Source organism: Bubalus bubalis, chromosome 6, assembly GCF_019923935.1.
Source record: "Bubalus bubalis isolate 160015118507 breed Murrah chromosome 6, NDDB_SH_1, whole genome shotgun sequence".
Lineage (NCBI taxonomy): Eukaryota > Metazoa > Chordata > Mammalia > Artiodactyla > Bovidae > Bubalus > Bubalus bubalis.
This window is the reverse complement of record NC_059162.1, coordinates 76,899,835-76,971,923: the sequence shown is the minus strand read 5'-3', so window position 1 is coordinate 76,971,923 and position 72,089 is coordinate 76,899,835. Positions and strand designations below refer to the sequence as shown.

The following is a 72,089-nucleotide window of genomic DNA, read 5'->3' as shown; positions in this document are numbered from 1 at the left end:
AAAGGAAGAGAAAGGAACTGGTGAGGTTGAAGGGAAGAACTCCAACATTCCTACCCTCCGCCCACTGCCTGATCTTATCTCTCCAGCTTTCAACTCTTCTCCAAAGCTTCCCATGCACTAACAATAAACCCAGAGCCTAATCAGGCCCCATCGACCTCTCCTGACCTCACTTTCTACTACTCTTCTTGCTTCCTAGTACATGGTGGTCCCTCTTGCTTTTGCTTGAATTCTTAAAGCATGTTCCCTTACCAGGGATCAGGTGCTTGCTCTTTCTTCTCCTGGGAATGCCCTGCCCCCAGTCATTACTGAGATTTACTCTCTTGATTCTTGTCTTTCCTCAAATGTCATCTCATCAGAGGCCTGACCTGACTATACTAAATAGATATATCACATCTCCTAACACTGTCTGTCCCCTTGCTCTGCTTTCTTTCTTTAATACTTCACTCTCACCGTCAGGTATCTTAGCATGTATTTCCCTGTTTATCTGTTCTTTTTCAGTGTCTTCTGCTAAAGATAAATTTTCATGAACTATACATGTTAGATCAGGGCTGGCTTCATGAGCATGTGACATGTGCTGTTAAACAGGGCTCCATGCCTAGAAGGACCCTGTGCCTGGTTTAGGTCCCTGCTGCTGCTGTCTTAAATTTCTTCACAATTTTACCCTTAAACTTGTGTGCAGCATATATAGTCTAACTTTACAATGGGGTAGGCACAGAGGAGAGAATGAGCAGAGGAGATATTCTGGACAACAATGTGCACACCAGTTGTGGTCCAGCAGCAATGCCCACATACACAGCTGGCCTGGCCATATGATGTACATGCACACACCAGTGGACTGCCCAGGGTGATCTGGGGTCTTGGGTCTAGGGCCAGGATGAGGCTCAGATGACCAATAGTCAAAGTGACAATAGTGACGGAAGCAGCAATAGGCACAGATGCAAGAGGAAGCACCCTCAGAACCCCTGGTGGGAGGCTGGCTTGCCCCTCCATCCCATCCCTGAGGCCTGTTCTTAAGGCTTTGCACAAATATTAACTTTTTATTCTAAGCACTGGACAGAGATTGCTTGTGCTCAGACAGTAAACTTTGTCAGCAGATAATTACAAAGAGCACACACACTGAAACCACAATAAAGCATATCAGGGAGTCATTACAATTCTTCAGAGTTTAGAATCCCTGACTTGTGAAAGCTGCTGCAGTGTTACAAACTAAGTATTCACAAGCTTAGTGATAGCGATTAAATGTACAGACATTGCATTTAATAGAAAAGGATCCCAAATTCTTACGAAGCTTCAGATAATTATTAACAAGGAAAATAATTTTTATTTATTTATTTATTTTTTCAGTGTTACAGCTCCATTTTATTTAGAAGATAGCAGGAGAATCCAAGACTCCAAGAGAAGGGAGTGGAGGAGTGTGTGGGGAGGGAGAAAGAGAGAGAGGGAGAAAGAGAGAGAGAGAGAGAGAGAGAGAGAGAGCGCGCGCGCGCGCGCGCACGCACACGGGAGAGAGAGTCCGAGAGAAAGCACTTTGGCTCCTCCTTTTATATGTTTTTTCCTCCACCTGGGCCTGCCCTATGCAAATTGGGCTTAGCCAGGAGTGCTGTTTGTTCTGCCTGAAGTTTTCACTCTGGTCCTCGGACCTTCCTTTGACCTTCCTTGTCTTTTAGCCACCGCCATTTTGGACTCCTTTTCCCTATTCTACCTACCTAACATTCCCCCCTCAAGAGATGGGAGGCCCAATTCTTTGGGAATAGGGGTGTCGAGGTCTTTCTGGCTACTTCCTGCTGAACTGGGGCAGCGAGGGGTATTGGGCCTCCCCCTCTTGCTAGTCTCAATCTTCAGAGTCCTTATAGCGGTGTCCAAGGGTGTGTGATATTTTCCGTGGTCAGCTGTAGTTTTATATCTTTGTTGAACTGGCACTGCATGTTGTAGCTGGTTGACCTGGGCAGAGACAAAACAGGTTAGACAATTGACAATGAATGTTTCCTTCTAATTGAAGATACAGTGATATAATGCAGAAACAGACATTAAAAATTATATACAAATCATGAAGTCCCTTTCAGCTTCTTAAATAATATCCACAAACTAAAGAAAGTCAAAGGAACCATTAAAATACCATTGTGCAAATTCATATTTAAAATTAAGTATAGACTTACCTGAAACTCATTTGTATGAAGAGTTAAATCTTTTTAGAAAAATTATCCCACAATTATAAGCTCTAAATGTAATACAATTTATATTTTAAAATAATTTGCCAGATATTTATCACAATTTGTCACAGCCTATGAAATACTTATCACAGCTTATTAATTAATAGGTTACATAAGCAGGAAGATCCTTCTCAAAATTAAACTTTTTCAAACATTATTTGCAGTCTTACATTTGCCAGGAGTGATTGATGCTTCTTTAATTTTATTCATTGAAATGAAGTTGCTAAAATTATATATTTTGATGACCTAACAAATTGATTTGCAGAAAAGTGATCCAGAATAAATCTTATGATCAAACTATTAAGGTTCAGTTCAGTTCAGTACCTCTCAGTCGTGTCTGACTCTTTGCGACCCTGAATCGCGGCATGCCAGGCCTCCCTGTCCATCACCGACTCCCGGAGTTCACTCAGACTCACGTCCATCAAGTCTGTGATGCCATCCAGCCATCTCATCCTCTGTCGTCCCCTTCTCCTCCTGCCCCCAATCCCTCCCAGCATCAGAGTCTTTTCCAATGAGTCAACTCTTTGCATGAGGTGGCCAAAGTATTGGAGTTTCAGCTTTAGCATCATTCCTTCCAAAGAAATCCCAGGGCTGATCTCCTTCAGAATGGACTGGTTGGATCTCCTTGCAGTCCAAGGGACTCTTAAGAGTCTTCTCCAACACCACAGTTATTTATTATATTATATAAATTTATGACACCAGAAATACTTTTTTCAATATATATATATTATTACTCATATAGCAACTTGACTCGAGTTACATTTTACAAACAATAAAATCTTTTTAAAGGAGAAAGTTGTATAATTTAGTACTTTTAACAGCCTTTCTTTTTCTGCTTTCTGAATAAGCAGTCCACCATTTTTCATTTTGCACTGGGCCTCACAAGTTGTGTATCCAGTTTTGAGTAAAACCTGTTAAATGAACAGAAGAATGGACAACTTCACATCTGCTATAATAGTGCTAAACAGTGGTAGCTTCCTTCAGACAATTATTCTTTTCTTTCTCATAAATGCTTTTCCCAAGAATATGCCTCATCCTGCTGGTAAGATTTGAAGGAGGACCCTCTGCAAACTCAGCTGTTAGGAGCCCAGCAGGTGAATAGCTACCTCCAAAGGAAAAAGCCCAGTGGGCTTGGCTTTCTCTGTATGGACTCCTATGGCCTAGGCAGTGTCCTTGCAGTGAACTTCACCCTGATACCTCATCCATGGATGAATGAGCCAGATCAATGTGTGACCATGTACAGGAAAGCCTCTGTGGGTTCTGACAGGGTGTCTGCCCAGCAGGAGCATGCCATCCTGAGAGCTGTCCGTCAAAGTCTCCTTTAGGGGAAATACACCTGCTGAGTGTGCAAAGTGGAGGTGAATCTTTTCTTACTCTTTCAGGCTCTATACTAAGGGCTAGAAATTGGGCATGAAAAGTGCACTAGCACTTGTGAGACCTCCTGTGTGCCAGACATTTTGTCATGAGAAGCTACAAATGCCATGCTGCACCCACAATGGAACAAGTGTGAAGACAAAAAGCAAACAGGCTATGTCTGACTGACTAAAAAGATGAGAACAATTGTGATGATGTTGTCACTGAGCTACTGAATGCATACTAGCAGTCACCCACTCAACACATTGTTATATTTTTTAAAAAACCTATATTTGTTTCAACTAATGTTGAAAACATTTATTCTATTCCTGCTGCTGCTGCTGCTAAGTCGCTTCAGTCGTGTCCAACTCTGTGTGATCACATAGATGGCAGCCCACCAGGCTCCCCGTCCCTGGGATTCTCCAGGCTAGAACACTGGAGTGGGTTGTCATTTCCTTCTCCAATGCATGAAAGTTAAAAGTGAAAGGGAAGTTGCTCAGTCGTGTCCGACTCTACGGACCCCATGGACTGCAGCCTACCAGGCTAGGGACATTCTATTCCTAGTGATTCCTAACGGGTATGCTAGTCACTGTCTCGTGATGGGACCCTTTCCTTTCCTCTTCTTTCTCTCCTGCTTTTATCTGCCATTGGCATTCATGGGCACTACCTCATTTCATTGGGAGCTCTCTTGGCTGATGAATCTGTGGGACTCGTATGAAATTCCATCTTCTCCTATAGTATTGTGGGGTTGGAAGACACATGTATTCAATGTTCAAGGCTAAATTAAAGTTTTATTACTCTATCTTGCTGCATTGAAATCATCTTTGTGTTATAATTCTTGGATCAGTAACACAGTTTTAGCTGTGTGTGTGTGTGTGTGTGTGTGTGTGTGTGTGTGTGTGTATTAATTCTTGGAACAGAAGGCATTTAGCCTACTGTTTTACCTCTGGATTTATAAGGCACAAAGCAGTAAGAAATGTGCAGCCTAAATCTTGACAGCAGGGTAAGTCAAGATGGGAATATAAAGCACACAAGCAATCAATACGACACTTTTAAATGAGCTTTGTGACTGTGTGGTTGTTTTAAATTATCCTTGGAAGCAGGAGATAAAGTGAGAGTGTAGAAAGTGAAGGCTGAGGAATGAGGAAGCTTTCTCCTAATGAAAGAAGCTGGATGGCCATGCTTTGTCTCCACTGGGCAAAGAAGGTTAGCTACTATGTTGAACCATATGAAAATGCTGATATTTAAGTCTTTTAACCTATTTTATCTAACATAGTTACAGATTCAATTATCAACAACCTAACTTACAAAAGAAGAAGAGGGATAATTTCTTACAACTACTTAGATACTATTACATAAGAAACATACTTTTCTGAAGAAAAAAGAAAATGCACCTGTACTGGATGTTGCCACACATGCTGTTTTTGATTCTTACAATTTTCATCTCTGTTCACACTGAACATCTATTCTTATATGCTATCTACTTTATCCATTAGACACCTTACCATGTAAATCACAGTTGTTTTAAATGCCCAGTCTGATAACTCCTACATGCCTGCCATATCCAAAGCTGATTCCAATGTTTGCTTGTCTCTTCAAATTCAGCTTTCTGACTCTTAGTATGCCTTGTAATTTTTTTTTCTTGATAGCTGGACTTGATATACTGGGTAAAACAAACTGCTGTAATAGGCCTTTAGTAATGTGATGGCCAAGTGTGGTTGGAGGGGAAATGCTATATAGTCCTATGCTGAGGTCTCAGTCTTCTAGTGAGACTGTCTCTAGACTCTGAGCTTAGCATTTGCTTCTCAGCCCTCCCTGCCCCATACTGTAGGTGAGACAGGATGGCTAGAGCTAACCAGAGTCAGGTATTTTCTTTTCTTCAGGTCAGTTTGGCTTTGAAAAAAACTGAATAGGCTCTGATAAAACAGTTTCTCTCGAGGGCAAGCCTTATTAAGAACAGAATTCTCTGGTGTTTTCCCAAATGATTTCTTTTCCTCTGCCCCTGCTGGAAACTCAAGGGGATTTTTCTTTGATCTTCAATGTGAGAACATGGTTGGGATCCTGCAGGTAAAACTCACAAAAGGTTGGGGACCTGCTATGACTGGGTTTCCCTGGGGGTTCTCACTCTCAGATTTGTCTACACCAAACCTCCAGCGATTCATCAATTATAGTCTTGGTTTTCCTACCCCAGTACTGGTTTCCACAGAGGACTTTTCCACAAAGTTTCTGCTCCAGTAAATTATGAGTCTCTGTATCTGCCTGTTTCCCCAGTTTAGGGGGCAGCAGTTTGCCCTGTGACCTCACATCACTGGTGGATCCAAGAAGAGTGGATTTTTCAATCTCTTTAGCCTTTTACTCATTGGGTTGAAGTGGCAATTTCTAAGCTCCTTTTATGCTGAACTGGAAACTGGAAATCTACATGCTCTTTCATAACCTGATTTGTTTCTTTATGATGTATTAATATATTTGGTATCAGTAAATATGTTTTCAACAGTTTGATACATATTTCATTATATGGATAGATTGAAATTTACTTGAAAACTGGTACAGCTTAATGGTTAAAAGAATAGTTTCTAGAGTTATTCTGCCTGTATTGATACTTACTTCTTCTACTATAAGTGGGTGACTGTGAGCTCTTTAGTTTACCTCCCTAGGTCTCACTTTCTTCATCTGCAAAGTAGAGATAATACTAGTACCGATGCTATAGGGTTCTTGGGAGGAATAGAGGAGCTACTGTGTACATAGGGCTCCTACCACAGTGCTTGGCATATAGTATCTCCATGAATGTGTTAGACATTAACTGCTCTCCTGTTGTTGGATATTTTAGTGATTTTCAGTTTTTCACTATGATAATTCTGAAATATTTCTATTTAGATCAAAATTTTCTTGTACATCCTTAATCATATTCTCAGCATATTATCAATTAAGACTGTTTTGGCTGCAAATGACAAAACATCCAACCTGAACTAATTCAAGCAACATAGATAATAAATGGACAGTTAGATAATACAATAAATAAAACTATCAGCTCATATGGCTTTCTAGGTGACACAGTGGTAAAGAATTCGCCTGCCAATGGTGGAGATGAAGGTTCAATATCTGGGTAGAGAAGATCTCCTAAAGTAGGAAATGGCAACCCACTCTAGTATTCTTGCCTGGAGAATTCCATGGACAGAAGAGCCTGACGGGCTACAGTCCAGGGGGTTGCAAAGAGTCGAACACGAATGTGCAAAGCAACTGTTTCTCCAGTATTTTGTGTAACTTCAAAGCCCAGAGCTAGAGCTGGTGCTGCTTAATCCAGGCACTGAATCCTTTTCAGAAGAACACAGAGCCTTTCACTTCTCTACCTTGCCCCTTTTCATCCTAGACTTACTCTCGGGTTTTGCACAGTGACAAAATGCCCCCAGGCCAATTCCTCTTGTATTCAAGTCCAGCAAAAAGGGGGAACGTTCCTTTCTCAGACTTGGATAAAAATCCTGGGCTTACTGAGTGACTAAGCACACACACACCTGATTCATAAGGACTGTATCAAGTCATGAGTCCATCCCTAAATCTGTGACTGTGACTGGATGTGTAGAAAGCATTGAATGACTTAGCCCTGGAGCTAGAGAGATATCAGCTCAATCTAAATTATGAAATGATCATGGAAACAGAGTGACTTCAAAGGAATTTAACATACTAAACACAACAACAAACAAAAGAAAGGGGAAAGGATGCGTGGTGGCAAAAAAAATAAAAAGATGCCTTTTACTGTTTGATTTCTTAGATGACTATTTCCCTGTGAAAGAGAACGCATATTTTAAAGACTTTTGATACATTTGCAAATTTTATTTCTTCAAAAAGTTTGTACCAATCTGTTTTCTCACTAACAGTGTAAAAGGTGACCCATTTTCTGGCACTAGAGCCAACACAGGTGCTACCACAAGAAAATTATATTTCTCAATCTGATAGGCCAAAATTAGGTGCATAATTTCAATTTCCACTTCCCTGCAAATTGAATTACATATTGTCAGTGTATTAGATTTCTATGCTTATTGACAATGTACATTTATTCTGCTGTAAAGAATGGCATCTTACTAACCCTGAGACACCACTGATTATAAAACATACTTTATGGACCACCTGGAAAATTTTCAAATATACCCTCTGCTGCTAAACCACACTGCAAATATTTTTTGTTATTTAAAATAGCTCTTCTGATTTTAGAGGTGTTAAAACTATGGAAAATGTGCATCCTAGGAATAATGACATATGGTATGTATTTACGTTCACATCTTTTTCTATTATATAGTCATCTTCTACTTATTGAATTTGATGGTGATTTATTATAAAATAGATATTTTTCCTGTTTATCATTCTAATTTTAATTATGGTGTTTTAAAAAATATTTAAGCTACTATTATTATGAATAAAATCTATCAATCTGGGCCTGGCTCAGGCCTCGGGGAAGGGCCTGCAAGAGACATCATTTTTTGGATCTACATTTTCTCATCCGTAAAGTGACGATTTTGAACCAAATCATTCTAAATTTTTTTTACTGTGTCAACATTCTGGGGGACTACTGATGAATAATAAAATTAACTGATAGAGTTTATCTCCTTTTTGGTCTTGCCTATCCTAAGTCTGTAGAAAGAAACATTAAAAGGCAGGGACCAAGAGAAAGAGTCAGAGAAACAAGTTTCTCATAGTCTTTAAACTCAGTATTTAATCCTTGAGGACAGGAACATTGTGAAATACTGGACATAACAACAGAGGTAGCAACCGTTCTCAGGCAACACGAACAATCTAATTTAATGCCAGACTCTCATTAGCAGCTGTTTTTACCCCAGATAATGTTCTATTCAATTGGATCCTGACTAAGCACCTAAATCTATTATCTTGTAAGAAAAGAACCTGAAAGAAGAAACAGGGAACATCATAGCAACACAATAACTGCTGTTTATTCACCAAATGAATATTTATCAATCACATATTTATTCAGCTTGCAGCATTCCAGACACTAGACTGGACCTGTATATGATCTAGGCATAGTCTTGTCTCTCCAGGTGAGTAATCTAGAAGCAAAAACTCATGCAATGGATTATTTCGGTAGTGATCGAAATCTTAATTAGCTATTGTGGGGATACGGGAGAACACATTTAATTTTGCAAGGATACCCAAGAGAGGCATAGAATCACTGAGCCTGGCTCCATATTGAAAAGCAGAAAATGGAAGAATATGCCCACATAGGGAACAGCAAGAGCAGAGGTACAGGGGTTTAATGCAACCTGGAGGGGCTGCAGGTCTAAAATGCTGGTGTGAAGGGGGCAAGATTTAGGTCACAGAGGTGGTAGGCACACGAAAATATTAAAAGCACTTTAAACCATGTTAAAAAATAAATTGGAATTTACCCTGTTGTGAGTGCTGTGGGAGGGTTTAAAGCAGTGGGGGTGGTGTGGGCAGATTTACATTTTGGAGAGTTCATTCTATCATCTGTGTGAAACCTGGATGATTTGAGAGGCTTTGAGAGAGAAGGCAAGGAGACTAGTCAGGAGTCAGTTGCAGTGGTCCAGGACAGAACTAAGTCAAAGCAACCACAGGAAAGTGGAGAAATTGGTGCATCTGTGAGATGGCAGATTTGTTTTCTATTGCTGTGGAACCAAATAGCATGCCCTTAACTGAAAAAAAAAAAAAAAAAAGAGCACCTTCTTTTTTTTAATTGAAGGATAACTGCTTTACAGAATTTTGTGGTTTTCTGTCAAACATCAGCATTAATCAGCCACAGAGCACCCATGTTCCCTCCCTCCTGAGCCTCCCTCCCATCTCCCTCCCCATCCCACCCTTCTAGATTGTCACAGAGCCCCTGTTTGAGTTCCCTGAGTCATACAGCAAATTCCCGTTGGCTATCTATTCTACATATAGTATTGTAAGTTTCCATGTTATTCTCTCCATACATCTCACCCTCTCCCTCCTCCCCTTCCCCCATGTCCATAGGGTCTGATCTCTATGTCTGTTTCTCCATTGCTCTCCTGAAAATATATTCAGTAGTACCATCTTTCTAGATTCCATACATATGTTATTATACAATATTTATATTTCTTTTTCTGACTTACTTCACTCTGTATAATAGGCTCTAGGTTCATCCACCTCATTAGAACTGACTCAAATGTGTTCCTTTCTATGGCTGAGTAGTATTCCATTGTCGGAGAAGGCAATGGCACCCCACTCCAGTACTCTTGCCTGGAAAATCCATGGACAGAGGAACCTGGTAAGCTGCAGTCCATGGGGTCGCGAAGAGTTGGACACGACTGAGCAACTTCACTTTCACTTTTCACTTCCATGCATTGGAGAAGAAAATGGTAACCCACTCCAGTGTTCTTGCCTGGAGAATCCCAGGGGCAGGGAAGCCTGGTGGGCTGCCGTTTATGGGGTTGCACAGAGTCGGACACGACTGAAGTGACTTAGCAGCAGCAGCAGTATTCCATTGTATATATGTACCACAACTTCTTTATCCATTCATCTGTCGATGGACATCTAGGTTGCTTTCATGTTGTAGCTATGGTAAATAGAGCTACAATGAACATTGGGGTACCTGTGTCATTTTCAACTTTGGTTTTCTCAGGGTACATGCCTAGGACTGGGATTGCTGGGTCATATGGTTGTATTATTCCTAGTTTTTTAAGGAATCTCCATACCATCTTCCATAGTGGCTGTATCAATTTACATTCTCACCAGCAATGCAAGAGGGTTCCCTTCTCTCCATACACTCTCCAGCAATTACTGTTTGTAGATTTTTTGATGATGGCAGTTCTGATTGGTGTGAGATCATATCTCATTGTAGTTTTGATTTGCCTTTCTCTAATAACGAGCGATGTTGAGCATCTTTTCATGTGTTTGTTAGCCATTTGTAGGTCTTCTTTGGAAAAATGTCTGTTTAAGTCTTTTTCCCACTAAAAAAGTACCTTATTAGCTCACAATTCTGCGGGTCAAAAGTCTGGGTCTGATATGGGTGCATTCACTGGACATGGTCATATGGGGCTGAAATCAAGTGCCAGCCAGGGCCGCAGTTCTCATCTGGGGCCCAAGGTCCTCCTTCGGGTTGTTGGCAGAATTTATTTCCTTACATTTATACAACTGAGGTTCTAGTTTTACTGTTTGCTGTGAGACAGTAGCTGCTGTTAGCTCCCCAAAGACATCATTCTCCAGATGCAGCTCACAACACAGATGTTTATTTTCTTCATGTCATCTGGATTGCATCTCTGACTTCCTGTTCTATAACCATCCTGAATAAATTCTGTTTTCAAAGGACTTATGTGTTTGGGTTGGGTCCACTCAGAAAACTTCATTTTCTTAGTCAACGGTGTCATATTACTAAAAACTGCCATTCCTAATGGCAAGAGCAAAATTCATCATATTTTGCACAGAAATTAGGCACAACGTGTGCATGGCAGGAAATCTTGGAGCCATCTTAAATTCTGCCTACCACATATTATATAAAACATGAAAAACTAGATACAAATCAGTTCCTAATTGTATGGGGGAACTTTGAAAAGGAAAAGAAAAGGTGGTTTGTGTGATTGGGTGGTGTAATTCACAAAGATGGGGGTACCAAAGGACAAAGAAGCCTAGGGTTTCACTTTGGACTTGTTGAGATTGATATGACTATAGGCTATATAGGTGGTAAGGGAGAGTGTGCAATATAAGTTGAAGGAGAGTAGCTGGAAGGAAATACAAAATTTTTAGTAGAAGATGCCAAGAAAGACATGAGACTGGATGAACTTGGTTTTATTTTTAATCTTATCAGCTTCTATGCAATCCTAGATTGTAAGTTCCTTGAGGATCAAGTTCATGTCTTTTCATTTCTGTATATTGGGTACATTTCATATAGTGTGTACTAAAAAATGTGGTGGATGGAAGGATAGAGACTATGAAGGAAAACATGCCAAGCACTACTGAGTTTATCACATCTTCGAAACAATCCCATAGCATAAGTACTTTTCCTACATAATATAGAAGAAGAAATTGGAGCCCAGAGAGATAGCTTAAAATCCTAGATCACACAAATGGTTAACAAGAGAGATGCACTATAAATCTTGGACATCCGACCTCAGGGTCTAAGGTCTTAAACACTAAAGGATACAGCTTCCTCCCCAATCCCTCAATCTTGTGAAGAGAAAGATCTCCTAGCCAGGAGAAACAGAAAACTCTGGGGAAAAAATGTGATTTGATCCTTGACATGTGAGCTGAACTTTGGCAGCAGAAATGAGTGAGCCTGGGTAGAGTTGCCAGATTTATCAAATGAGTATACATTTTTTTAGTTTTCACTGTATAGAATGTTATAATTAGGCCAGGATTTTCACTCTCCCATGTCACTTTTTACCTACATACTTCATAGCTCTTCATGAAGCTATTCATACCTATGGGACACTTAATGGAAAAATCCACCCTTCAAGGTGTATCCATATTAACCACATGTCCAGCATTTTCACATCTACCAAAATGCATTTACATAGAGGACCTCATTTGACTTATGAGTTAACCTTGCAAGTTACCAGGGTATGTATATTAACCCCTTTGTGCAGGTGAGAAAAGTGAGGCTTAGATCCAAGTTACATACATCAACTGAGACTTCAGGGTCTTGTGACAGAGATTTTTATTCTTTTTTCACTAATGCCTACCAAGCCCAATCTCAGGCCTTCCATTTTGACTCTCCCTCTTCTTGGCCTCAATTTGGATCCTGATTTACTGTTTACTCTTATTGTTCAAAATGTATAAGCCTTATTTTCCTAACAACACTTAAATTCTCTTAAGACAGGAATATGCTTTGTATAAATTTTGCCCCTTCCCCTCTTCATACATTTCCCAGTCACACTGATGAACTTTCCATAAATCCCTTGGAATGGCCTTAAAAAGCCATTCAGGTCTGAGCAATCTGCAAACTTCTGTGAATTCTTGGCAGGTGAGTTGCCAGTACTAGTGACTAAAATTGTTTGTTTTTCACACAGTGTCAGAAATTGCCTGCTTCCAAAATGTGGTCAAATATTCTTTCTTGATATCTCCAGTTTACTAGTTTCTTCCGGGTAGACATTCTCATTCACTAAAGTATGTCCAGAACAGATAGCCAAAGGCTAGAATGATTTATCTAATAGTAATTCAGCCTTCTATCATTATTCTAAAACACAACACTTAATGACACCTGCAACGTGCTAGGCATTGTGTTAGGCAGCAGGGATGAAAGATGAGAGGCATGTTCCTTCTGCTCAAGGAATTCAGTCTCTTAAAGGTGATTCAACTTCACACAAATGCCAGAATACAAAGCATAACAGATAAATGTTGTGGGAGTTCAGAGGTGGGAGATATTTACCTCCAGCCTGAAAGAAGAAGAAAGTATAACTTCAATTTTTAACCTTGATTCTGCTTTAAAATTCATACAGCCAGTCGTGATATATTAATTATGTGAATTGTAGCCTCAGAATAATTACTGTGATTATCTCAAGAATTTTAAAAAGGACTAAATGTTAATGTGAAAAAGTGACAAACTCAACAAGAGGCATTAGAGGAAGCTGTTAAGTACAACGGGAAAGGTTAAGAGCGCCCACTCCCTCCCATCTTTAGCTCCTTCTCTGCTCCTATGAGAAGCAGTATGACTCACCCACTCCCTTTTGTAATCATTATTTCTTTTGCTCATGGCAATCTTGTGGAATTAATCTTCTTTTTCCTCTCCTCCCCCCTCCTCTCCTTCTAACCTTATAGGCATGTCTGTCTTCAGTGTCTTATTTATCCTAGTATCCTTTAGCATCACCTTTCCTATTTTCTAGAATTTCCTTTTTTTAATTATTCATTCACCATTCATACCAGCCAGGACAAACTAGTATTTATAGTTATAATTTGGTAATTGGTGTTCAATGAATGAATATTCAATTGAATAAGCAAGGTATACAATAATATGACTATTTTGCATTGGAATATCACTTTCTTTTTAAATGTTTTCTTGTGTCTTATTTTTTCTAGTTTTGAGATGTAATTGACATGCAGCAAGTACTATATAAGATTAAGGTGTGCAGCATAATAAATTTGACTTACATTTACTGTGAAATGATTAGCAGAGTAAGTTAATATCTATCATCTCATATAGATACAAAAAAGAGAAAAAAATTTTCCCTTATAATGAGAACTTTTAAGATTTACTCTTTTAACAACTTTCATATATACCATAAGAGTGTGAGTGTTAGTCGCTCAGTCGTGTCTGACTCTTTGCAACCCCATGGACTGTAGCTCACTAGGCTCCTCTGTCCATGGAATTCTCCAGGCAAGAATATTGGAGTGGGTTGCCATTCTCTTCTCCGGAGGATCATCCTGACCCGGGTAGTAAACACAGGTCTTCTGCATTGTAGGCAGTTTCTTTACGATCTGAGCCATCATGATCTATTCATATACATCATACAGCAGTATGAACCATAGTCATCATGTTGTACATGACATTCTAGTACTTATTTATCTTATAACTGGAGGCCTATTGATCTCTTTTTAATACAAATTTAGAATGCAGCCACCTTATAATTAGACAAAAGTCCAGTGTTTCTCAAGATCCTTATGTTAAATCTATTGAGATCTCTGACTGAGCTCCTTAAGTAGCTAGCCCACACCTTCCCATGCCTGGCAGGAAGACATAACCCTGACCTCCTCCCTCCTCCAGTGGATATTGATAATCTGGAAAATAACCCATCCACCTGCCACTGTTCTTAGTATACATATCCTCAATAATCAGGCTATTTCAGAAGAGAGTTGCCAATTCTTTTGGAATAGAGACATTGTCCTGTTTGGTCTCATTACAGATCTGTTATTATGCCAAATACCCTGAAGGAAGAGATGCTCTAACCATTCCTGAACAGGTTCTTTTATGTTTAGACATCCTCCAGCTGTTCTTATAAGGATCTTCTTGCATTCATCGTGCCTCATTATTGCATTAAATAGGCCAGGCCACCAGGCTCTAAACATATTGGAACTTTGTGCGTGTGTGTGTGTGTGTGTGTGTGTGTGTGTGCGCGCGCGCGCACACGCACGCGCGTGCTCAGTCATGTCCAACTCTTTGTTACCCCACAGACTGTAGCGCTCCGGCTCCTCTGTCCATGGGATTTTCCCAGCAAGAATACCGAAGTGAATTGCTATTTCCTACTCCAGGGGATCTTCCCAACCCAAAGATCCAACGTATGTCTCCTTCATCTCCTGCATTGGCAGACAGATTCTTTATCTCTGAGCCACCTGTGAATTAGAAATATAAACTGCACATAAATCTCTCCTGGATAACAGTGTACTCAACTCAAGGAAATAGTAGCCTTGGTAAGATTTATAATTATTACAATGATAATAAAAATAAAATAGAAGTCTATCAAACAAGCCCCCATTAGGACCCTATTCCAAATGTTTGGTACAGGAGACTCAGGGATTTAGGATTCTCTAATCATTTTGATTTTGGGAAAAGTCCACCTGTGGCAAGACTTACTCCAAATCATTAAATCATTATTTGTTCCTAATGCCATTTCCAATATTGCTACTGCTCTTCCAGCTACCATGCCAATCACAGCTTCACTCAAAGCATTCTCTCTCATCTTCAAGTGAACTCCATATCTATATCAAACCACTTTCCTGACCTCCATGAACGGAAGCCCTTTGCCCATTAGGGACCTGACAGTCCATGGATACTATGATCATTCTCTGTGGACACATCCCATTTACTATATTGGCCTCCACATAATTTTCAATTTTGATCCCTCTTTGATCCTGAATCGCAGGTCATCTTAATTCTCAGTAATCCTTCAAATTTTAAAGAGAGAAATCTGTAAGTATCAGCAGGGCCATTGGACATTGAGTCCATGCAGCTCAAATATCTCTCACATTTACCACAGGCACCATTAAACTTGAAAACTCGGCAAAATGATGACACCAATGAAATTACCCAATCCTACCATTGGTACAGATTCTCCAAATAAAAAAGATTCACATTGGTCTAGGCTTAAATCCATTGCCCTTACAATTGGCTATACTAAGTGGATCCCAGCTGATCTACTATATACTATTAAAATTATAAACACCTTACAATATTTACATTAAACAACATATTAAGGAATTAAGACCTATTGTTCATAATTTGGTTGTAGAAGGAGTCCTCACTCTTACCATTTCTCCCTTTACTAACTCTATTTGGTCTGTCTATAAACCAAATAAAAATGAATGGTTGGCATGATATATTCAAAGTTATGAAAGAAAAAAACTTACAACATAAGGTAATCTACTAGATCATTTAGAAAAGGAAAAATAAAGAATTTATAAGACAAGCAAAAACTAAAAGAATTCAGCAGCCAGCTCCTTGGTCCATGGGATTTTCCTGGCAAGAATACTGGAGTGGGTTGCCATTTTCTCCATTAGGCGATCTTCCTGACCCTGGGATTAAACCCATGTCTCCTGTATTGTAAGCAGATTCTTTACCGCTGAGCCACTGGGGAGACCCTATACTAAATCTACCAAAAAAGAAAGAAATGCAAAATCTTCTCTAAATAGATAAGCAAGAATTTATAGGAAAGGAAAAATCACAATAGGAAAGGCAAATATTTAAGAGGATTCAAGATCACTTAAATAAGCCAGTACATAAATTAAGAGAGAAAAACATTTTGCAAAAGCAATTATATTATATTTAATAGCAAAATGATATGCATCAAGAAGTAAACAGAATTTGAAAAATCACAAAATGTAGAGGAGAGAAGTACAAATATGTAGATACTTTAGAATGTGTCTGAACTTGTATGACAGTTTAAAGCAAGTAAGTATAGTTATGGGTCAATATACTTGAAATGAAGGGTAATCACAAAATGAAAAATTAAAAAAAAAGAAGAAATGAACAAAGAGGAACTACAGAAACAACTGGAAAAAAGGCTTAAAATGAAAATAAATTACATCAGTTCATTTCAGTTGCTTAGTCATGTCTGACTCTTTGCGACCCCATGAATCACAGCACACCAGGCCTCCCTGTCCATCACCAACTCCTGAAGTTCACCCAAACCCATGACCATGGAGTCAGTGATGCCATCCAGCCATCTCATCCTCTGTCGTCCCTTTCTCCTCCTGCCCCCAATCCCTCCCAGCATCAGGGTCTTTCCAATGAGTCAACTCTTTGCATCAGGTGGCCAAAGTATTGGAGTTTCAGCTTCAGCATCAGTCCTTCCAAAGAACACCCAGGACTGATCTCCTTTAGAATGGACTAGTTGGATCTCCTTGCAGTCCAAGGGACTCTCAAGAGTCTTCTCCAACACCACAGTTCAAAAGCATCAATTCTTCAGTGCTGAGCTTTCTTCACAGTCCAACTTTCACATCCATACATGACTACTGGAAAAACCATAGCCTTGACTAGATGGACCTTTGCTGGCAAAGTAATATCTCTGCTTTTCAATATGCTATCTAGGTTGGTCATAACTTTCCTTCCAAGGAGTAAGTGGCTTTTAATTTCATGGCTGCAATCACTGTCTGCAGTGATTTTGGAGCCCCCAAAAATAAAGTCTGACACTGTTTCCACTGTTTCCCCATCTATTTCCCATGAAGTGATGGGACCAGATGCCATAATCTTAGTAATAAATTATGTAACTATTAATAATTACTTTAAATGTCAGTGGACAACACATTCCAATCAAAAGATACAGAGTGGTAGATAAGATTAAAAAAAATAATAACCTATAATATGCTGCCCCAAGAGACTCACTTCAGAGCAAAAAGCACAGACTAAAAGTGAGGGAATGAAAAAAGATATTTCCTACAGATGGGACCAACAGGAAAATGACAGTAGCAATATTCATATCAGACAAAATAGACTTAAAGCTCCTAAAGACAAAGATGGATATTATATAATGATAAAGAGACCAGTACAAGAAAAGAATATCACACTTGTTAACATATATGTATCCAATCAGGAACACCTAAATATATAAAACTAATACTAACAGATACAAAGGAAGAAATCGACAGGAACACAATAATAGCAGGAGACTTTAACACCCCACTGAGATCACCCAGAAAAATCAATAGGGCAACAGAGGTCCTAAATTATACAATAAACCAGTCAAATTTAGTTGATATGTATATCTACAAAACACTATATTAAATAAAAAAACCAAACACACATTCTTTCTGAGTATGCAAGGAACATTCTGTAGGATAGACCACATTTTGTTGTTTAGTTGCTAAATCATGTCTGATTCTTGTGACTCCATGGCTCCAGAGAGCCTGCCAGATTCCTCTGTCCATAGGATTTCCCAGATAAGAATATTGAAGTGGGTTGCCATTTCCTTCTCCAGGGAATCTTCCCAACCCAGGGAAAGAACCCATGTCTCCTGCACTGGCAGGTGGATTCTTTATTGCTGAGCCACCAGGGAAGCCCAGGAGAGACCACAAACTAGGTCATAAAACAAGGCTCAACAAGTTTAGGAGGATAGAAATTATTTCCAGAGTATTTTCTGACCACAGTGGTATGAAACTAGAAATCAGCTGCAGAAAGAAAAATGGGTAAAGAATGAATATGTGAAAATTCAGCAAAATGCAATTAAAAGAACAATGGGTCAACAATAAAATCAAAGAAGAAATCAGAAAATACTTTGAGACAAATGAATATATAAAACACAACTTTACAAAATCTATGCAACTGCCAAAGTAGTTCTAAGACGGAAGTTCACAGTGATACAGGCCTTTCTCAAAAAACAAGAAAATTATCAAACAACCTAAATTACCACCTGAAAGAATTAGAAAAAGAACAAATGAAAGTCAAATTCAGCTGGAGTAAGGAAATAATAAAGATTGAAAAGAAAATAAAATAAAGATGAAAAAAGACTAGAAAAGAGAATAAAGCCAAGAGCTATTTTCTGAAAAGGTAAACAGAATCAAAAAACCTCTAACCAGGCTCACCAAGAGGAAAAGAGAGAGAACCCAAATTAACAAATTAAGAAATGAAAAGGAAAAATAACAACTGATACCACAGAAATAAACAAAAAATCATAAGAGAATACCATGAATGGTAACATGCTAACAAATTGGACAACCTAGAAGAAATGGACAAGTTTCTAGAAACATATAGCCTTCCAAAACAGAGTCAAGAAAAAACAGATAATTTGAACAGACCCATTATTAGAAATGAAACAAAATCTTAAATTTTAAAAACTCCTAAAGTAAAACTTCTAATGTTTTCAAATGATGGAACTGACAAGGGATTAATTTCCAAAATATATAAACAGTTCATACAACTCAACAGAAAAATACAAGAACAAAACAATCCAATCAAAAAAATGGCAGAAGATCTATAGACACACCCTTCTCAAAGAAGACACATAAATGGCCAATAGGCATATGAAAAGATTCTCAACATCACTAATTACTAGAGAAATACAAATCAAACCCACAATGACATATGGCCTTACATCAGTCAGAATGGCAATCATCAGAAAGCCTACAAATAATTAATGCTGGACACTGTGTGGAGAAAAGGGAATCCTCCTACACTGTTGGTGGAAATGTAAACTAGTGCAACTGTTAGGGAGAACTGTATGGAGGACTTTAAAAAACTACAAATTGGAGCTACCATATGATCCAGCAATCCCACTCCTGGGCAGGTATCAGGATATGGAAAAGACAAAAATTGTAATTCAGAAAGATACATGCACCCCAATGTTCACAGCAGCACTATTTATGAGTCAAGATGTGGAAGCAACCTAAATGTCCATGGACACATGACGGGCTTAGGAAGATGTGAGATATATCTACATATCAAATGCAATATTCAGTTCAGTTCAGTCGCTCAGTCATGTCTGACTCTTTGCAACCCCATGAATCGCAGGACGCCAGGCCTCTCTGTCCATCACCAATTCCCGGAGTTCACTCAAACTCATGAAATAATGCCATTTGGAGCAACATGAATGGACCTAGAGATTATCATACTAAGTGAAATGAGTCAGAGAAAAATAATACCATATGATATCACTTATATGTGGAATCTAAAAAGTGATACAAATTACTTTATTTACAAATTAATAGACTCACAGATACAGAAAACAAACTAATGGTTGCCAAAGGGGAAGGGGCAGAGAGGGATAAATTAGAGGTTCAGGATTAACAGATACACACTACTATATATAAAATAAACAACAAGGACCTACTATAATGTATAGCACAGGGAACTATATTCAATATCTGGTAATAACCTATAATGAAAAAGAATCTGAAAAAAGTATATACACACACATATACATATAACTGACTCACTTTGTCATACACTTGAAACTAACACAACATTGTAAATCAACTATATAGCAATAAAAAATACTCTCTACTAAAAAATTACAAGTCAAAATTTTAAAGTCAAAATTTAAATAAAAAGTCAAAATTTTAAAGACATATACAATATATGACACTATAAATCTCTTAGAATAGAACATAGGCAAAACATTCTCTGACATAAATCACAATAATATTTTCTCAGGTCAGTTTCCCAAAGCAAAAAATAAACAAATGGATCCTAATCAAACTTAAAAGCTTTTACACAGCAAAGGAAACCATCAACAAAACAAAAAGACAATTTACAGAATGAGAGAAAATATTTGCAAATGATGCAACCAACAAGGGGTTAACATCCAAAATACCTTAAGAGCTCATACAACTCAATAGCAAACAAACAAACAAAACCAATCAAAAAATGGGCAGAAGACCATAATAAATACTTTCCAAAGAAAACATACATATGGCCAACAGATGCATGAAAAGATGCTCAACATGGCTAAACATTAGAGAGATGTGAATTGAAACCACAATGAGATATCATCTCACACCAGTCAGAAAAGCTATCATCAAAAAGTACACAAATAATAAATGGTAGAGAGGATGTGGATGAGAGGGAACCTTCCTGTACTACAGGTGGGAATGTAAATTGGTGCAGCCACTATGGAAAATAGCATGGAAGTTCCTTAAAAAATTGAAAATGGAGCTACCATATGATCCAGCAATCCCCTCCTGGGTAAATGTGGAAAAGATGAAAACTCTAATCTGAAAAGATAACCCAATGTTAACGGCAGCACTATTTGTAGTAACCAAGACATAGAAACATATATATGTACACACACACACACACAGGAACATTCAGTTCAGTTCAGTTCATTCACTCAGTCATGTCCACCTCTTTGCAACCCCATGAATTGCAGCACGCCAGGCCTCCCTTCTCTATCACCAACTCCCGAAGTTTACCCAAACTCATGTCCATCGAGTCAGTGATGCCATCCAGCCATCTCATCCTCTGTCATCCCCTTCTCCTCCTGCCCCCAATCCTTCCAGCCTCAGGGTCTTTTCCAATGAGTCAACTCTTCGCATGAGGAGGCCAAAGTATTGGAGTTTCAGCTTCAGCATCAGTCCTTCCGCTGAACACCCAGGACTGATCTCCCTCAGCCATAAAAATAAAATACTAAAAAAAAATAAAAAATTAAAAAAAAAAAATACTGCCATTTGCAGCAACATGGATGGACCTAGAGAATATTATACTTACCAAAGTCAGTCAGATAGGAAGACAAATATTTTATGCTGTCTCTTATATGTGGAATGTGAAAAATAATACAAATCAATATATATATACAAAAAATTAAAAGACTCACAGACATAGAAAACAAGGTTACGGTTACAAAAGGGAAATGAGAAAGGGGGAGGATAAATTAGGAATATGAGATTAACAGGTAGGAGCTATATTGCATAAAATATCAAAAGTAACAAGAAAAGGCAGAGTAACCAGAGATCAAATTGCCAACATCCACTGTATCATACAAAAAGCAAGGGAATTCCAGAAAAACATCCATTTCTGCTTTATTGACTATGCTAAAGCCACAGGATCACAACAAACTGTGGAAAATTCTGAAAGACATGGGAATACCAGACCACCTTACCCATTTCCTGAGAAACCTGTATGCACGTCAAGAATCAACAGTTAGAACTGGACATGGAACAACAGACTGGTTCAAAATTGGGAAAGGAGTATCTCAAAGCTGTATATCATCATCTTGCCTATTTAAGTTATATACATCATGTGAAATGCCAGGTTGGATGAAACACAAGCTGGAATCAAGATTTCCAGGAGAAATAACAATAACCTCAGATATGCAGATGATACCACTCTAATGGCAGCAAGTGAAGAGGAATTAAAGAGCCTCTTGATGAGGGTGAAAGACGAGAGTGAAAAAGCTGGCCTAAAACTCAACATTCAAAAAATGAAGATCATGGCACTGGGTCCCATCACTTCATGTCAAATAGATGGGGAAACAATGGAAACAGTGAGAGACTTTATTTTCTTGGGCTCCAAAATCACTGCAGATGGTGACTGCAGCCATAAAATTAAGACACTTGCTCTTTGGAAGAAAAGCTATGACAAACAGACATCATATTAAAAAGCAGAGACATCACTTTGCTGACAAAGGTCCATCTAGTCAAAGCTATGTTTTTTCCAGTAGTCATGTATGGATGTGAGAGTTGGACTATAAAGAAAGCTGAGCACTGAAGAACTGATGCTTTTGAACTGTGGTATTGGAGCCAACTCTTGAGAATCCCTTGGACTGCAAGGAGATCCTACCAGTCCATCCTAAAGGAAATCAGTCCTGAATATTCACTGGAAGGATTGATGCTGAAGCTAAAGCTCCAATACTTTGGCCACCTAAGGTAAAGAGCTGATCATTGGGAAAGACTCTGATGCTGGGAACGATGGAGGACAGGAAGAGGATAAGGGTGTGACAGATGATGAGATGGTTGAATGGTACCACAGACTCAATGGATATGAATCAGCAAACTCAGGGAGATAGTGAAGGACAGGGAAGCCTGGCGTGCTGCAGTCCATGGGGTTGTTCCAAGTCCAGTTCTAGCTGTTGCTTCTTGACCTGCATACAGGTTTCTCAGGAGACAGGTAAGGTGGTTTGGTATCCCTATCTCTTTAAGAATTTTCCAGTTTGTTGTGATCCACACAGCCAAAGGCTTTCATATAGTTCACCTACTGTTGAAGCCTAGCTTGAAGGATTTTTAGCATTACTTTGCTAACATGTGAAATGAACACAATTGTAGTGTAGTTTGAGCATTCTTTGGCATTGCCTTTCTTTGGCATTGAAATGAAAACTGATCTTTTCCAGCACTGGGGCCATTACTGAGTTTTCCAAATTTGCTGGCATATTGAGTACAGCACCTTAATAGCATCATCTTTTAGGCTTTGAAATAACTTAACTGGAATTCCATCACCTCCACTAGCTTTGTTCATAGTAATGCTTTCTAAGGCCCACTTGACTTCACACTCCAGCATGTCTGGTTCTAGGTGAGTGATCACACCACTGTGGTTATCCAGGTCATTAAGACTTTTTTTGTATAGTTCTTCTATGTATTCTTAATACCTCTTCTTAATCTCTTCTGCTTCTGTTAGATCCTTGACGCTTCTGTCCTTTATTATGCCCATCATTGCATGAAATGTTTCATTGGAGTCTCCAATTCTCTTGAAGAGATCTCTAGTCTTTTCCATTCTATTGTTTTCCTCTATTTCTTTGCACTCTTCACTTAAGAAGGCTTTCTTGTCTCTCTGTGCTATTCTTTGAAACACTGTATTCAGTTAAGTATATCTTTCCCTTTCACGTCTCCTCTCAGCTATTTGTAAGGCCTCTTTAGACAACCATTTTGCCTCTTTGCATTTCTTTTTCTTGGGGATAGTTTTGGTCACTGCCTCCTGTACAATGTCATGAACCTCTGTCCATAGTTCTTCAGGCACTCTGTCTATCAGATCTAATCCCTTGAATCTATTTGTCACTGCCACTGTATAATCATAAGGAATTTATGTCATACTGAATGGGGTCTAGAGGTTTTCCCTACTTTCTTCAATTTAAGTCTGAATTTTGCAATAAGGAGTTCATTATCTGAGCCATAGTCAGCTCCCAGTCTTGTTTCTGCTGACTGTATAGAGCGTCTCTATCTTCGGCTGCAAAGAATATAATCAGTCTGATTTCGGTATTGACCATCTGGTGATGTCCATGTGAATTGTTTCTCATGTTGTTGGAAGAAGGGTGTTTGCTATGACTAGTGTGATCTCTTGGCAAAACTCTTTTAGCCTTTGCCCTGCTTCATTTTGTACTCCAAGGCCAAAACTTGCCTGTTACTCCAGGTATCTCTTGACTTCCTACTATTGCATTCCAATTTCCTATGATGAAAAGGACATTTTTTTTGGTGTTAGTTCTAAAAGGTCTTGTAGGTCTTCATAGAACTATTCAACTTCTTTGGCATTTAGTGGTTGAGTCATAAACTTGGATTACTGTGATACTGAATAGTTTGCTTTGAAAACAAACCAAGATCATTCTGTTACTTTTGAGATTGCACCCAAGTACTGCATTTCAGACTCTTTTGTTGACTATGAGGGCTACTTCATTTCTTAATAAGAGATTCTTGCCGACAGTAGTAGACATAATGGTCATTGGAATTAAGTTCACCCATTCCCATCCATTTTAGTTCACTGATTCCTAAAATGTTGAAGTTCACTCTTGCCATTTCCTGCTTGACCATATCCAATTTACCTTGATTCATGTATTTAACAGTCCAGGTTCTTGGAAGGTCGACTGCATATTTCCCAACAATTTTTGGTGCTCTCTACTTCATTACTCTCAAACCCAACACCTATTTGACCTAGTTGGCCTCTAGTAACAAGGTATTTCCCATCTACAAATTTTATTAAAACCTATTTATGCAGTCACTAGCAAATGAGTTCTATTCAAATTGGGCCACTCCAAGAATAGGCCCTTGAGGATATCTAAAAGGTTGTCTGTGACATGTGGAATAATGGTCCTCAAGGATGTCCATATCCTAATCCCCAGAACCTGTGAATATATTAGGTTATATGACAAAGGGGAATTGCTTGTTGCAGATGTAATCAAGGTAGCAATTCGGCTGTCTTTAAAATAGGGAGTTTAACTTTAATTATTCCAGTGAGGCCAATATAATCAGAGATCCTTAAACATGGAAGAGGGAGTCAGAAGATAGCAATTAGAAAAAGATGATAAAAACAGTGCTGTGTTGCTGGACTTGAAGATGTAAGAAGTCAACCAAACCATAAATTTTATTATACCTTCTAGAGCCTCTGGACCACACATAATATCACATGACTTCCTATGGATTTCTGGAACAAATAGTCCCCCTCAACAGCCAAAAGATAACCCTCTTGATATACAACTCTTAGAGGCCTATTGGATCCTTTTTGGTCCAGAGCTACCATGGGCCTTTAGTCTGTGATCTTTTGGAATCAACTGCTCATTGCTTTGGGTACTGGAGGATGCCCTCAATAAATACAAGTTCGTTGTTCATATTTTTAACAATTCCTATGCAGTGGTTAATGGTCTTATTTTTTGGTTTAGTCAGTAGGCTCAAAACAGACTTTACGTTCAAGATGCTGGGACTGGGATTGCATTACTGCAGTTCAGTGCCAAATGCCTTATGCTCCTTTCTGCCCATGCTGTCACCCCTACTTGTTTGGGGTGGTCAATCAGCCCACAGCTTCCTAATAAGAAGTTACACCATAACTCCTAGAGGCAAAGGAATACTGCTCCTCCATCATATTTGTAATAATTTCTCAAGTGCAAAACTTTGCCTCAAGGTTTTGGGGTTAGTCCAGGACTTATATCAAGAGCCCCCAACCTCAACCACACTAGGGTTCTTACAGGTACTATCCACAAGTCAATTCCAGTCAACAGCACAATCATCTCAGGAATGACCATCTCAGCCCTGCAGACAATGCATCCCAGATGGTGACCTCAGGACAGCCAACAATCCCAGCCTCAGCACCAGTACTCCAAGGTATCCTGCTGACACAATTCCATGCTGAAATCTGCCAAATAAAAACTCTGCTCTGTGATCCTCTCTCTTCTCCCATACCTAACCATGGCTCTGCCACACACCTGTACCCCTATAACTTCCCAACTACCTTTTCTTCTTTCTTGCCTTCTGACTTACTCCTCAAGTTTCAGTCTATGCAGTCCTACCTAGATTAATCCTGTTCCCAACCTAATTGATGCCACCTCACAAGGCCTATTGTGGACTGCTTCATAAAGATCCAATCCCCCCAAATTAAATAAATCTCTACAACTCCATATCCTCTCCTATGCAATGGAAGGACACCCTGCAAGAAGCTAACAATTATTGTCAGGCTCTTCCCTTCCTAGAATGGCAACATAGGGACCTACCTTTGCACATTACCTAACCTTTTGCATCAAGGAACTCCCACTAGGTTATTTCAATTTCATTTGATCTATTCATTTCCCTCTTTATGGGGTTGCTTCTTGGTGGAAGCTAATATCCTACAAATTAGCTGACTACCTCACTGGTGCCCTACAATGTATCTCTCCTTTTAGATACTTAACACCTGAGTTTGGATCCCCATCGCCACTATCCCTACACAAAAGCCTAAAACTCTACTCTATACCATGGCATTAGTTGAGACCTGGCTACAGTAACTATTCCTATGATAGTTACATAGGAACTACAACCACATATAAGCTCTGATGTCTTCTCATCCAACTACCCTCATTTAAATCTTTACTACTGCCCTGTCATCATCTCCACTCCCTACTTTCCTAGACCTAGACACTAGCTGCTGCTGCTGCTGCTGCTTCTAAGTTGCTTCAGTTGTGGCCAACTCTGGTGGCAGCCCACAAGACTCCCCCATCCCTGGGATTCTCCAGGCAAGAATACTGGAGTGGGTTGCCGTTTCCTTCTCCAATGGATGAAAGTGAAAAGTGAAAGTGAAGTCGTTCAGTCGTGTCTGACTCTTACCGACCCCATGGACTGCAGCCTACCAGGCTCTTTCATCCAAGGTATTTTCCAGGCAAGAGTACTGGAGTGGGGTGCCATTGCCTTCTCCGAGACACTACCTAGATAACAGTAACAGAGCATGTTACCTGGAGCTAACCCTTCATCAATATATGGCCTGCTTTTGGTGCCCCAGCCTAGACAACCACCATGCAACTAATTTCTGCCCTTTTATAGATATGCCATATTCATCTCAGCTGTTTGTCATCCTCTCCAGTCACCCTCCAGCCCAGCACTCCTTCAGCCCACCAGATGCTTCCATATTAACTTTCCCTCCTCGGACTCCTTGTCTTTCTCTGCCTCCTTGGTCAATCAGTATTATATACCACTGTGTCTCCCCATCCACTGCTGGGACTACTTAGCCATCAAGTTCCTGCTTTGATACAGATTTACCCACCAGAAACTCCACCCTTCAAGACCCGTGGGCTACTGGTTCTCCTGTAGTGCTTTTCCTCCTCCGTGGGGTCCTACACTCAGCTTCTCCACCCCACCCCTTCCCACCTGTGTGACCAGGCCTGTGTCCTGTATGCATATGGTACCCAGGTCACTCTTTATCCAACTAGAGAATTCACTACTGTCATGGAGACTTCCCTCAAAGGGGGCCACTTTTTAGCTATTATATTGGACCTCATCACAATCTTTGGTGTAACAGGCATACATTTTAGGTGTTTTCTATTCTGTAACAGTCACAACTCAGAGAGGTCACACAGACAAACACCACAACTCCTGGAAGACCACATACATCTAACAGCCCCAGCTCTCAATGCTGTTAATGAGGGACCAAGTTCTCTGGTTGCTATGGTAGCTGATAATAGATTGGCATTAGACTACCTGCTGGCATCTTAAGGAGGAGCGTGTGCCTTGAAGGGATGTTCATACTCCACGTGAGTCAATAACACAGGAGGGAGCTCCAGAAGAGTTCGGCAAATAAAACAGCAAACCAAAACAGTCAATATTACTACTAAAATACTCAAAGAGATTCCCTGGATGCCATTGATTTCTTCTGCTGGCTATCTCCTTTTGCTGACTCCCCACTATCCTTCAGAGAGCTAGCATAACAATTTCTGGCCTTATTATTTTTATCAGCTTTGTAAATTTAATTTCTTCCAAGTACACATTTATTTACAGGAAAACTGAGAGGTTGCTGTGTTAACCCAAATATCTCAGGTGAATTACAAAGAACATAGGAAAAGAAACTTGGTCCTCCAGTGACATTTGATTTAGTGCCAGTAAACTCTGTCTCATCTCCTGTCTGTATCTGTCAACTCTTGTCCAGTAAGGTTCACACTGGTCCACTCCCATCCCTCAAGCTCATGTGTACTCTTGGTGCCTCTTTCAAACTTTGCGGCAGTAGGTTGGCTCTCCTCCCACTAGCAGGACTTTCCTCTCTACAAAATGCTTACTGGGAAGAAGGATGGGGAGAAGGGATAGTTAGGGAGTTGGGGATGGACACATACACACTGCTATATTTAAAATAGATAACCAACAAGGACCTACTATATAGCACACGGAACTGCTCAATGTTAGTGGCAGCCTGGATGGGAGGGAGGTTTGGGGGAAAATGGATACATGTATATGTATGGCTGAGTCTCTTTGAGCTGCTCACTTGAAACTATCATGACATTGTTTGTTAATTGGCTATCCCCCCAATACAAAATAAAAAGTGTTTTAAAAAGTGCTCACACACTTTCTACACTCTCACTTCTGGATCTATTCCATAAGAGTCTTCCTCCTTGCTCATCACCTTGGGAATTCCCTAGCTGTGTGAATCATAACCCTTTCTTTGATTATATTAAAGAACTACTCTTAAGGTTTTGACATCTGAAGCTGACCTTGGAAAGGGAGCTTTCTCATTTTATGATAGGGTTACTATGACATATATTATTACAGTTATTTTGCTGATAAGCAAACTGAGGAGCTCTGAAGTCATTCTACATGATTAGACACTACCCAAGAGTTAATAACACTAATACGATCCTATGCCTTTGAAGCCAGATTATGTACAATAAACTAGAGCCTACAAATCTTTTTTTTTAACTCATTTTAATGAAGTAGAGTTTATTGTGTTAGTTTCTGCTGTACAGCAAAGTGATTCAGTTATCAGATCAGATCAGATCAGTTGCTCAGTCGTGTCCGACTCTTTGCGACCCCATGAATCGCAGCACGCCAGGCCTCCCAGTCCAACACCAACTCCCGGAGTTCACTGAGACTCACGTCCATCGAGTCAGTGATGCCATCCAGCCATCTCATCCTCTGTCGTTCCCCTTCTCCTCTTGCCCCCAATCCCTCCCAGCATCAGAGTCTTTTCCAATGAGTCAACTCTTCGCATGAGGTGGCCGAAGTACTGGAGTTTCAGCTTTAGCATCATTCCTTCCAAAGAAAGCCCAGGGCTGATCTCCTTCAGAATGGACTGGTTGGATCTCCTTGCAGTCCAAGGGACTCTCAAGAGTCTTCTCCAACACCACAGTTCAAAAGCATCAATTCTTTGGCGCTCAGCCTTCTTCACAGTCCAACTCTCACATCCATACATGACCACTGGAAAAACCATAGCCTTGACTAGATAGACCTTTGTTGGCAAAGTAATGTCTCTGCTTTTGAATATGCTATCTAGGTTGGTCATGACTTTCCTTCCAAGGAGTAAGCGTCTTTGAATTTCATGGCTGCAGTCGCCATCCGCAGTGATTTGGGAGCCCAGAAAAATAGAGTCTGACACTGTTTCCACTGTTTCCCCATCTATTTCCCATGAAGTGATGGGACCGGATGCCATGATCTTTGCTTTCTGAATGTTGAGCTTTAAGCCAACTTTTTCATTCTCCACTTTCACTTTCATCAAGAGGCTTTTGAGTTCCTCTTCACTTTCTGCCATAAGGGTGGTGTCATCTGCATATCTGAGGTTATTGATATTTCTCCCACCAATCTTGATTCCAGCTTGTGCTTCTTCCAGTCCAGCATTTCTCATGATGTACTCCGCATAGAAGTTAAATAAGCAGGGTGACAATATGCAGCCTTGACGAACTCCTTTTCCTATTTGGAACCAGTCTGTTGTTCCATGTCCAGTTCTAACTGTTGCTTCCTGACCTGCATACAAATTTCTCAAGAGGCAGATCAGGTGGTCTGGTATTCCCATCTCTTGCAGAATTTCCCACAGTTTATTGTGATCCACACAGTCAAAGGCTTTGGCATAGTCAATAAAGCAGAAAGAGATGTTTTTCTGGAACTCTCTTGCTTTTCCCATGAGCCAGCGGATGTTGGCAATTTGATCTCTGGTTCCTCTGCCTTTTCTAAAACCAGCTTGAACATTAGGAAGTTCACGGTTCACATATTGCTGAATCCTGCTTGGAGAATTTTGAGCATTACTTTACTAGCGTGTGAGATGAGTGCAATTGTGCAGTAGTTTGAGCATTCCTTGGCTTTGCCTTTCTTTGGGATTGGAACAAAAACTGACCTTTTCCAGTCCTGTGGCCACTGCTGAGTTTTCCAAATTTGCTGGCATATTGAGTGCAGCACTTCCACAGCATCATCTTTCAGAATTTGGAATAGCTCAACTGGAATTCCATCACCTCCACTAGCTTTGTTCATAGTGATGCTTTCTAAGGCCCACTTGACTTCACATTCCAGGATGTCTGGCTCTAGGTCAGTGATCACACCATCGTGATTATCTGGGTTGTGAAGATCTTTTTTGTACAGTTCTTCTGCGTATTCTTGCCATCTCTTCTTAATATCTTCTACTTCTGTTATGTCCCCGCTTGGCAAGCTGCTCCCGCGAGCTTGCGGATGCTGCTGCTAGGGGTGGTGGGTGCAGCCGCGGGCCTCATGGCCAGGAGCGGGGGTGACGGCCTGGGATTCCGGGGGCTTCTCTTGTTCTCCTCCTCTCCATCTTCCCAGTGTGGCCGTGGCTGACACTAAAGACTTTGTAGCGATCAACCCAAGTGCAGTTTCGATGGAAGATGAAGGTAAAGGACCCCCGGCAGGGGGGTTGCAGCACGGAGTTGAGGGTGCGGTGGTTGGCTTTTAAGTTGTCTTTCTCCACGTTTTTGGTTCTGATTTTATTTTTTTTCCTTCAATTGTGAAGTCCAAGGAATTGCCTTCCAGAGATGTCTAGCTTGTATTTTTGTAACATAGGGCGTTTCAGAAATTAAGGTTAAGCGCAGGCGGCTGCGACGACAGGTGCCGCCGAGAGGAGCCACCCCACGTCCGAGGTCAGGGGCAGAAGCCGGGAGGACCCCATGCCCGAAGGGTGGCGGCCAAGAGGAGTTACCCCACGTCTGAGGTCAGGGGCAGCGGCCGAGAGTACCAGACTGCGACAGGGCAGGAACGGCTGGGAGGAGCTACCCCACGCCCCTACCCCGGAGGCCAGGGGCTGCGGCTGGGAGGAGCAACCCCACGTCCAAGGAGCAGTGGCTGCGCAGGCGCAGGAGGGCCTAGAGGAGCTATCCCACGTTGAAGGTCAGGAAGGGCGGCGGTGAGGAGATACCCCTCTTCTAACGTAAGGAGCAATGGCTGCGCTTTGCAGGAGCAGCCATGAAGAGATACCCCACACCTAAGGTAAGAGAAACCCAAGTAAGACAGTAGATGTTGCAAGAGGGCATCAGAGGGCAGACACACTGAAACCATACTCACAGAACACTAGTCAATCTAATCACACTAGAACCACAGACTTGTCTAACTCAATGAAACTAAGCCATGCCAGGGGGCAACCCAAGATGGGTGGGTCATGGTGGAGAGATCTGACAGAATGTGATCCACTGGAGAAGGAAATGGCAAACCACTTCAGTATTCTTGCCTTGAGAACCCCGTGAACAGTATGAAAAGGCAAAATGATAGGATACTGAAAGAGGAACTCCCCAGGTCAGTAGGTGCCCAATATGCTACTGGAGATCAGTGGAGAAATAACTCCAGAAAGAATGAAGGGATGGAGCCAAAGCAAAAACAATACCCAGCTGTGGCTGTGACTGGTGATAGAAGCAAGATCCGATGCTGTAAAGAGCAATACTGCATAGGAACCTGGAATGTCAGGTCCATGAATCAAGGCAAATTGGAAGTGGTCAAACAAGAGATGGCAAGAGTGAATGTCAACATTCTAGGAATCAGCAACTGGAATGGACTGGAATGGGTGAATTTAACTCAGATGACCATTATATCTACTACTGCGGGCAGGAATCCCTCAGAAGAAATGGAGTAGCCATCATGGTCAACAAAAGAGTCTGAAATGCAGTACTTGGATGCAATCTCAAAAACGACAGAATGATCTCTGTTCGTTTCCAAGGCAAACCATTCAATATCACAGTAAGCCAAGTCTATGCCCCAACCAGTAATGCTGAAGAAGCTGAAGTTGAACGGTTCTGTGAAGACCTACAAGACCTTTTAGAACTAACACCCAAAAAAGATGTCCTTTTCATTATAGGGGACTGGAATGCAAAAGTAGGAAGTCAAGAAACACCTGGAGTAGCAGGCAAATTTGGCCTTGGAATATGGAATGAAGCAGGGCAAAGACTAATAGAGTTTTGCCAAGAAAATGCACTGGTCATAACAAACACCCTCTTCCAACAACACAAGAGAAGACTCTATACATGGACATCACCAGATGGTCAACACCGAAATCAGATAGATTATATTCTTTGTAGCCAAAGATGGAGAAGCTCTATAGAGTCAACAAAAACAGACCAGGAGCTGACTGTGGCTCAGACCATGAACTCCTTATTGCCAAATTCAGACTTAAATTGAAGAAAGTAGGGAAAACCACTAGACCATTCAGGTATGACCTAAATCAAATCCCTTATGATTATACAGTGGAAGTGAGAAATAGATTTAAGGGCCTAGATCTGATAGATAGAGTGCCTGATGAACTATGGACGGAGGTTTGTGACATTGTACAGGAGACAGGGATCAAGACTATCCTCATGGAAAAGAAATGCAAAAAAGCAAAATGGCTGTCTGGGGAGGCCTTACAAATAGCTGTGAAAAGAAGAGAAGGGAAAAGCAAAGGAGAAAAGGAAAGATATAAGCATCTGAATGCAGAGTTCCAAAGAATAGCAAGAAGAGATAAGAAAGCCTTCTTCAGCGATCAATGCAAAGAAATAGAGGAAAACAACTGAATGGGAAAGACTAGAGATCTCTTCAAGAAAATCAGAGATACCAAAGGAACATTTCATGCAAAGATTCAGTTATACATATATATTTTTAATATTCTTTCCCATTATGGCTTATTATAGAATATTGAATATAGTTGCCTGTGCTATACAATAGGACCTTATGGTTTATCTATTCTTCCTATAATACTTTGCATCTGCTAATCCAAAGCTCCCAATCCATACATCCCCTACTCCACCTTGAGCCTACATATCTTTTGATGTGTGGTGGGCTGCCAGCCGGGAAATTTCTCTGCCTGGAAATTATATATTGTGACAAGAATTAAGAAGAAAGCTTCTAAGGCCCCTAGAAGTGGGGTGAATGGAGCTGGGGCTCTTATCTTAGGAAATAGTTCCTGCTCCTGCTCACTGTGGCCAAATCCTTGTGATTGATTTGTGTGCCCATCTATCGCAGGGAAAAAAATGCTTCAGCTCTCTTAGTCCCCATCAATGATTTCTTGGGTGATCATAGTAAAACCACAGGCTCTGAAAACTCAGGCTATAATGATATTCTGGAACATATGGGTTACCAGACTTAGCAGAAGAACCATATTGCTCAATCTCTACTGATGCAAAATTCCCTAAGATGCATTAACCTGCTTTTCTTCCAAGAGAAGGTCAGTATGCTGAACATGATTGATAGTCTCTCTGTACAAAGAAACCATTCTACTCTTTCCTGCTTCAGCTGTGATCTTAGAGAGTGTAAGATGATAAATGGGGTGTTATGGGCCACTGCATACCATGAAATGGTAAAATAATGATGGATCTCCTATCTTGAGAATCTTTTATGTTCCAGGTAACTTATATACATTAAGAATATACTCATAATTCTTACAAATCCTTATATCTGTGAGATGATTAATTTTGCCATCCCCATTTTACAGAAAAGAAAAAGAGGCACATTTCAAGGTCATTTATCTAGCAAAAGACAGAGCTAGTTTTCAAGTTCATGCCACTCTCCATATGTGAAAAAATAACTACTATCTTTTCTTCCTAAGACGTCTATGCTATGCTGCTGTGCTTAGTCCCTCAGTTATGTCCGACTCTTTGAGACCCCATGGAGTGTAGCCCACCAGGCTCCACTGTCCAGGTGAATTCTCCAGGCAAGAATACTGGAGTGGGTTGCCATGACTCCTCCAGGGTATCTATCCAACCCAGGGATCGAACTCAGGTCTCCTGAATTGCAGGTGGATTCTTTACTGTCTGAGCCACCAGGGAAGCCCTTGTCTATGTACTTTAAGATGTTTATGATAGGCAAAATGATGCTGCCCTCCCAGTTCCCTACCCCCAGCCAAAAGTGTCCACATCCCAATCTCCAGAACCTGAGAATATATTCCCTTACAAGGCAAAATGAATTTTGCAGATGTGGTCAAGGAAAGAATCTTGGAATGGGGAAATTATTTTTAGGATTATCCAGATATGCCTAATGTAATCACAAGGGTCCTTATAGGAGGGAGGCAAGGAAGATCAGAGTCAGAGAAGATACGACTATGCAAGCAGAGGTTGGAGAGATAAGACCATGAGCCAAGGAACAAGGGCAGCCTCTAGAGGCTGGGAGAATCAAGGAATGGATTCTGCCCTAGAGCCTCCAGAAGAGACACAGTCCTGCTGACACCCTGATCTCAGCCCTGTAGGCTCACTTTTAACTTCTGACCTCCAGAACTGTAGAATAATAAATATGCGTGGCTTTAAGCTCTCAGGTTTCTGGTATTTGTTACAGCCTCCATAGGAAACCAATGTAAAGTCCCACTGTATTTTAACTGTACTCTCTGATATCACTATTCACCTCATAATATACATAATATTCACATATATACATATATTACAAGGTAAATAGTAGTATCAGAGAGTAAAGTATACAAAAATATGTATATATTACCAGGTAATTCTTGTCTGGGAAAGCCCATGGACAGAGGAGCCTGGAAGGCTACAGTCCATGGAACTGCAAAAGAGTTGGACACGACTTAGCAACTAAACCACCACACCAAAATAATTCCTCTATACTAATAACTCTTAACTTCTTCCAGTGCTTATAGTATACCAGCACTATAATAGGCACTTCACAAATAGTCATTTAATTTTTCTAACAACACGCTGTAGTGATAGATTCGTGTACAAAATGTTTGCAGAGTTGTTTCTAGAAACTGGTTGTTCAACAAGAGACTATATTTCCTATAATATTTCATTCATCTTAGTATGGCCACATGATAGATTTTGCTAGTGAAATCTGAGCAGAGGTAATGTGGTTAGGATTAAAATTCAACATTCAAAAAACAAAAATCATGGCATCTGGTTCCATCACTTCATGGCAAATAGATGGGGAAACAGTGGAAACAGTGAGAGACTTTATTTTCTTGGGCTCCAAAATCACTGTGGATGGTGACTGCAACCATAAAATTAAAAGACACTTGCTCCTTGGAAGAAAAGCTATGACCAAGCTAGACAGCATATTAAAAAGCAGAGACATCACTTTGCCAAAAAAGGTCTGTCTAGTCAAAGCTATGGTTTTTCCAGTTGTCATGTATGGGTGTGAGAGTTGGATCATAAAGAAAGCTGAATGCCCATAGAATTGCAGTTCTTTTGAACTGTGGTGTTAGAGAAGACTCTTGAACTGCAAGATCAAATCAGTCAATCGTAAAGGAAATCAGTCTGAATATTCATTGGAAGGACTGATGCTGAATCTGAAACTCCAATACTTTGGCCACTTAATGTGAAAAGCCAAAAGAAAAGCCATTGGAAAAGACCCTGATGCTGGGAAAGATAGAAGGCAGGAGAAGGGGATGACAGAAGATGAGATGGTTGGATGGTATCACCAACTTAATGGACATGAGTTTGAGCAAACTCTGGGAGTTGGTGATGGACAGGGAGGCCTGGCATGCTGCAGTCCATGGCTTTGCAAAGAGTTGGGCACGACTGAGCAACTGAACTGAACTGAATGTGGTTAGCAAGTCTGTATGCTTACTTCACTCTTCCTTTCTCTGCTATACACACCTGGAAAATTGTGTATTAATAGAAGCAGCTTCGGTCCCTTTTCACTACTAAAATCTTTTAAAAGGAAGAAATAAATATCTAGCATTTAATCCACCAAGGCCTAGGAATTTATATTTTATATTGGTTAGTGTTACTTTAACCATACTGCATCGCTATGAAGTATACATTATTAACCTCATATTTAATGGTAATGGAATTAGGGCTCAGAATGATGAAATAACTTGACTAAGGTAAGAAATTTGAAAGTAGAAGAGACAGAGTTCTGACTCCAAAACTTTGTAGTTCTACAGTGTTACAGAGTATCTTAAAACTGTTGTTCAATTGTTTGTTGAACAGATCTATTTAAAATTAAAAAAAAAAAAGTCTCTGGGTCATATTTTAGGTTTATAGGCAGTTTATAGATTAGTGTTAGTCCCTCAGTCCTGTGCGACTCTTTGCAACCCCATGGACTATAGGCTCCTCTGACCATGTAATTCTCCAGGCAAGAATACTGGAGTGGGTTGCCATTCCCTTCTCCAGGGCATCTTCCTGACCCAGGGACTGAACCTGGATCTCTCACATTGCAGGCAGATTCTTTATCGGCCAAGTCACCAGGGAAGCCCCTTTAGAGATTATCTTCCCTAAATCTCTTATAGTCCTTCAAACATGAGAAAAGGGGGGCCTAAAGATACAAGTAACTGGCTCACATGAGGGACCAGAACCCAAGTCTTCTTTTCTTCATCCAAATGGTCCTATACATCAACTTGCTTTTTAGTCAAAAATGGTTTTCAAACATTTTAATAAAATATCATCCATGACCACTGAAGGTAGAGTGTCCTCATTAGAATTAAAAAAAAAAATAATTAGCTGTTAAAAATACCTCTGAAGCTACAAATGATATATTTTTCCTTAGACTATGTATATGTGTGTGTTCATATTTATACCTTGTTTAAATATATCTATATAGATAGATAAACACACACCGTATTGTAATTTTAGTCTCTTATTCTATTGAGACTAAGTTATCCTCACATTATAAAAATAAAAGTGGCAGAGCACTGAACAGATGGAGAGTTAAAAGAATGAGTTGAGGATTCCACATCTTGGCAGTCTGAAAATATGTTCTACTATAGTAAACATATTTTTAGCAAACAAATAATGGCAACTCACATGTTGATCTCTCACTAGAACTCTCTAGTTTGGCTTATTTTGTTCTCTAAGTATGGCTGAACTTCTTTGCAAGAAGTGATGACTTCCACCACTTTTCAAGCCTGAAGATGAATTTAAGGATGCCGGAGAACAAGTTAAAATTGTAAAACTACAATTACGATTTTGCACTGGGTAAAATTTTTCTTTCGAGATCAGAACATGGATATGGGATGAATCATTTTGATTTTTGCTACTGAAATGGTTTCAAGTTGGACATGGAAGTTCTACAGTGGAATGATTTCTCCACAAAGCTGTAATTTCTTTAATAATGATAGCTCTAGTGAAGGAAGGTCTGAACATCTGAATATACAATATGTCGAGAGATAATGACAGACTCACTGTATTTGTGATTCTACATGTTAAATTTTAATTTCAACTCAGTATCTTAGTATCAAGGAATCTAGGGGCTGGAATGCAACTTGAGGGTATAGAACAAAGGGTCTTCCCAATTTCTATTACCTTAAAGCTATAGCTGCATACTAAATATACTATTCATTTCTTAGTTTTTCTGTAAATTTTCAAACTAAAAATCAATTTTTAAAAATTATTAGCTTTCTTGAGGTGCAACCTACATAACGTAAAATTCACTTATACAAATTTAATAATTTTGAGTGAATTTACTGAATTGCACCCATAACCACAGTGAAAATTTAGAACATTTCCATAACCTTTAACGGATACATCCTACCCACTTTCACTCCTGGCTCCCACTTCAGCCCTAAACAAACACCAGTCTACCTTCTGTCTCATAGATTTGCCTTTTCAGGATATGATATATAAATGGAACGCCACAATATATGGTCTTCCATGTCTGGCTTCTTATGTTCCCTCGGAAGTCAGTCTGTCCAACTAAAAGCTGGGCTCAGATCACTTCTGGGACTCCCCAAGGGAGCCAGTGGGGCAAAGCACGGGATGGACTTCAGCATACCTTGATTCTGTGATCAGCTCACCCCACAGCCTCAGATCCTTCTGAGCAGCACAGAGAAAGAAACAACAGATCTTGACACTCCCACATTCTTTTAAGGAAGCCTTATGGTGACTTGGACTTCTTTTACAAAGTTAAATTCAACCATCTTCTCAGAGCTCCATCAGGGTCATAGCCTTTGCGGAGAGGCTGATCCCAGTGTTTCACTACACTGTACCGTTGTTAAGAGAGACTGGCTGAATGGATGAAGGGCAGGGACTTAATGCAAGTTTATGACCTGCACTTACTGGTAACTTTTCCTTCAGGAGGAATAACTGCAGTTCCAGATAGGGGAATGGAGTTCAATGAGTTACCCAAACCTGCTGGCGTCTGTTAGGCATACCTGGAGCTGGTCAGTATAGCTGAGGGATCCATGGCCATCCAAAGTTATCACAGACTGGTTAATACTCCATCTGGAGTGACTGAACACAACTTGTTCCTGTAAGAAGCTGGGGGACACTGGCTGCTCAGGGTTATGTAACTACTTAGCATGCCAGAATCTCCTTCCTTATCAGAATTAACCAAACAAATTGCTTTACCAACTTAGAATGGCCAGTACACTGTATGTATCCATCTTTTCTGTCTAGACTGGCCAAGGATCCCCCAGTTGAGTCAAATTATACCACTAGAAGGTTACCATTTCTAGGGGTTCCCTTCCTCAATTCCCTTAAGTTTAAGCTTTGCAACCACGCAGCCCCTAGAACTCAAAGATTCATTTTTCAGAAGCTGTCCTAAAAGTAATGAGAATTACATTATCACAGTCTAATTTTGTATTGCTTTGTCCCTACCTTAATCAAGGATGAAACTCAAAGTTCTTGATAAATATATTTTTTCTGTCTGTTCATGAATTTCACCTCTAGCAGCACAATACAAATATCCCCTAGCTATCCCTCAAACCATGGCTTCAATTCTGAAGACCAACAGAATGGTGGTCCTATTTCCTTATTCATAACTGTGCTCTTCAAGGGGCTTGGAATGGCTTTGAATACCTTTTTTAAACAGTAAACACTCTGGGCCTACAGAACACTCAGCTGAGCACATCAAGGATGTTCTAAGAGGCAAGGAGCAGGGACAAGCAGCATAATGTTTTTAAGATTCATCCATGTTATAAAAAGTATCATATTTTCATTGTATGTATGTACCACAGTTTGATCACAGGAAAAGCAAGGGAATTTCAGAATTCCTTCTGCTTCACTGACCACACTAAAGCCTTTGACTGTGTTAGTTGTGCTCACAACAAATTATGGAAACTTCTCAAAGAGATGGAAATATTAGACCACCTTACCTGCCTCCTGAGAAACCTGTATGCAGGTCAAGAAGCAACAGTTACAACCAGATATGAAACAACAGACTGGTTCAAAATTGAGAAAGGAGTACGTCAAGGCTGTATACTGTCACCTGGATTATTTAACTTATATGCATAGTACATCATGTGAAATGCTTGGCTGGATGAAGCACAAGCTGGAGTCAAGATTGCCAGGAGAAACAAATATCAATAATCTCAGACATACAGATGACATCACTCTAATGGCAGAAAGTTAAGAGGAACTAAAAAGCCTCTTGATGAAGGCGAAAGAAGAGAGTGAAAGAGCTGGCTTAAAGCTCAACATTCAAAAACCTAAGATTATGGAATCTAGTCCCATCACTTCATGGCAAATACACAGGGAAACAATGGAAACAGTGAGAGACTTTATTTTCTTGGGCTTGAGAATCACTATGGATGGTGACTGCAGCCATGAAATTAAAAGACACTTGCTGTTTGAAGAAAAGCTATGACAAACCTAGACAGTGTATTAAAAAGCAGTGATGTTAGTTTGCTGACAAAGGTCCATCTAGTCAAAGATATGGTTTTTCCAGTAGTCATGTTTGGATATGAGAGTTGGGCCATAAAGAAGACTGAGAGCCAAAGAAATGATGCTTTCAAACTGTGGTGTTGGAGAAGACTCTTGAGAGTCCCTTGGACAGCAAGGAGATCAAACCAGTCAATCCTAAAGGAAATCAACCCTGAATATTCATTGGAAGGACTGAAGCTGAAGCTCCAATATTTTGGCCACCTGATGCAAAGAGCTGACTCATTGGAAAAGACCCTGATGCTGGGCAAGATAGAAGGCAGGAGACAGGGATGACAGAGGATGAGAGGGTTGCATGGCATCACCAACTCAATGGACATGAGTGTGAGCAAGCTCTGGGAGATGGTGAAGGACAGGAAAGCCTCACGTGCTGCAGTCCAGGGGTTGCAAAGAGTCGAACACAACTGAGTGAACAACAACAGCAACAACAACCATAGTTTGATTATCCATTCACTAACAGGTATCTTGTTTATTCCTTGCTTCTTCATTTTGGCTATTATAAAGCTTCTATGAATATTCATGAACAAGTGTATGTGTGTGTTTCATGTTTCTTGAATATTTACCTGAAAGTAGAATTGCTGGGTAATATGATTAATTTATGTTTAACGTTTTTAAAAACTGTTTTCCAGAGTAGCTATACCATTTAAAAACCAGCAATGTATGCTAGTTTCTCCACATCTTCCCCCAAATTTGATATTATCACGTTTTTAATTTTAGCAATTTTGGTAGGAGTGTGTGATATCTCATTATGGCTTTATATTTCCTCATTGGCTAATGATGCTGAACATCTTTTCATGCGATTATCTGCCATCTGTATATCTTCTTTGATAAATATCTATTTGTATCTTTTGTTCATTTTCTAATTGGGATTTTTTACATATGGAGTTTTTAGCGTTCCTTACATATTATTCATAGGAATACTTTGTCCCATAGGGGGTTTACAAATACTTTCTTCCAGTCTGCATACTTATCTCTTCATCTTTTTAAAAGAGTTGTTCACAAAGCAAATGATTTTAATTTTCTTGGTGATGAAAATATTTGAATTATTCCTTTATAGATGATGCATTTACTCTCAAGTCTGAGAATTGTTCACCTGGTCCTAGGTTCCAAAGATTTTCTATGTTTCTCTCTGAAAGTTCTATAGTTTTGCACTTTCCATTTGAGTCCATGATTCATTTTGCATTAATATGTTTTTATAAGGTGTGTGGTCTAGGCTCTTTTTTTGTCTATAGCTGTCTGTTAATCAGCTCAGCTTGCCATAGCAAACTATCATAGGCTGGGAGGTTTCAGCAACAGAAATTTATTTTCTCATAATTCTGAACTCTAGAAGCATGAGATCAGGGTTGTGTTCTTGGTGAAGGCGCCTCTCTCCCTGGCTTGCGGAGAGCTCCCTTCTTGCTGTGTAGTCACATAGAGAAGGGAGGGGCGAGAGAAAGGGAGAGAACGTAGATCTCGCTCTTCCTTTTTCTAATATGCATTAGGACTCTATCCTTAGAATCTCATTTAACCTTAAATACCTCCTCAAAGCCCTATCTTCCAAATATAGTCACCTTAGGGATTAGAGTTTCAACATACGAATTTGTGGGAGTGTGGGGCAGACACCATTCATAACATCCTATCACTCCAGGACCATTTGTTAAAAAGGTTATTCTTAAATTGTTTGTGCCCCTTTGTCAAAAATCACTTGGGCATATGTTGCAGGTCAATTTCTGGGCTCTCTGTTCTGTCCCCTTGATTTGTGCGCCTCTCTCTCTACCAATACCACACTGCCTTGATTACTGTAACTATTAAGCCTTAACACTGAAAAGTCTTTATTCATACTTTACTCTTCTTGAAAATTCTTTTGGCCTTTCTAGCACATTTCCTTTTTCACGTAAATTTTAGAATAAGCTTGTCTATGTCTACCAAACCATGCTAGGATTTTAATAGAAACTGCATTAGGTCTATAGATCACTTGACTCTTATAGGGCGACTCTTATATAGTCACTTGGCTAATGTATTCACAGGCCTAGAGAGGACATGGAATGCTGTGCAGAAGCAGTGCCAAAGGAGCAGGCAGCCTAGGACAAGTCAGAGTGCCTTTATCAGTAGCAATTCTGCTTTGGGCTGAAGGCAGTTGGAACTAATTGTATCATATCCTTGTTTCTTACTGTGAGTTCTTGCCCGAGTCCCAGACACAAAATTCACAGAGCATGAATCTGAGTCTTCCTTGTGGCCCTGGGGCCTGGCAATTCTAAACTTTGGGACCAATCTAGCCTCAAGGACAATCTCCAAATACCATTGACCTTAGGCTGCCAAGTTTGATGAAAGCAACATAGAGAACAAGCCTGGGCAAATGGACCCTCTTTCTTATTAGCTATGATTTAGACCCAGTGTCTCTGGGGAGCCCTATGGTCCCAATGAACTGAACTGGAAAAATATTCAGGACTCTTTGCCCCTTTAGCTTTAAGTCTAGGCTAGGGACTGCCTCAGAGACAGAGGAAGCCTCCCTTCCCCTGAACCCCTCTACTGGTACCCTTGCAGTATCTACTTGACCTTCCCAGGACACAGATACCCCTTCCTTAGCCCCACAGGAAAAGAGAGAGTTCCAAAGCCAAATCCAGTAGGCAAAAAGGGAAAAACCACAGCGACACCATGGCATTTGAATTCCAGCATTGTTTTTTGGTTTATTTTTTAATCATTTTCCTTATTAGCCTGCAAGCTCAGCCCCAGTCCTGTAGCTGTGTACCAAAGCCTTGATCCCAACCAGCGCGGCATAGAGGTGGAGGTGGAGCTGGAGCCATAGGGGGAGGGTAGCCTCAGTCTCTCCCTAGAGGCTGCCTTTCCCCAAGCTCTTCCTAACTGCACAGCTGAATCTGTTTGCCTGTATTGGTGAAGAAATTGAGTTTCATAAATCATCATGCAGTTCACGTGGACGCTAACATCAGATAAACTGCCTGACAACCTAGCTGTAACAAATCATTGCTTGTTGCTATGCTGCTCCTCAGAGCTCGGAGAGAAAGATTCCATGGCGCAATAACAACTGGTTATGTGTCCCAGGGGCAGCCGAAGCCGTGGCTTCAGCCTTTCAGTGCCTTTGCTCATGTTGCCGCCTTCTTTTTAGAAGAGACCCCTCTATCCATCACCAAATCCAGCTCAGCCGCCTTCTGTGGAGTCTCCGTGCCCCCCACCCCCAATCCCCCACCCCTCAGCCGCTGCTCCTGCAGCAAAAGCGTCATGAATCATCCACACCTCCCGTTGCCCTAACAGGCCTCTTCTCTTATTGTTCTTCTAGCATGATTGGTTTTGTTCCTTATTAGATGGTAAGCTGTGGGCAGTGGGGAGCCAGAGAATGTTTCTGAGCCAGGCAGAAACCTAACCAGATTTGTTTCCATCAGATGACTGATGGTAATGGAGCATGCGATAGTTGGGAGAAAAATCTGAGGCTGAGTCACTGGGGAGGTGGTTCTGACAATGTAAGGGATGATGGGGGTGGATTTGGTGTGGGGGTAGTCAGAATAGAGACTATTGACTTTAATTCCAATGTGGTGGTACGTTTTACCTGAAACATGCGATTTAGATCTCTCAATCAGCAAAAACAAGGAAGGGATTGCTGCTGATGGATTAAATGGGATCCGGCTCGTGCCGCACCTCACCTGTAGCAGTTACCTCTCTTCCTCCCACCACAGCAGTTAGTGTTCTGGGCTCTCATCGTGGGGTGGGGGGTGGGGGCGGCGGGTGAACAGTGATGTAGAAGCAAACCAGGGCAGAGGATTCATCCGTTACAGGTGAAAAGCAATGACCTAAATGGAGGTGGATGGATGGATGGCCTTCCCGCTCCTGTACCTCAGCGGTGTAATATATCTACTCGCCCAAGATTTGAATTTCAAACGTGGACAACAAGAGGCCGAATTTCTACACTAAAGAAGGTTGTTAAAATTCACAGAGCAGAGAAGCTCTTTAATAGACAAGATTCATGATGGTCTTTTCACAAGGAAGCAGAAGATTTATTACAAGCATGGGTTCTAATGTATGTTGTGCCTGATGCCCTCCCTCCTGAGGACAGAGAGGAGGAGAGACACCAAGGGCATTCAGCCGGGTGCTCCCTATACGCACTTCCCATGTCCTTTGTTCATGGCTGCTTGAAGCCAGGGAAGGCCAGAATCAAGTCATGCTGACCATCAGCAATTTGTTTATGCTCTCGGAATCTTTGCTTTTTTAATTTTTACACCTGCAGTTTGGAAGTAATCATGTGTTTCTTGTCTACCCTACAAGGTTTTGCTCAGATTGAGGCAAGGGAAAGGGAGTTATGACCTGGTGTTAAAATCTACCCTAAGCCAATCCATTGACTACAGAGAGTTCTTTTAGAAACACTAACCTGAGTCTGTGGCTTAAGCTTTAAAACAGCCTTCTACTGCCCTTACAAAAGTCCACAATCTTCAGCATGGCTGCAGGTCCCAGGATGCTCTGGCCCTACTTGTCTGCCAGCCTCAACCTTCCATGTCCTTGGCACTCCAGCTGCACTTCTTTTCAGTTCCCTTAAGATACCATACTCTTCCTGAAGTTCCAGGTCTTTAAACATACTGTTCCCCTGCCTGGAAGATTCTTGCTCCTCATCTTCACTTGGTTAACTCTCATCCTCCTTTTAGAAATCAGATAAAAAGAACTTCAGTCATTTGGATCACAAATATTTATTTAGTACCTACTGTGTGTCAGGCTCTGATTTTTTTTTAATATTTATTTATTTGACTGGGTCAGGTTTTAGTTGCAGCACATGGGCTTGCCTGTGGCATGTGGGATCCTAGTTCCCTGACCAGGAATTGAACCTGTGTCATCTGCATTGCAAGGTGGATTCTTAACCACTGGACCATAAGGGAAGTCCCAGGCACTGTTTTAGATGATGGGGACAGTAGTGAATAAAAGGCAGCGCCCTAGATCCTGTTTATCTTATATTCCAGCACTGGGAAGAAAGAGGAAACAAGTAAGCAAAGAATGGACAAGATAATTTTGGTGATTGTTGGAAAAACAAAGATGGGGTAGGGAACTTGGGGCTCTCTGGAGAGTAGTGGTTGGGTGGGAGATCTCTACATGTTGATTAGATCACCTCTTAGTGACTGGAGCTGTCACACTGATAAAAAGGATACACCAGAGAGAGGCAGCAGCAAGTGCAAAGGTCCTGAGGCAGGACAAGCTTTGTAAAGCCAAGAGGAAAAAGACTTATTCCTAGGGCACAGTGATGGAGACAGACAGGTATACCATTGGTCAGAGAGGTAAGTGGGGCAGATCACCTAGGGCATTATAAACCATGGGTAAGGGCCCCAGATTTTCAGTTTAAATGTAAGTCACTGGGACATTTTAATTTATGTTCACATTTTTAAAAGATTACTCTTGATGCTATGGAGAATGGGTAGCAGATATGACAGAGAGAAAGCATGGAAGGAAAACCTTTGGAGACTCCTGCAGAAGGCAAGGTGGATGTGGTGGTTCAAGAAAGGGTAATACTGGTGGAATGGAATAAAACTGGGGTTTATTTTACAATAAGAGCCTGTATATCTTGTTCATGGATTGGACATTGGGGGTGAAGAAAACAGGTGAGAATACAGAAAGTAAGGAGAAATACACCTGGGGAGAAATTAAGATTTCAGTGTCTGCTATGCCAAGCTACCTTCTTATGGAAGACTTCCCTGATCTTCAGTTAGGGATCAGGTTAGAGCTTTTTAACTGGTCGCTCTGACAGCAACCCATAGTTCTTCTTTGTAACACTCCTAACGTTTATCATTTAGTATTTGTTCAAAAAAATTTCCTCCACTAGACCTGAGGGGAGGGACCCACCTGTGTTGTTTAACCTTGTTTTTCCAATGTTTTGCACAGTGCCTTGTAAATAGTTGTAGCTTATAATGTGATGTAATGATATTAACACCATTTAAAGAGTAGTGTCACTGTGCTAGATACTGTTCTGAGTACTTCACATGTATTAATTCATTCGACTTTCACAACAATCCCCTGAAATGTATACTATCACATCCATTTGACAGATAGGTAAACTGAGGCACAGAGAGTCAACTTGCCCAGCTAGCAAATGCCAATATATGAAGAGAGTTCTTCATTACAAACAACATCTTATTCATGCTGCAAGCCAACACCATGAGGTATGCTTGTGTTTCCACCATCAGTTTGAGGCCAGGCATGCATGCTACGTCTCTCTAGTTGTGTTCGACTCTGAGACCCCATGGACTGTAGCCTATCAGGCTCTTCTGTCCATGGGATTCTCCAGGCAAGAATACTGGAGTGGGTTGACATGCCCTCCTCCAGGAGAAAGTCCTAACCCAGGGACTGAATTCGTGTCTCTTGTATCTCCTGCATTGTAGACAGGTTCTTTACCACTAGCACTACCTGGGAAGCCCCAGTTTGAGGCTGGCGAGACATATACATCTGTTGACAGAGCCAATCATGGGAAGCAGAGTCAGTGGGCTTTGGACCATTCAGAGGCTAATTGAGAAAAAGCTGTAATTGTGAAGACAGCATAGTACAGTGGTTGAGAGCCCTCACTTTGGGCCCAGACTGGCTTGGTTTGAAACACATCTCTACAACTCACCAGCTCTGGGACACCTTCACGGAATTGGGTTGGCCAGAAAGTTCCTTTGGGTTTTTCCTGTAACATTTCACCAAAAACCCGGATGAACTTTTTGGTCAACCCAATACTTAATGCCTATGTGACTCAGTTCCCCCACCTGTAAACCCCGGCACTATTAATAGTACCTGTCATCATTTGGAATGAATGTGATAATATTTGTAGAGCACTTAGCATAGTGTAGCTGTTATGGAAAGGAACTATACTTTGCCTATGGGAAATGTCAAAACACCAGGATTCCCTGCTACCTTCAATCTTCCCCATAGGGCATTCATCCTGGATTAAGATGTTAGAATTAAAGATTCACTAGGGTTAGAATGGACAGTAACCTACTTCACCCCCTCTTCTTCATCACACAGATAAACTGGGACATGCTAGGAGGATGAGTAGGATGAAATGGACAAAACCCTAAGAGTCCCTTGGACTTCTGTATGTTAGAGGTTTAAAAAAGACTAGACATGTACTATCCAAAGCTAGAAAAATCAGACATCATTATGATCGGAAAAAAAAAAATTCTTCCCAATCATTTCTAAGACAACCTCTCAACTTTCTGTGATTTGAGTGTCAAAGAGCAAGGACTATTAGAGTGTTCACTTACATTCTGAGTTTATTCATCCATCAATCAAAAAAGAAAACCAGAAAAGCTTGGGCATCTCTGATTTTCTTTTTCTTTTGTTGCTTCTTTCAGTCTTCTGGCACAGGGGTTAATGAAAAATGAATTGGTCAAATCCCAGCTCATCAGAAAGAGACAGACCAGGGCTAAAAATGTGTGGTAATCAGGCCCCAAATCATCAGGATTGCCTATGCTGAAGTAGACTTAAAAATAAGGTGTCTGAAAAGCCAGTCCTCCCATTTCTTTATAAGGAGCTTTCTTCAAGTTGTATTCCTTTCTGTCCAGCAATGGTCGATGACGTCAATTTCATTTCTACACTGACGACAGAAACAGCTCCTTATCAAGCACTTGGGCTACTGCACAAACCTGGCTTCGAGAAAGAACTGTCCTGATCTGACACATGATCCAAGTCAAAATATTTGAAATCCAATTTGAAACTGTGGCCTGGCATAACCAACACAATTCAGGGCTAGATATTTAAAAGCTGATGCAGAATGTACAATCCACTGGCAGAACATTTGCCCAGGGCTGGTGGATATGCAAATTGTTGCAGTCTTTCCAAAAAGCAATTTAGAAATACAGATCAAGAACCTTAAGAATGCTCAGACCCCTTAACCTGGTAATTTCAGCCATAGGAATTAAACCTGAGGAAATACTCAGAGATAAGGGGTAAGATCAACATACAACGTTGTTACCTACAGCACTATTTGCAACTACAAAAGCAAAGTAGGAACCAAAGAACATATCCAACAATAGCAAATTACTTAAATTATGCCATATTTCAATCAACCAAATACATGATTGTTTAAAGAAATGTTTAATAGGAGGAGAAAAACATTCCCAATGTGACCATGGTGGGGAGGAGAGAGGAATGCAGGATTCTAAGCAACGTAATTCCAATTTGCTCAATCAATTCTATTTATCTATTTATCCACCACACATCATCTGTCAACCCACCTAGAGAACAATGCCTAGAAAAAAGCCTGGCAGCAAATAAATATATTAATGGTAGTTACCTTGGAGTATTGGATGTCATGGGTGTTTTTCATCTTTACACTTTTCTGCATGTTCTAAGTTTTCTATAGTGAGCATGTACACGTCTGCTGCATGTGCAGTTGAGTGCTGCTCTTCGCAATCCCAGGGACTGCAACCCACCAGGCTTTTCTGTCCATGGAATTTTCTAGGCAAGAATACTGGAGTGGTTGCCATGTCCTACTCCAGGGATTTTCCTGAGCCAGGAATCAAATCCAAGTCTCTTGCATTTCCTGCACTGGCAGGCATAATCTTTACCACTGTGCCACCTGGGAAACCCATAGTGAGTACATGCTACTTTAAATGTGAAAGAGAGTTATAAAGAATATCAATTGCAGAAACAAGCTAACCCTAACTCTTCTTTCAAGGAAGATCAAAGAATCATTGGGGTCCTACCTTTATTCTCCTGCCTTCGTTCTCCCTCTCCTTCAACTCTTCTGCTGTGTCATTTTTTCTAAACTATTTTTTTTATTACATAACCCCTTGTGCTTTAAAAGATTCTCTAGCTCTTTACTGAATATATATATATATATATATAGGCCATATATGGGCCATCTCTGTACCAGGTTGGAGAAGGCAATGGCACCCCACTCCAGTGTTCTTGCCTAGAGAATCCCAGGGACGGGGGAGTCTGGTGGGCTGCCATCCATGGGGTCGCACAAAGTCGGACATGACTGAAACGACTTAGCAATGCCAGGTTGGCGCCATGCTTTCCCCCTCACCTCCCATTACATTCCACATACTGCCTGTGCTCCAGAGCAGTCTCATATGCTCCTACCTGCAAGTTTCTTCTCCTTGGCCTGCTCCACTACAGAAGACTGGGTGCATGCCCAACATCCTCTTCTTACTTAAACAGGTTGCTTTCTGACATATACAGCAAACCAAATGCTGAGATGCCAAACTTTGCACCAAAGGGCTCATCCACAAGGCGACCAAACAGAAAGATGGAGAACTCTCAAACCAGCATCCCCTGAAATGAGGGGCTGGGGGTATTTATGGGATAAAGCTGAGGCATGGGAAGCATGGGAAAAGGTGATTGGAAATTAGAAAGTGATGTAATTGTTGTTCTGCTCAGGCAAAACTATGCTATAGGCTTCTTCATAGGCTGAAGATTCAAGAAATGGAGACATTAGCATGTTCTGAGGGTGGAGTTTTGGGCCCTCTGATGTCAAAAGGTCATGGGCAAACACTTGTTCAAGCCCAATTGGAGGGCTGGTGGTCCTAAGCAGTCTTAACTGGCTTGAACTTAAACTGGACACAGCTGGCTCCAAGTTCTTGACAAACAACTTGGACAACTTGTTTAAGCTACCTGATACTTGGAGAACATGCAAGGTATTTGTAGCAACAGTTAAAGCAAGCTTGCTTGGTGAAGACATGTTACAGGTTTAGTTGATCTGACCGATGATTACCTTGATCTCACTCTCAGAGATTTTCACTTGTCTCCCCGTTGGTAGCATGTGTTCTAGCGATTTAGGCAAGTGCCTTAATTCCCCCTTGCTTTAGCTTTCCCATGTGAATAATGAGAAATGTATTGATAATAATAACATGCAACCTATACTATTGGTTGTCAAGATCAAAAGACCTAACACATGTCTAAGGCTTAGAACAGTGTCTAGCATAATATAAGAGTTCAAGAAATGTTCCTTATTCACATTAGAGGCTGTAAATTCCTTAAAGGTAGGATCCTAATTTCATCCCACTTTATAACTCCCACAGGACTTAACATCTTGCTTTGTCTCTGGCTGGATACTCAAAGATTATTTGTTGGGTAAATGTGTGACTGAATGACAGTTATATGAGCCTTATCTGACCATCCCCCTCACCCTTCTGGGCACCCTGTGACTAAATTGTCCCGCATCAATCATGTGGTCAGTATCAGTGCTCATTATGCACAGAGCCCATGCAATAGCTGTTTAACTCGGCACCAGATTTCTTCTGCTCCTAAAGCATCTGGGGACAGAGGGGTTGATGCTTGATACCTTGCTCCCAGGTTTTTACTCTGTTCAGATTTTTCCATTGCAAGTTGCAGAATAGCTACCTAATATTTTTCAGTCTTACTAATTTTCCTGGCCATAGCCTAAAGAAAATTGCATTAAGCCTCTTGCATTAGCCTACACGTTATACTATCACAAATGAACCTCAGGAACTGTGGAGTGGACTGCAGGGGGACCACCTACACAATCCATTTGCAAGTTAGAGAAAAATAAATAAATGAAGACAAAATATAACCAATTTATTTACATAACCACTGTGTGCTGGGCACTGCGATAACAGTTTCGTGCATTATCCTGCTGAAAAATGTTCTAGGCACTTAGAAGCTGCGTGATGATAGTCAAATCAGTTTGTCCCTCTAAGCCTTGGCTGATTTCCCCAGGCCACTTCTGCCCTGCCTGGATACCTCTCCTATTCTCTGACCTACCTGTCAACTGCCTACTAGAAAATTCTGCTTACAAGTGCAAAGTGGAGTTAATTATTTCCTACCCTGGACCATTCACCACCCACTCAGCTGCCCAATACAGAAATCTGGGTACACCCTCCCTCCCTTCTTTTCCCCTCACATATAATTGATTGCAAAATTATTTCAACTCTACCATGCTACACTTGCCCTCCAGATTTACAGCCATGACTTCAGTTCAGGCCTCTTTCATGTCTTATCTGCTTTATGGTAACAACCTCCCAGCTGGGCCCCCACCCCAAACCCCTCTCAGCCTTTCTAGTCTAGTTTCCTCACTATAACCCATGATCTCTCCAAAATAAAAGAATGACCTTGTCAGTCTCCAGCTTTTAAGCTCTCAGCGGCTCTCCATGAACTCCATCAGATGCCATCTGGCCCCTGCTTCTCTCTCATGCTTTATCTCCAATCCATCAGTTCCTCCCCTGCATACTTTGGACTTTTTATGCTACATGAGAGGTTCTCAAAACATGATTCAAGGACCCATGGGGTCCGTAAGGCCCTTTCAAGGGGCCTGAGGTCAAAGCTATTTTCATAATAATGCTAAGACATTATTTGCTTTATTCACTTTCACTCTCTCATGAGAATTCAGTGATGTTTTCCCAAAGCTCCATAATGGGCCACATTCTAACAGATTGAATGAAAAAGCAGGTATAAGGAGCCAGCTGTCTTCTGTTAAGCTTGACAAGGGGTTTACAAAAATGTAACTATGTCAGCTTCTCATTAAAGTTTTCTTTGTTTTGGAAAATCCATTTATTATTCATAAAAGATAAACTATGTTTATTTAAACTAAAACTATTATTTTCAATTAATAAGCACATTAAATTTTTTTTCATTTTAACTCAGTATTTTGCAATAAATATCCAGAGATATGACCCACATAAACAAAATCTTTTGAGGGTCCTGAATAGTTTTTAACACCATAAAGGGTTTCCAGCACCTGAAAGTTTGAGAACCACAGCACTAGCCCAAGGGAACCACCCAGAGTATTCCAAAGTGTCAGCTAACGAGTGGCACCGTTGATTTGAATCCATTCTCTCTCCATCTGTCAGTGTTTCTTGAACTTGAGGGTGCCCAGTGGTGTGCTGGTAAATCTTCAACAACTGGTTCTTCAGACAGACCAAGACCTAATCTGTAGCATTTAGCAATTTCCAGGGTGTAAATACTCCCATGGGCTTCCCCAATAGCTCAGAGGGTAAAGAACCTGCCTGCAATGCAGGAGACCTGGGTTCGATTCCTGGGTTGGGAAGATCTGCTGAAGAAGGGGATGGCAACCCACTCCAACATTCTTGCCTGGAGAATTCCATGGACAGAGGAGTCTGGCAGGCTACCATCCATGGAAAATACTTCTGTGGTGACCAATTTCAAGCTATCAATGTGACATCACTGAATAGTGTTGGGAAGGGCCACACAGTAGCTTATGCTGTAGAGTATTTCTGCTGTACAAATACAGTCAACATAACCCAAGAGCACAGATAATAGTAATCTGTAGTAAAATACCTAGGAATTATAGTGATGAATTTGGGGTATTTCAAGTTTGAGTATATTTGTTTTAAATATAATTAAACACAATTGTGGCTTTATATAATCTAATTTTTCACAATGGCTGAATTTAGCAACCAGCTCACAAAATTCCTGAATATTTAACAGTTGGCTCTGGTGCCTTAGAATTAACTTTCAGCATTTGACAATTTCAGATGCTCAGGCTTTACTCCAAAATTACTAACTCCCCAGGGTGGGGCCCAGGCTTTTGCATTTTTACATTTGAGTCCCCCAGCTATCATCAAGCCCAGTGCGAGTCATTTATACATTCTTCCCTTCATTAAGGACCTGCATTGTGTCAGACACTGTTTCAAGCTGCCAGGAAGATAAAACTGAATAATAAAAAAAAAATCTTTGCTCTTGAAGAGTTGATATTCAAGTGGAGGAGACAGTGCATAAACACAGGAGCAGAAATTATACACAGTACATGAAGATGGAAATAACTCTTTGAATAAAATTGGGTAGGGAATGGAAAGCAATGCAGATGCAGTGGGTAGTGAAAAGTCTGAGGCAAGGGCAAGTAGGGTGGACTTGAGGAACAATGAGCGGGGCAGGCTGGGTGGAGCACTGGGGCAAGAGGTGAGTGAAAGGAGGTGAGATCTAAGGAAGGCAGGGCTGAGCACAGAGGTGGGCGGGTGCGGTCAGGCTGAGGGGCTCCAGCCTTCTCTAGAGCTCCTATCCCAGCACCGACCCTTACAGAAGACCCAGGGTTTGCTCTGCTGTATTCTAAATTGTCCACATTTCTACCAGACTATGTGCTCTTTTAGAGCAGGGACAGTCTATTTCCCAGAGTTTGGTGCAGTGTGTCATACATCATACAAACTTCATAAATATTTGTGCTAGAGAAAAAAATTACAGCAACATACCAGCATTTATCTGGCTCAGCTTTGACCAGTTCAGATCCCTGGGACTGAAAAACAGAAGTGCCAAGGGCATAGACTGTGGCATTATGTGGGCTTGAATTTGAATCTAACTCTTGGAAACAAGTTAATTTATTACCATCCAGTGTCCTCTAATATACACTGCAGAGGAAAATTACATACAATTATGTTTTGTCCTATGCTTAGCAAAATGTCCTGGCCATGTTATCTAAAAATTCTCCTGACAGTCTTAGTCCCCTCATCCTGTTTTTTTTTTTCTTCATAACACTTATCACTGAGGTTGTATTATATAATATTTATGTATTTGCTCATTGTCTCCTCCCTCTACTCTACATCCCACTAGAATGTATGTTTCATGAGGGCAAGGGTTCAATCTGCTGCATTCATCTCTATATTCTCAGCACCAAGAAAGCCCTCAGTACCTAACAGGCCCCCAGTAAATATTTGATGGGTATGGATTGATGGATGGATGAATAGGTGGATGTATAGGGATGGGTGGATAGATAGATAAAATTTGATGCTTGGATAAATGAAGGGATGGTTAGATAGGCATGTGGAGAGCTCAATAAATGTTGGTTATTATTAATTTCATATTTTTTCAATTACTTCCCTTTGGATTAGGAGCCCCATTGGGTGGCTAACTTATACCTGCTTGTGTCATGAGCCTGCTTCCATTTTTCATCTGTGGCACATGCCATGGCCTCCTCAAGCTCCTGGCCTCACATCATGCATCAGTTCCAAGGCCTTTTGGTGATAACCATCCTCCCCACTGTGTTCTGGGGAGGCAAGAAGTCTACTTGAGAATTTTATTTCTTATTCTGCCAGGAAATTTTTCAGTTTGTTACTAGAACCTGACATCCCAGAAGTTTCTCAGCTTCAAACCTGATGAAGCCAACCTCAAACTGACAAGTTTCCCAGCAACAATGGGGTAATTGCACTTCAAAGCATATATTTAGCTCTTGTTTTCAATCTGTACAGAAAAGATGGTTGATGACTTTGACTTAAGAACAAAACCTTACCTTCAGATTTGTTTGACTGGTGCTCTCCCTTGAGAGAGTGAACTTAGGAACAGAACATGGAGCTATGCTCTTGGTTATAGTAATGAGGAGATTTTGGAACCTGGCAAATCTAGGCTTGAATCCTGGTTCTGCCCCTTACTATCTCTGTGCCCTGGGAAGATAACTTAACTTTTATGAGCCTCAGTTTCCTTTATAAAATATTGCTTCCTCCCTTAATATGCATTTATTCAGCACCTATTAAGTTCCAAGCATTGTGCTAGACTTTAGAAGTACCACCAGTGAGCAAAAGTCACACATGGCCTCATGCTCACAATCTTGTACTTTCTCTGGTTGCAAAACCACTTAACAAATAACGATACAAAGGGGAAGGAATGGTGTGATGGGAAGCTACAGTGGGGATATAATCTAGCCAGGACAGTCAGAGAAGGTTAACTGAGGCAGTAAGGGTTAAACTGAGTCAGGCAAAGAAAAGATGTGGTGAGTGGGTTGCAAGCAAAGAAGAAAAAGTTTGAGGTTTTATTGAGCTATGGTTTAGAACTAGAGATGAAGATTCTGCTTTCATAAGAGGTTTGGTTAGATTCTTGGAATGTCATGCCACTTCGGGGACAAACTACACAGAATCAGAGACAAGGCAATTACCCCAACTTCTGCATGAAATCCTGATGTTTTCCAGCATTGGGAACAGCATCATGTGAACTTGGTTTTGGACCTTTATATATTTTGTAGGTTAATCCCTTATTGGACTTATCATTTATAAGTACTTTCCTCCATTCAGTACGTTATCTTTTTCTTATTGATGGTTTCCTTTGCTGTGCAGAACCTTTAAGTTTAATTAGGTCCCATTTGTTTATTTTTGCTTTTGTTTTCTTTGCCTGAGGACACAGAGCCAAAAAAAAAAAATATTGCTGAGATTTATGTCAAACAGTGTTCTGCTTATCTTTTCTTCTAGGAGGTTATGGTTTCTGGTCTTACATTTAGGTCTTTAATCAATTTTGAGTTTATTTTTGTTTATGGTATGAGAAAAATGTTCTAATTTCATTCTCCTACATGTAGATGTCCAGTTTTCCCAGTACTACTTATTAAAGAGACTGTCTTTTCTCCCTTGTATATTTTTGCCTCCTTTGTCATTGATTAATTGACCATAAATGCGTGAGTTTATTTTTGGGCTCTCTATACCATTTAATTGATCTATGTGTGTGTTTTGTGCCAACAATTTTTAATTAATTGTCAATATTTAAAAATTTTGAGATTCACCACAAAAATCAGAAAAAAATTTATAACACTGGGGTCCATATATCTCCCAGTAGAACTGGACAGAGGCAGTTCCCTATGGAACCTCCCACATATTATCATCTAGACTGCCTACTTGCCCTCTGTGGACCTTGAGTTTGAGGTCCTCTTGTTTCAAAGATGAACTGCAGTCCACAGAAGTTTCCAGAGGTGGCTAGCTGGCTAAGAACATCAGAGCTGATATCATAGTTAGTATCTTAAGGAGTGCTTCTACCAGCAGGATAGGAGGCATTTTTCACTCAGGTGGACATTTTCAAGCAATAATTCCAAACATGTGATGAACTGCCTTGTCCTCAAACAGCCTGGCCTCATAGCACTGCTTAATTCACATTTAAATTACACTGGGAACAAATGCATTGCACAATGTTCAGCTCCAGGTTGCAGAGAAAAACACACTAATAGAGTTCTGCAATTACGGGTAATTTTTCTCTGAATCCTTCTCTTTCTCTCCCACTCTGGATTAATGATTGCCTTCACAAAGAGTCCACATGAGCTTTCAGAGCCAAAGGAGTAAACAGGAGGACATGCATTAACGTGGTGAGCTGGTTACCTCCCACGCCTGAATATAGAGCTTTTAGAAATGGAATTTTTTAGATGTGCTTCTCTTACAAATATCAGGTGAACATAATCTCCGAGGCCGTGGGTGTTGGGTGGAATGACATTCACATCAGTCATGGAGTAAATATCCAGGAGCATTAAAGAGGGAAGAAAACATCCGTCCGCTTCCTTTGAGTGGCAGAGGACTTACTATGTGCCTAGTTGTTTGTGCACGATGCTTTCACAGGTTTTCGTTTATTTCCTTTGCACAACTCACAAGGTTGTGAGCAGAAAAAAAAAAAAAAGCAAGGAAGGAAAGACACAGTATTAAACCTACATTTTTTGATTCTGGGTTCATTTTGGTGATATCAGGTAGATCTGGGGAAGAATCCCAGCCCCAGTGATCCCAGTTGTGTGACCTCAGGTTAATTATTTAATGGTTCTGAGCTTCATCTGGTCCTTGTCTGTTAAATGCCCTATGCTAGGTACATAGTAATAGTTTTTTTTTTCCTTTCTTTCAGTTAGACTATGTGGTTTCCTCACTGGGGTTACTAATATTGAATACAGTTTTAAAAGCACTGGGGCTGGTATTTGAAAATTTGGATTCTAGTTCCTACTCTGTCCTTTCCTGCTAAGACTCATAAGGAAATTATCTGGCTTTTTTCAATAATTAGAAAAACATTGCACATGGCAATATAATTCAAAATGTATTAAAGGTTATAAAATGAAAAGTGAGTCTTCTTCCCCATTAAACAGTCATTGCCTTTCTTGGAGGCAATGCCCATTAACACTTACTTGAATATCCTTCTAGAAGAGTTTTCTACTATGCATATACAATCACACACACACACACACACACACACTCTAACCCTCAAATGGAAGCGAACTTAAAATAAGCCTTGGAGATATTGTGTGTTGGCCCGTATCACCTCATTATTATTTTAATGTAGCTAAGCCCATATTGATAGTCATTTAGGTAATTTCCAGTCTTCTGTTAATAATAGTAATAGCTAATATTTATGGATTGTTTGGAATGTGCCAGGCACTATTCTAAGTACTTTGTATGTATTAACTCATTTAATATAACCATCCTGAATAGAAGCTATTATCATCATCCCCATTTCACATCTGAGGACAATGATGCCCAGAGGACTTGCCCCTCAGCCACACAATAAACAGCAGAGGTAGAATGAACAATGCTGTAACACATCTTTGTCTGCGTAGTTTTGTGCACATTTGTCAGAATAGCTAGCAAATGATGGCTCTTAACAGCAGTAGTGTAATCAAATGGCATTTTTGAAAGATCAATATGATAGCAGGGTGGAGAATGGACTCATCTTATGGCACCTGTCACACTCTGCTGTGCATTTCCCTGCCCCCCACCGTCTCCCTTGTTAAATTATGAGCTTCTTAAAGGTAGGATGCTGTACCCCAGGGATTGGCACTGAGGAAGGATATTGCTGACCCTTAATAACATGTGTGAATAATTATTTAAAAAAATAAGGAAGCCTTCAAAGGTAATGATAGTTGGTATTTGGGTAGGGTTTTAAAGGGTGAATAAAATTTTGATGGTCAGAAAATGGAAGAAAATTTTTCTTCTTTGTATGAAGAAATAACAAAGAAATAACCACGTAGGATGTTCGAGGAAACAGAAAACTGCCCAGTCTGTCTTGGGAAAAGGGTACATGGTGTGATATGCTCACAGAGAAGACTGGAAAGGAAACTTGGAGGCAGACATGGGGGATTACCTGAGGGACATTACACCGAGGGACAGGACAGAGCATCTACGAATGCACCCATGTAGACCCATGATACTGGTGTCAGTTAAATTTTTTGAATCCCAGTTTATAAAATTGTATTCATCTCCATACTAGGTTTCTCTCCTCCACTTTTCACTTTCCAGCATCATAATGGATGGCAGGTTTGTCAGTATTAGTAGCCTGATAAAACATCATATCAGTGCAATGGGCATATTTTCAGTTTTCATTTATTTTAATCCCCACCAACTCCCTGAATTCACTGGCTGACATATTTATTTTTCTGAGTTCTGGGCCTGTGGGTCCAGGTTTATAGATGTAGCTTACAGATGTTCAATTCCCATTCATTTATATGCAAACATACCTCTCAGTGGATTTTGTTACATTTCTGTTAATCTTGAATTTCATGAAGTTATGTAGATATCTGACAACACATATTACTTTAAATACATGCTAACATTTTTGGACACTTGATTGTTGATCCTAGCTAATATATGCAGTAAGATTCAAATTAGAAATTAGTTCTGCTAGCCACTCTTACTATATATCAGCACTACCCAAGAGTAATATAATGTGAGCCAAATATGAGCCACAAATACGATTGAAAATTTTCCACTAGTCACACTTTAAAAAGCCAAAAGAAATACAAAATTAGTATGTTTCATTTCATCCACTGTATCCAAAATATTATCTCCACATGTAATAAACATTAAAATTATGAGATATTCTACTTCCATTCTTTTCATAAAAATGTATGGTATATTTATAATACACCTCACTTTGGACTAGCCATATTTCAAATGCAGAAGTTACATAAAGCTAGAGGCTACTGTATTGGATAGTGCAAAAACTAGAAGCTATAGGTTCCAGCTTCTTTGAATAACACTATTAGCTGGAAGAACAGTTAGACTGGTTTACATCTTCCCTGCTCCAAGTTAACAATGTAAAGCTTCTTTCAAGCTTATAATTATTTTGGGGAGAGATCTACTAAGTCTCTAGGCATAAAAGGTTCCAACCATGTAAACTCTTCAGGGAAAAGTTATCCAACACCTCATGCTCTCTTCTCTATTTCTAAACCATCATGTGTGTTTTGCAATAGTCAATTTGCTTCTTTGCCTCCCTTCAGGATTCTAGGGAGGCTCTGAGAAAGCTTCCTTTTCCACATGTGTATAGCACAACTAGAGAACAGAGGTGTCAACTCACTTGTCCTTGGACTAGTCATCTTAGAATGGACATACACTGTGGTGGTTAAGAGCACCAACTATGCAGCAGAACGCCTGGCTTCAAATGTTGGCTCTGTTGCTTACTGGTTTTGTAACATTTATCAGCCTGCAAAATGGGCAAAACAGTATCTGCTTCACTGGATTGTCGTGAGGATTAAATAGTATAATGTAGAACATTGACATGTACAAAAATTATATAAATATTTGCTCTAATGTGATGTAGAAACAATGGCATATGGATAGACTGTATAAATATTTACTATAATTTAAAAATGTTTTTACTAAGCATTTCTTGCAACATTAAATCTCCTCCTTTCCCTTTCTAAAGTGTAGTATTTGTCACTTAGTAATCCCTTTGCTCCTCTACAAAGAAAAACAATGAGTGCAACACATTTTTTCAAGGAGGCTTCACCTGGAAAATAGCCAAGATATTTTCTTTTAGGAATGGAATTACTCCATTAGGGATGTTACCTAAGAAATATTATTTTAAAAATAGAATACATAAAAAGCAATATGGCAGAACCACTTAGGTATTTTCTAGTGGTTGAGAATTGATTTGAAAGTGAATAGGAAAAATTTTAAATAATTGTCTAAAAGGAGCCACTGAATGAATTTTCTAAGCTCAAAATTTTGACTCTACTATGTGATAAATGTTTATGATTCCTTCTCAATGATGTGCTTCTCCCCTAAAAATCAAGCTATAAAAAGGCATTTTGTAAGCATTTAAGTTGTTCAATAAATATTTATCCAATAAGAGATATTTTATGGAGAAAAATCACCAGACTTAGAGCCTCCCCACTTCTCTTTAACTAAAAAAGAAAAACACTTGAAAACAAGGATGTGTATAGACACATATTCCCTCACTCAAAAAAAAAAAATTATGTCCAAATATAAAATGAATCTTTTAAAAAAAGCTTCCTTAGAAATTTCTGATTTCAAATCCCACCTGTTTCTGCCCTTACCTTCCATCCCACTCCCCACTCTTATTTCCAGTACTTTTTCCCTTAAATTGGGGTATATCTGCTTTATAACGGTGTGCTAGTTCTGCTATATAAAGAAGTGAATTAGCCATATGTATACATATGTCCCTTCCCTCTTAGACCGCCCTCCTCCCCAATTCCCCCACTCTAGGTCACCGTAGATCACCGAGCTAAGCTCCTTGCACTATATACCAGGTTCCCACTAGCTATCTATTTTACACATGGTAGTGTATGTATGTCAAACCCAATCTTCAATTCATCCCACCATCCCCTTCCCCAACCCCCATGTCCACCTGACTGGTCTCTCTGTCTGCCTCTCTATTCCTGCCCTGCAAATAGGTTCATCAGTACCGTTTTTCTAGATTTCACATATATGCCTTAATGTACAACATTTGTTTTTCTCTTTCTGACTTACTTCACTCTGTATAACAGACTCTAGGTTCATCCACTATCCAGTGGTTCTTGAGGCAGAGTTTGCTTTTCACCACCCACCTCCAAGACAGCAGCAAAATGAGCAAGTAACCTCTTCAAAGATGCCTGGAGTTCTTCCTGAATCAGCCCAGGAAAGGTGATGGATATAAACTAGCTCTGCATTGCAGGGACCCATGAACCACCCCCACCCCCAACTGGCATTGGGGCATAATTTCAAGAGGGCATGGGCTTCTGTATGTAAAACTCTTATTAGAAATCTTCACCAGCTGTGACTGGCAATGGGTAATTTTTGTTGTTGTTTAGTGAAAAAGAAATTATTACAGCGGACTGCATGCAGGAAAAGCTTTATTAAGTCATCGAACTATTATAATTTTTTTTAAACAGGGATGTAGAATACTCAAACATTTTTAAATGACCTACGAAACAACTGGCATATATTTAGTAAGCAAGATCCACTTTAACAATTCTCTCTGCTCCCACCCTCAATGCTCAACTATAGGACATTCATTTATTTATCATGTTTAGTATTTCTGTCTCACAGCCATCTGTCAGACCTTTTGCTGCAAAAACGTGTTTTTTAACAATTAAATACACAATGGGGAGATATGGTTAGACATTTACAGGACTTGAAATGTTTAAGAATAATACACAATAATAGGATTACAAGAAGGGCAGTGGTATCTTTCAATTCATTTTGCTATTTCCAGTCTCTTTTTCAAACATTAATCTCTAAAGTCCGTCCAAGTCCCATCCTTGAAATGCATCTTGTTCCTTTTTTCCTCTCCTCCTCCAATGTCCATTATTTTAACAATTCGAGTTCTCTCACCTGGGAAAAAGGAAAGTTATTAACTCACAAGGGACATTTATTGACATCTAATTGTTACAACCCAAACCACAGCACAACAGTCAGTCGTGTACAGGTGACACAGCACAATGGGGTCGGTGCATGTTTTCGGCACGCTAAAGGAGAGGAGGGCCGCGGTCTTTAAGGCTCAGGGTTCACATGACGACGCACTTGCCCAGCAGCTTCTCGGCGGTCTTGGGGATCTGGGATTTCTTCTGCGGAGGCTGGGCGCCGGCGGGGGCTGCGGCCGCGGCGGGCTTCTTCTCGAAATTTATCAGCAACTGGAACAGCTCCTGGACGTTGATATTCATCTTGGCCGAGGTCTCCAGGAAGGCGCAATTCCACTCGCACGCATAGGCAGCACCTTCCTTCTCACTCACCTCCCGACGGCTCTCATCGCACTTGTTGCCCACCAGGATGACGGGGCACTTTTGCGGGTTGTTACCTTTGAGTTGACGGATCAGCTCATAGAGCGGCTTCAGCTCCTCCAGGGTTTGCTTCCTGGTGATAGAATAAACCAGGATGAAGGCATGACCCCTGGCAATGGCAAGGCGCTGCAGGCCACGGTAGCGGCGGCCACCGGTGGTGTCGGTGATGTGCAGCGCACCCGCCTTGTGGCTGCAGCCTAGCGCCTGGCGGTAGGTATCTTCGATGGTCGGCAGGTACGCCTCACGGAAGTTGCCGCGCACCCACCTTTGCACCAGCGCGCTCTTGCCCACGCCGGCCGAGCCGAGCACCACCACGCGGAAATCTCTGCTCCTTCTCTGGGGCAGGCAGGTGCGGATGACGATCACGGTCGGCAGAGGCCGCAGCCGCTTCATCAGCCGTTCCTTGAGGCCGAAGCAGGAGTTGCCCATGGTCAGGTATTAGCTGAGAGGTGCGTGCACCGCTTCTCTGGCACTTGGCCAGCAGTGAGGGATGCCTACGGAGGAGAGAAGAGAGGATGTGTGAGGGGTGGGAGTCTAACTCGGAATGATGTCTTGTCGCAGCGCCTGCCTGGCCCGCTGCTCCCTGGGGACATGGGATGGGGGGGCGGGGGGTGGTGTCTGTCTCGTCTCGTTCGCTAACCCCACCCTCCTCCCTCCTCCCACTTCCCTCCTCCCTCCTCCATTCTCTGCGGTGAGCTGTCTCTCTGCCCACCCCAGGAACCCACCAAAGGCAATGCGGGTGGGGAGGAGGGCAGGAGTGCCCCGAGCCTCTTCTTCCAATGATACCTGTTTGTTACTTTCGCGGTGGCTACGCACTTATTTTTATTTTATCATGCCACACTACAGAATGCTGCAATAATGGACAGCTTGCCAACCCTTAAAACATGCACATCCGAGCGATGTTAGCAAACATTTTCACCCTAAATAAGCCCTTGCTGTCTTCTCTCCTGCAGTATTAAAAATTATGCGTATCTCTGACAAGGATCGATCACTGCGGGCAAGGGTAGGTTGCCGCAGACATCGCGATCCAGGGTGTGGTCACGGGGGGCAGTGAGGAGGGGTGGTTGGCGCCCAGGAAGCCCACAGGGACCAGGATTCGTAACGCTCACAGAGACCCCTAACCTGCAGCAATTGTCCCCAGGTACCCGCTTCCCTGATAACGTGCCCATTGCTTTCCGCCCCGCGATAATACAGGCTGGTTCGCTCGCTACACCTTGCATTTGAGTGCCCGAAAAAAGGCGAACGATAGCTTTTACCTCTTTCCGAGGCGGGAACCTCGCGGCAAATTCTCTCCTTGCCCAGGTGGCTTCGGCCGCGGCCGCAGTGGCGGCAAGGAATTGCGCAACCAAGCTCCCAGCCGCAGCCGGCAACCAGTACGCTCGGAGGCTCCGGGCGAAATGCTCCAACCAACAGTGGGACTGAGATTGGTTAGCTAGAGCCAGGGGGCGCAGACTGGGAGACTCCACTTGCACTGCTCACGGAGGGGGGATTGGGTTGTGAGGGGCTGACCGAGTCAGACGCGCCCCCGGCAGTCTCCCCGGCGTCCCCCACACAGGTACCCACAGCCCGGGCAGGGGCGGGGGTGGGAGGTGGCCCTGTGTTCACAAGTGCCCGCCCATTGAGTGGGGTCGGCTTACGGGGCTGCCGATGTAGGCATTTCTCACCTACTGCGATCTAAACCACTTCTTCGCTTTTTGCCCCCTGCGGGGTAGCCTTTCCCAACCCTCGCCACCTTCTCTTCCCTGCAGGAAGGCCAGTTAGCACCCTTCTCATTACTGGTGACAGACACCTCACCGCATCTCATCCACTTCACTCCAATAAACATTTGTCCAGTACAAAACCCAGTTTCTGTCTTTGCTAAGAAGACCAACCGACACTTCTGTTATAAGAGACTTTGGAACCTGCCTCTTGGTAGGATTTCCTGTGGTGTAGACATGTTCTGTGTTTAGAGGTTGAGGGGTATCCTCTACACCCAACAACATTAAGCAATGATCATATCCATCACCACTATGTGTACAATACTTCTCATTTAGTCACCGTCACAAAAACCTCGTAGGAAAATCCAGACTGGAAATGTGGGCGGCCTCCTAGGAGTAGAGAGCGACCCCTGGCTGACAGCCAGTAAGAAAGCATGAGCCGCAGAGCTAACAACTGGATTTTTCCAACAACCTGAATGATCTTGAAAGCAGATTCTTCTCTAGAAACTGCACGTAAGATCAGACCATCAACACTTTGATTTTAGCCTTATTAAGCAGAGAATCCAGTTGAGCTCATCCAGACTTCCGATTTGAGAGAGTTCTAGATTTTGCAGTTGGGTGTCCTATTAAGCCACAACATCTATGGTAGTTTTTTACACAGCAAAATAAAACTAATTCAGCAGGTAAAATTACTTGTTCAAGTTTAAAGGGCTCATAAATGATGGACCTAGGCCCAAACCTGGAGAAGGCAATGGCACCTCACTCCAGTACTCTTGCATGGAAAATCCCATGGATGGAGGAGCCTGGTAGGCTGCAGTCCATGGGGTAGCTAAGAGTTGGACACGACTGAGCATCTTCACTTTCACTTTTCACTTTCACGCATTGGAGAAGGAAATGGCAACCCACTCCAGTATTTTTGCCTGGAGAATCCCAGGGACCGGGGAGCCTGGTGGGCTGCCATCTATGGGGTCGCACAGAGTCGGACACAACTGAAGTGACTTAGCAGCAGCAGCAGCAGGCCCAAACCTAGTACTCCTAACGTCAACTCTTGTTCTTTTTCTGATTTTATCCTCCTGTGTCATTAAGCTGATACAGTATATTTTACTCATTAGTGAAAACATTTTTATAATTTCTCTTTCTTACCCAAAGACTCATGCATGTTAGGCAGAGATCAAGAACACATGCTTTAGAGGCAGAAAACTAGCTTTAGAATGTTAATGGGTTTTTTTCCCTTATCCTTCTTTGGAATACATGTTAATACTGGAAAAAAAGTTACGACCAACCTATACAGCATATTAAAAAGCAGAGACATTACTTTGCCAACAAAGGTCCATCTAGTCAAAGCTATTGTTTTTCCAGTAGTCATGTATGGATATGAGAATTGGACTAGAAAGAGTGCTGAGAGCTGAAGAATTGATGCTTTTGAACTGTGATGTTGGAGAAGACTCTTGAGAGTCCCTTGGACTGCAAGGAGATCCAACCAGTCCATCCTAAAGGAGATCAGTCCTGGGTGTTCACTGGAAGGACTGATGTTGAAGCTGAAACTCCAATACTTTGGCTACCTGATGCAAAGAGCTGACTCATTTGAAAAGACTGATGCTGGGAAAGATTGAACGTGGAAGGAGAAGGGACGACAGAGGATGAGATGGTTGGATGGCATCATCGATTCAATGGATGGGAGTTTGGGTAAACTTGGGGAGTTGGTGATAGACAGGGAGGTCTGGCATGCTGCAGTCCACAGGGTCGCAAAGAGTCAGACATGACTGAGCAACTGAAATGATAATATGCCTTTGAGCTGTGCAATCCTGGAGGAATTACTTTTCTGTAGAGGGGAACTGATACCTATGAGAAAGAATTGTGGGGAGGATTCAAGGAGCTGCTCCCTGATGCACTAGTTAGAAGGCATTTAGAATACAATAGGTAATTCATAAAAGACAGCTATTGGCCTTCACATAATAATATAGAAATCTGTATACACATAATCGTGTAGTCTTTGAGCATTTTTGGAAGTGCCAATGACTTTTTTATTTAAACCAAATAAGAGCAGATTTCCACCAGGAAAACATAGCAGGCTTGGGGAAAATAAATTGAGGATAGAAGAACTTGGGGCAGGGAAGAAGAGCAATGAGAATTCTGAGCAAGAATGAAATCTTTGCACATTCCTCCTAAACCACAAATAACACTCTGTCTATTGAAACTAGGGCACCTAAAATGTCACTTCATGGCAAATAGAAGGAAAAACAGTGGAAGCAGTAACAGATTTTATTTTCTTGAGCTGCAGATGGTAATGCAGCCATGAAATTAAAAGATGCTTGCTCCTTGGAAGAAAAGCTATGACAAACCTAGATAGTGTATTAAAAAGCAGAGGCATCACTTTGCTGACAAAGGTCCACATAGTCAAACTATGTTTTTTTCCAGTAGTCATGTATGGATATGAGAATTGGACCATAAAGAAGGCTGAGCACCTAAGAATCGATGCTTTCAGATTGTGGTGCTGAAGAAGACTCTTTAGAGTCCCGTGCATGGCAAGGAGATCAAACCAGTCAATCCTAAAGGAAATCAACCCTGAATATTCATTGAAAGGACTGATGCTGAAGCTGAAGCTCCAATGTTTTGGCCACCTGATACAAAGAGACAATTCACTGGAAAAGACCCTGATGCAGGGAAAGATTGAGGGCAGGAGGAGAAGGGAGTGACAGAGGATGAGATGGTTGGATGGCATCACTGACTCAATGGACATGAATTGCAGCAAACTCAGGGAGATAGCGAAGGACAGGGAAGCCTGACGTGCTGCAGTCTGTGGGGTTGCAAAGTTGGACATGACCTAGTGACTGAACAACAACAAAAAGTCTTTAGGAATGAGAAAGACTAGAAAAGAGGGCCCTGAAACTGAAACTGACGGGCATCGGTTTACCCCAGAGCAGACACCTTGGCACTTGACAGGCTGTCCTCTCTATTTGGGGGTAGTTCTGATTATTAGTGAAGTTTTCATAGTTACCTGTCACTCCAGCCACTGATTCCGGTTTCATCTTATGGCGTCTGGAAATGCATTGATCAGTCTGCTCCCTTGGATGCCCTTACAGCCTTTCAGCTATTTGAAGACAATTATGTCTAATCACTAAGTCATTTATAATGCTGGAAGTGGCCTGAGGACCATCAAGTCAAACCCTTCATTTTGGTGATGAGGAAACTGAACCTCAGGGGCCATGCTCTGACCTAAGACCAAGCTTACTCTTCTCTCCTGTAGCCTTGCCTTTTGTTTGAAAACAATGGTTCCTTGGGGTGTATGGATGTCTTTTGTTCCACTGCTTTTTAGTTTTTTTCCCATCGTTATAATGCATATTTGTTTCTTTACAGTAAACAAACTAAGAATACACGTTTCAAATACACAAAAAAACGGGGTCCTGATATATGGAAGATGAATGAAGATGCCTTTGGAGGAAAGACATTTAAAACAAAGAAAAAACAAAAAAGAAGGGGAAGTGAAAAATAGGAGGAGGAAGAAGACATAGGAGGAGGAGGAAGAGGAGGAGGAAGAAGAGAAAGGAGGAGGAAAGCAAGAGGGTGTGGAAATACATATGCCAAAGTAAAGCCTTTAAATGCCAGAGAGATCAAATTATGAGGTTATACATAGAAATCACAAGAAATGATAAAAATACAAAACCATAGCTCCTCCATCCAAACCAGGTCTTGCACTTCAAAAGTCAATATAAAATATTTCACTTTAAGATGAGCCCTAGCCCAGGGATCCAGCATTGCAGTAGGCCAGAGAGTCAAAGGAATGGGTTCCCTGAGAAATAAAACTATATACTACTATACAGTAGTTATAAATGAACAGGGGTTTTCATTAGTTATCCATACAGATGTCCAAGGCACATGAAAAGATGCTTAATATTGCTAATTTATAGAGAAATGCAAATCAAAACTATAATGAGATGACACCTCACACTAGTCAGGATCAGTTCAGTTCAGTTCAGTCGCTCAATTGTGTCCGACTCTTTGTGACCCCATGAATCGCAGCACGCCAGGCCTCCCTGTCCATCACAAACTCCTGGAGTTCACTGAGACTCACGTCCATTGAGTCAGTGATGCCATCCAGCCATCTCATCCTCTGTCGTCCCCGTCTCCTCCTGCCCCCAATCCCTCCCAGAAACAGAGTCTTTTCCAATGAGTCCACTCTTCTCATGAGGTGGCCAAAGGACTGGAGTTTCAGCTTTAGCATCATTCCTTCCAAAGAAATCCCAGGGCTGATCTCTTTCAGAATGGACTGGTTGGATCTCCTTGCAGTCCAAGGGACTCTCAAGAGTCTTCTCTAACACCACAGTTCAAAAGCATCAATTCTTCGGCACTCAGCCTTCTTCACAGTCCAACTCTCACATCCGTACATGACCACAGGAAAAACCATAGCCTTGACTAGACGGACCTTTGTTGGCAAAGTGATGTCTCTGCTTTTGAATATGCTATCTAGGTTGGTCATAACTTTCCTTCCAAGGAGTAAGCGTCTTTTAATTTCATGGCTGCAATCACCATCTGCAGTGATTTTGGAGCCCAAAAAAATAAAGTCTGACACTGTTTCCCCATCTATTTCCCATGAAGTGATGGTCTAAGATGCCATGATCTTCATTTTCTGAATGTTGAGCTTTAAGCCAACTTTTTCACTCTCCACTTTCACTTTCATCAAGAGGCTTTTTAGTTCCTCTTCACTTTCTGCCATAAGGGTGGTGTCATCTGCATATTTGAGGTTATCAAAAAGTCTACAAACAACAAATGCTGGAGAGGATATGGAGAAAAGGGAACCCTTTTGCACTGTCAGTGGGAATGTAAACTTGTATGGCAGCTATTGAAAACAGTTTGGAGCCTCCTTAAGAAGCTAAAAATAGAGCTATCATATAATACAGCAATCCAACTCTTGGGATTATAGAATATAGAAAGTCAATCAGTTACATCTGACTCTTTGAGACCCTATGGACTATACAGTCCATGGAACTCTCCATACTGGAGTGGGTAACCTTTCCCTTCTCCAGGGCATCCTTCCAACCCAGGGATCAAACCCAGGTCTCCCGCATTGCAGGCAGATTCTTTACCAGCTGAGCTACAAGGAAAACCCAAGTATACTAGAGTGGGTAGCCTGTCCCTTCTCCAGTGTATCTTCCTGATCCAGGAATCAAACTGGGGTCTCCTACATTGCAGGTGGATTCTTCACCAACTGAGCTATCAGGGAAGCATGCTTGGGATTATATCTGGAGAAAAACAAAATTTGAAAGGATACATGCACCCCAGTGTTCATTGCAATGCTATTTATAATAGCCAAGACATGGAAGCAACCTAAATGTCCACTGACAGATGAACAGATAAAGAAGATGTGGTATATGTATATAATTGACTACCAAACCATAAAAAAGAATGAAATACTGCCATTTGTAGCAACATGGATTATCATACTAAGTTAAGTAGTCAGGCAGAGAAAGACAAATATCAATATAATATTGCTTATATTCAGAATCTTTTTTTTTAATGATACAAATGAACTTATTTACAAAACAGAAACAGACACAAAGACTTAGAGAATGAACTTATGGTTAGCAGGGGAGAAAGTGGGAAGGATATGTTGGGAGTTTGGAATTGACAGTGTACACACTGATATATTTAAAACAGGCAACCAACAAGGACCTGCTGTATAGCACAGGGAACTCTGTTCAACACTCTGTAATAACCTAAATAGGAAAAGAATTTGAAAAAGAACAGATACATGAACTTCCTGATTTTCAAGCTGGTTTTAGAAAAGGCAGAGGAACCAGAGATCAAATTGCCAACATCTGCTGGGTCATGGAAAAAGGAAGAGAGTTCCAGAAAAACATCTATTTCTGCTTTCTTGACTATGTCAAAGCCTTTGACTGTGTGGACCACAATAAACTGTGGAAAATTCTTCAAGAGATGGGAATACTAGACCACCTGACCTGCCTCTTGAGAAACCTATACGCAGGTCAGGAAGCAACAGTTAGAACTGGACATGGAACAACAGGCTGGTTCCAAATAGGAAAAGGAGTACGTCAAGGCTGTATATTGTCACCCTGCTTATTTAACTTATATGCAGAGGACATCATGAGAAACGCTGAGCTGGAAGAAGCACAAGCTGGAATCAAGATTGCCGGGAGAAATATCAATAACCTCAGATATGCAGATGACACCACTCTTATGGCAGAAAGTGAAGAGGAACTCAAAAGCCTCTTGATGAAAGTGAAAGTGGAGAGTGAAAAAATTGGCTTAAAGCTCAACGTTCAGAAAACGAAGATTATGGCATCTGGTCCCACTTCATGGGCAATAGATGGGGAAACAGTGGAAACAGTGTCAGACTTTATTTTTGGGGGGTTCCAAAATCACTTCAGATAATGATTGCAGCCATGAAATTAAAAGACACTTACTCTTTGGAAGGAAAGTTATGACCAACCTAGATAGCATATTGAAAAGCAGAGACATTACTTTGCCAACAAAGGTCCGTCTAGTCAAGGCTATGGTTTTTCCAGTGGTCATGTATGGATGTGAGAGTTGGATGATGAAGAAAGCTGAGCACTGAAGAATTGATGCTTTTGAACTGTGGTGTTGGAGAAGAATCTTGCGAGTCCCTTGGACTACAAGGAGATCCAACCAGTCTATCGTAAAGCAGATCAGTCTTGGTGTTCATTGGAAGGACTGATGCTGAGGCTGAAACTCTAATACTTTGGCCACCTCATGTGAAGAGCTGACTCACTGGAAAAGACCCTGATGCTGGGAGGGATTGGGGGCAGAAGGAGAAGGGGACAACAGAGAATGAGATGGCTTGATGGCATCACCGACTCGATGCACATGAGTTTGAATGAGCTCCGGGAGTTTGTGATGGACAGGGAGGCCTGGCATGCAGTGATTCATGGGGTCACAAAGAGTCGGATACGACTGAGCAACTGAACTGAACTGAACTGAGTCACTTTGCTATACACCTAAAACTAACACAACATTGGTTGTTAATCAACTGAATTCTGATATAAAATAATTTTTTTTAAAAGTTCAGCAAATAAAACACATAAAAAGGATTTAAATGGAAATTATGGAACTGAAAAATACAATAATAGAAATTTTTAAACTTTCTGAATGGGCTTAATATTATAATGGAGATGACATTGGATAGAATCAGTGAACTTGAGGATAAAGAAATAAAATTTACTCAATATAAACAATAGAGATAAAATAGACTGGAAAAAAAATGAGAAGAGTCTCTAGGGTCTGTGGTGCAGTAACCAAAATCCCAACATTTGTATCAGAGCCCCAGAAGGAGAGAAGAAACAGTCTAAATGAGTATGGCAAGAAATTATGCCTGAGAATCTCCCAAATTTGTTGAAAGACACACTTACAGTTCCAAGAAGCTGAACAAACCCCACCAAGAGAATTCCAAGGGAATCAATGCTAAGACACATAATTGAATTCTGGAAACAAATTCTTGAAAGTAGACAGAAAGAAGGAATATATTACCTGTCAGAGGAACATTAATTCAGATGATGGCAGATATCTCATTTGAAACCACAGATACCAAAGGAAATGGCATGGCATTTTTCAAGTGCTGAAAGTCTTTTCAAAGAACTGTCAACTACAAATTCTATATCCAGCAAAATAGACCTTCAAGAACAAACACCATGTCCAGATGAAGAAAAGCAAAGAGGATTTTTGCTAAAAAACCTACCCTCAAAGAGTGACTGAAGGAAGTTTCTTGATGAAGGTGAAAGAGCAGAGTGAAAAAGAGACTCTTGATGAAGATGAAAGAGGAGAATAAAAAAGCTGGCTTAAAATTCAACATTCAAAAAACTACAATCATGGCATCTGGTCCCATCACCTCATGGCATATAGATGGATAAACAATGGAAACAGTGAAAGACTTTATTTTCTTGGGCTCCAAAATCACTGTGTATGGTGACTGCAGCCATGAAATTAAAAGACACTTGCTCCTTGGAAGAAAAGCTATGACAAACCTAGCCAGAGTATTAAAAAGCAGAGACATTACTTTTCCAACAAAGGTCCATATAGTCAAAGCTATAGTTTTACCAGTAGTTATGTACGGATGTGAGAGTCGGACTGTAAAGAAGGCTGAGCACCAAAGAATCAATGCTTTCTAACTGTGGTGTTGGAGAAGACTCTTGAGAGTCCTTTGGACTGCAAGGAGATCAAACCAGTTAATCCTAAAGGAAATCAACTCTGAATATTCATTGAAAGGACTGATGCTGAAGCTGAAGCTCCAATGCTTTGGCCACCTGATGCGAAGAGCCAACTCACTGGAAAAGACCCTGATGCTGGGAGAGATTAAAGGCAGGAGGAGAAGTGGGTGACAGAGGATGAGATGGTTGGATGGCATCACCAATATGGACATGAGTTTGAGCAAGCTCCAGGAGATGGTAAAGAACAGGGAAGCCTGGCATGCTGCAGTCCATGGGATCACAGTCATACATGACTGAGCAACTGAACAACAAATAACAAAGAAAGTTTCATAAATAGAAAGGAAAAGATAATTAGGAACTTCATAAGGGAAAGCATAATATCAAGATAGATTTAAAAAATAGGGGTAATTATGATAAACTATTCTTCTCATGGGTTTCCCTGGTGGCTCAGATGGTAAGGAATCTGCCTGCAATGCAAGAGACCCAGATTTGATACCTGGGTTGGGAAGATTCCCCTGGAGAAGGGGACAGCTACCCACTCCAGTCTTCTAGCCTAGAGAACTCCATGGACAGAGGAGCCTAACAGGCTGCAGTCCATGGAGTTGCAAAGAGTCAGGCACAATTGAGCAACTAACACTTACTTACACTTACCTGCTTATCATTCTCATAAACTTTTACAATCATGATGATTGAAAGAAAAATTATAATCTCTGATACTCAAGGCAATGGTGCTAAAAATTGGGAAAGGCAAAGGGACCTGAATAGAAGCAAGGTTTCCATACTTCACTCATGCAATAATAGATTATAATGTCATATATGCATATTGTAATATCCAAAGGAATAACTTTTTATACAAAGTGATATACCCAAACACACTAAAAATAAATCAAGAGAGAATCCTATTAAAAAAAACATTTCAGTAACCCACATAAAGGTGATAAAGCGAAGCAGAGGAAAACCAGGAAACAATAAAATTGTGTACTTAAGTTCATATATATCAAGAATCACCTTAAATGTAAATG

General features: G+C 41.0%; 1 protein-coding gene and 3 long non-coding RNA genes across 4 annotated transcripts; 1 reads left to right on the top strand and 3 right to left on the bottom strand.

Moving 5' to 3' along the window:
- Positions 1-11,318: 11,318 nt before the first annotated feature.
- Positions 11,319-14,699, bottom strand: LOC123334094. Its single transcript, XR_006551861.2, has 2 exons — positions 14,639-14,699; positions 11,319-12,913 (listed from the first exon to the last, which is right to left on the bottom strand). It is a non-coding gene; the product is annotated as an uncharacterized LOC123334094 (long non-coding RNA).
- Positions 14,700-42,235: 27,536 nt separating this feature from the next.
- LOC123334093 lies at positions 42,236-49,270 on the bottom strand. The gene is made up of 2 exons (XR_006551860.2): positions 48,584-49,270; positions 42,236-42,413 (listed from the first exon to the last, which is right to left on the bottom strand). It is a non-coding gene; the product is annotated as an uncharacterized LOC123334093 (long non-coding RNA).
- LOC123334095 lies at positions 42,431-44,070 on the top strand. The gene is made up of 2 exons (XR_006551862.2): positions 42,431-42,852; positions 43,318-44,070. It is a non-coding gene; the product is annotated as an uncharacterized LOC123334095 (long non-coding RNA).
- Positions 49,271-60,246: 10,976 nt separating the features above from the next.
- Positions 60,247-62,624, bottom strand: DIRAS3 (DIRAS family GTPase 3). Its single transcript, XM_006057518.4, has 2 exons — positions 62,447-62,624; positions 60,247-61,684 (listed from the first exon to the last, which is right to left on the bottom strand). Exon 2 carries the CDS (start codon positions 61,617-61,619, stop codon positions 60,918-60,920), a length of 702 nt encoding a protein of 233 aa, XP_006057580.1. The 5' UTR covers positions 61,620-61,684; positions 62,447-62,624; the 3' UTR covers positions 60,247-60,917.
- Between the last annotated feature and the right edge of the window lie 9,465 nt (positions 62,625-72,089).

Bases quoted from the DNA above. Each gene is read 5' to 3' on its own strand.
- DIRAS3 (XM_006057518.4), bottom strand. From the start codon at position 61,619: ATGGGCAACTCCTGCTTCGGCCTCAAGGAACGGCTGATGAAGCGGCTG.